Source organism: Papio anubis, chromosome 1 (assembly GCF_008728515.1).
Source record: "Papio anubis isolate 15944 chromosome 1, Panubis1.0, whole genome shotgun sequence".
Lineage (NCBI taxonomy): Eukaryota > Metazoa > Chordata > Mammalia > Primates > Cercopithecidae > Papio > Papio anubis.
The window spans coordinates 36,079,011-36,130,713 of record NC_044976.1 but is presented as its reverse complement, the minus strand read 5'-3'; the positions used below and the strand labels follow the sequence as shown (position 1 = coordinate 36,130,713).

Sequence of the window (51,703 nt, the reverse complement as noted above, 5' to 3'; positions counted from 1 at the left end):
AGACCTTTTAGCCTGCAAAGCCCAGAATATTTACTATTTAGCCCTCCTATGCAGAAAAAAGTGTGCTGACTCTGTTGTAACAGGACAACTGGCTATTCCCTGAAAATGGCCTGTTTCCCACCTGTATTCTTTGTTTCATGCTGTTCCTCTCTTGGAAAAACCTCCTGCTTTTTTCCTAAATTGTATGTATTCTTTAAGACCAGCTCAAATGCCACTTTTTTCACAAGACTTCCCTGATCCCAGGATTAAGGGTGAGCTTCCCTGTGCTCACAGTGCAATATTTGTACCTCTCCTTCACATTTACCACATTGTGTTTGTTGCTATGATTACTGGTGTAAACAATTTCTGCTTCTATGCTATAAATCTACTACCACAACCATCTGCAGCGTCCACAGAGCATAACAGCATTTTGCTCTCTAAATGTTTGTGGAGTTGAAATGAACCCCCCCACAAGCTCAAATATTGGACTGAAATCAACAAGATAAAATTTAATAGGGAGATATTTTTATTTTTTATTTTTTGAGACAGAGTTTTGTTCTTGGTGCCCAGGCTGGAGTGCAGTGGCACATCTTGGCTTATTGCAACCTCCACCTCCCGGGTTCAAGCAATTACCCTGCCTCAGTCTCCGGAGTAGCTGGGATTACAGCCATCTGCCACCACGCCCGGCTAATTTTTTGTATTTTTAATAGAGACAGGGTTTCATTGTGTTGGCCACGCTGGTCTCGAACTCCTGACCTCAGGTGATCCACCCGCCTTGGCCTCCCAAAGTGTTGGGATTACAGGCGTGAGCCACCATGTCCGGCCGGGAGATATTTTTAATAAGGCCTATAGGTAGGTCCCCATTTTCATTTTTGTAAGATCTGACAGCTGCATACATGAGAATAATCTAGAGCAGGGTTTGTCAATCCCAGTACTATTGCTATTTTGGGCCAGTTCTTTGTTGTAGGGAGCTGTCCTGTGCACTATAAAACATTTAACAATGTCTTTAACCTCTACCCACTAGATTCCAGTATCACCTCCACAGTGTGACGACACAAAATGTTTCTAGACATTGCCAAACATCTCCTGAGGGCAAAACTGCCCGCAGTTAAGAAGCACTACTCTAGAAATTTCCAACTATAAGCTAACAGTAAGATGTTGCTGATAAAATATAGACTATATAGTAATCATAGTACAGTGTCCATATTAAGAGATAAGAGCCATACTGTTTTCAATGCTAATTGACTCACACTTATGAGACGGTGCTCAACTGCAGATTTTAAAAGGACTTTGGGGCCAGGCATGGTGGCTCATGCCTGTAATCCCAGCATTTTGGGCGGCCAAGGCAGGTGGGTCTCCTGAGGTCAGGAGTTCGAGATCAGCCTGATCAACATGGAGAAACGCTGTCTCTACTAAAAATACAAAATTAGTTGGGCGTGGTAGCACATGCCTCTAATCCCAGCTACTCAGGAGGCTGAGGTAGGAGAATCGCTTGAACCTGGGAGGCAGAGGTTGCAGTGAGCCGAGATAGTACCATTGCACTCCAGCCTGGGCAACAAGAGCGAAACTCCATCTCAAAAAAAGAAAAGAAAAAAAAAAGCACTTTGGAAAACTGGAATTCATATAATCAAAGGTGACGAGGCTGATGAGAGACTGGGGAAAATGTCACAGAGGGACATTTAAGTAAATGGAGGTGGTCAGCCTATACAAGAGGAAGAAAAAACCATGATCTTCAAATAGCTGATGGACTGTCCTGTGGGAGGAAGTTTACTCAGGAAGGCAGATCTAGAACCAGTGGGAGGCACCTGCAGAAAGGAAGGTTTTGGTTCTATACAAGTAAAAGCTTTCTAACAATCAGAGCTGGCTAACAAATGTATTGGGCTGAGGTATGAAACACTGTACTCTTGTAATTCTGGATGTCTTCAAGCAGAAACAAGATTAACTGATGTCAGAGATGCCATAGGGAAATTTCTGCATAGGGTAGGCGGTGGGACAAGATGGTCTCTCTAAGGTTAGCAAAGGTAAGGTAATATGCCATCAATAAGCCATATGCAATTTCAAGACCTCAACCACAGCGAAAAAGATATTGCTAAATCATTAACCCTATTTCTGTTTAGTAACATCTTACATTTAGTCCTTGGTACTGTAACTACCAGTGACCTATTTTTTTCTAACTGACCTGTAATAGTTCCTGGATAGGCCAGGTGTGGTGGCTGATGCCTGTAATCCCAGCACTTTGGAAGGCTGAGGCGGGTGGATCACCTGAAGTCAAGAATTCGAGACCAGCCTGGTTAACATGGTGAAACCCCATTTCTACTAAAAATACAAAAAATTAGCTGGGCATCGTGGCGCCTGCCTATAATCCCAGCTACTCAGGAGGCTGAGGCAGGAGAATTGCTTGAACCCAGGAGGCAGAGGTTGCAGTGAGCCAAGATCACGCCGTTGCACTCCAGCTTAGGCAACAAGAGTAAAACTCCGTCTCAAAAAAAAAGTTCCTGGATAATGTATTTCACTACCTTTAAACCAGAACTTTTATTCTGCTAATAATAACCACCAATATAATTTGTAAAATGCTTTGCAGTTTTCAAAGCATCCTGACATGCATCACCTTACTCACATTAGCTAAACATGAAATGAAAACTTATTTTAGATAACCTGCTCTCATTTACTGCCTCTTGCCTGAATTTCTTTTTTTTTTTTTTTTTTTCCCCCGAGACTGAGTCTCTCTCTGTCATCCAGGCTGGAGTACAGTGGCGCGATCCTGGCTCACTGCAACCTCCACCTCCTGGATTCAAGTAATTCCCCTGCCTCAGCTTCCCAAATAGCTGGGATTACAGGCACCCACCACCATGTCTGGCTAATTTTTCTATTTTTAGAACAGATGGGGTTTTACCATGTTGGCCAGGGTGGTCTTGACCTCAGGTGATCCACCTGCCTCAGCCTCCCAGTGCTGGCATTACAGAAAGTGTTGGGATTACAGGCATGAGCCACTGTGCCCAGCCTGAATTTCTTTCTTTCTTTCTTTCTTTTTTTTTTTTAGATGGAGTCTCACTCTATCGCCCAGGCTGGAGTACAGTGGCATGATCTCGGCTCACTGCAACCTCTGCCTCCCGGGTCCAAGTGATTCTCCTACCTCAGCCTCCTGAGTAGCTGCAATTACAGCCATGCACCACCACGCCTGGCTAATTTTTATATTTTAGCAGAGACGGGGTTTCACCATGTTGGCCAGGCTGCTCTTGAACTCCTGACCTCAAGTGATCCACCTGCCTCAGCCTCCCAAAGTGCTGGGATTACAGGCGTGTGCCACGTGAAATAAAAGTTCATTAAACATTCACTAAGATAATAAAACATATTCCAGCAGATACTCATCTCCAAAACAAATCATTTAAACACAACCCGGAGATAAGCCAAATATAGTTATTTCTTTATCAAATAAGCCAACTCTAGTTATTTCCCTGTTAGATAAGCTAAATAGTCATTTTAGCACCAGAAACGTGGGCCTACTTAAGTAAAATTTCTGTTTTATTTATGATTTGGGGAAAGAAATTCAAGAAATTACAATTTCATATTCCCAAATTTCAACATGGCTATACAACCCAAAAGTTCCAGAAGCAATCACAACAAAACCTGAAGCATATGTGTTGCTGATAAGCAAAACTACTGTAAGTCCTAACCCCACGGACTCCTTCACTCCCCAACTAAAATTTGCACCAAGAATTTTGTAAGGACTTGCCCCAAAACCAAACTAGGCCCTCACTGACTGCTTTACTTACTTCTTTACGTTTTGTTTCCGGACATTCCGACTGCAGAGTGAGGGTTGCACCTTCGATATTTCTTGGCATGGGTGTGGAACCAGGGTTTATTGTCAAATGAATCTGATCTGGTGAGATAATGTGCTGCACATAACCCTGGGACATTGCTTCATGATCTATCAGGTGAAAGCCCTCTTCACCCCCTACTAGAAAAGGCAAGTGTTCTCCACACTGTCCGTCATCATCTTCATCCTCCAAAGTGCCAGGGTCCTGCTCAATAAGAACAGTGGTCCTATCATAAACAGTTCCAGATGAGGAAGGCACCAGTCCGTTTTTATCCACAAACCTGAGCATTTTATCATCAGGGGTCAGCTCATCTTCCTCTGCCTCAAAGTAGATGATGTTGTCGTCTGGACTGTGTTCCCCCATGGTTCAGTTGTGCTCAGCCCAATTGTGAGAAATGAAAACGTAATGACTTGTCTGCAACAGAACAAAGCCAGAGTTAAGAGTCATACCACAAGACCCACGCAGCTCCTCAGCAACCACAAGGTTCATTTTCCCTCTCATTTAAAGAGCAAGCTAAAGCAAATGAAAAACCATCCTTGGAAATAATTTTTTTTTTATTTTAACTTTAAAAACCATCAAGTCTTTTTTTTTTTTTTTTTTTTTTTTGAGACAGACTCTCGTTCTGTTGCCCAGGCTGGAGTGCAGTGGCGCCATCTCGGCTCACTGCAAGCTCTGCCTCCCGGGTTCACGCCATTCTCCTGCCTCAGCCTCCCAAGTAGCTGGGACTACAGGTGCCCGCCATTACGCCTCGCTAATTTTTTGTATTTTTAGTAGAGACGGGGTTTCACCGTGGTCTTGATCTCCTGACCTCGTGATCCGCCCACCTCGGCCTCCCAAAGTGCTGGAATTACAGGCGTGAGCCACCGCGCCCGGCCCATCAAGTCATTTTTAAAGAAAAGCAATGCTGGCCGGGCGTGGTGGCTCACGCCTGTAATCCCAGCAATTTGGGAGGCTGAGATGGGAGGATCGCTTGAGGCCAGGAGTTTGAGATCAGCCTGGTCAACATAGTGAGACCTCCATCTCTACAAGAAAGGAAAAGAAAAGAAAAGAGCTTTTCAAAAATTGAAGTAATAAGTTCATAAGACCCTCTGAATACGCCTGTCAAACAATTTGAAACTTGGTCAAAATATTTAAAGGGGACAAAAGAGCAAACAGAACAGTAGCTGCTTAAAGGCTGAGTTGCTACAAATCTTAAGAGAAACTCCACTCAAATACCCTCCAAATCAGACCACGAAGCAGTAAATGGTTTCATGTAGTTTATGGTAGAAGGAGCAAGGCTTTGGAGGCAGAGTCATCTACCTACAAATCCTGGCTTTGCCTTTTACTACATGGGTAACTTTTCTGTGCCTCATTTTTCTTATGTGCAAGGTGGGACTAGTAATTCCTGTTCTCTCAAAGTTTTTATAAGGAATAAAAGAGGCAACATATGTAAAGCACAATGTTTGGTAAATAGTAGAGGAACAAGTGTGAATTTCTTCCCTCCTACCTAGAACAGATGTTTCAACCTTCTGGGTGGAAGGGCTAATCCCCAGTCAGGCACAAACAATGAAGATCACTGTATCTATTTATGTCCAATATGGTGTTAACAAGAAGTTATGGTTGTATAGTGGGCTCTCGTCCCTGAATGGAGTCTTATTATTTTTGTTTCTACAGCCCCTAGCATAGTACACTGATACAAATGTCAGCTAAATGAATGAAAGACATGGCGACATACTCTCTCGTGAAGATATACTGTCTTGGGAAGATACATTCTCTTGAGAAAAATACCACATTTGAAGCTTTCATGTTCTGGAATAGTGATTCTTCCTTCATCTGCAAACACAGGCTCTACAAATGTGGGTCTGGCAGGCAGAACAGAAAATTTTAAAATAATCAGCACATCCCTTTTAGTTTTCAGTCTGGCTTTGCATTTTATCTTTCTCTTCTGCTCTGGGTTAGAAAGTGAGCCTTTACTTAGTGGGATGGCTAGACAGTTACCAGAAACAGGCCAAAGGATCGGATCCGGGAGGTACCGGCCCGACCCCTAGTTCTGGCTTACGCAACCCCACAGATGTACATTTCGCTGCATCTGAGAAGAGAGAAGAGAGCACCGAGGACCCCAGTGGGCTGCCCGGGCACCCTCGGCGGCAACGCGGAGACCAACTGTCCGGAACAAACAAGACCAGGAGGTTTGAAGGTAGCCAACGAGGAGTGCGAACGGAGCCCCCTTGAGAGAAGGCTGGGAAAAGGAGCCTGTCTGGGATAGCCCCCAGCACAGCGCTACACAGAAAAACCCGAAGACAAGCTGGGGGTCTCCAAGCACCGAGGAGAGGGGCAGGGTCCGGGTCTCCATGGAAACAGGAAAGGGGGGCTGGATACCCATCCCCATGGAAACGGAGAAGGGGTGGGGTCCCTATGGTGACCAGACTGAGGTCTCTATTGGGAAATGCTTCAGGAGGGAGCCTAAGTCCCGCGCCCCCCGGTAAGTCCCAAGCCCAGGCCAAGTCTAGTTTCGCCTTTTACCTCCGCGGCTCCCGGCAACGGCGGCAGCAGCAGCTTCTCCCCTCCCCAGCGGCACCATGATTGCCCCCACCTTCCCCTAACGTCACTTCCGCTTCCGCTTTCCGGAGGAAGGAGGGGACAGCGGATCCGCCCCTCCCTGGCGCCTCTGGTTGGCTCAGGTTGTCAGGGGGCTGAGCTGCAGCCTCCAATTGGCGAGCGGGAGGGGCGGGGCGGGGCACCGAGGGGAAGGCGCCCAGAAGGTGAGTTTATTCGCCTGGGGAAGCGCCCGGGGTGTCACGGGCGGCCCGCAGGGTGTCGCCCTCGCGGCACTGGAATCAAGGAGAAGGGAACGAATCCCCAAGGAAGGATCCGAAATGTCCTCAGCCAGGTTTGCGCTGCCCGCCCTCGCCCTGGCAGCCACAGCAGCAGCGGGAAGGACCACAGTTGGCAGTCGGAACCCTGGCTCCAACCCGCCAGGGGAGCCTGGACGACCGCGACGTGCCCAGGTTTCTCCCGCCGGGGCCTCGGCCTTCCCTTCAGCACCCATCAAAGTTAACACAGACGGGAGGCCCAGAAAGGAAGACAAGACCCCAAAGGCAGAACTAAGAGTATTCTGAGCCCAGCTAGAGAGGACGCCACCGCCTCTTCCCTTCTCACGCGCTTGCCTAGGACGCCCAGCTCTCTTCTCACACTCTTGCCCAGGCTGGCGGTCCCAACTTTCTTCCCCTGCAAGAGGACGCAGGTTCGGCAGGACTCATGCCCGGGCCAGTTAGCGCCACCTACCGGCCACTCCCTTCTTTAACCTTTCACATTGTTCTGCTGGCCCGTGTCTTAAACCCATTTTACAGTGCCCAGTAGTGGGCATTCGTACCCAGGAAGCGATTCTGCATGTGCCTTCGTTATGCCCCTGTCCTTTCCAAATGCCTGGAGGATCTAGCTGTTAGATCCTCCCAGCTGCCACTGCCTGTTTTAACCATAAGCTGCTTCTCTCGAATATTCAGAGTGGGACAACTCCAAAGACTAGACTAGGGGTCAAGGAGTTCAGGCCAGTGCCATAACCATTTCTTGCTGGAAATATGTGAATAGTGACCGGTACCCACCAGACTGCCAGGAATATATCTCTTTGGCCCCAAGGCTTGAGCCACAAAGTCCAGCTGCAGCGAACTGCCATCTCTTAAGAGAGAAAAACATATACAACCACCACTGTTAAAAATACATTTATCATTAAAATATATTACACACGGAGACGGGAAGCATCATATACAGTTTGGAAGACTTGCTGACCCAGAAAATCCCACTTGTTTCACTGAACACTCATTTTTTCAGTGATTTTACATTTTTAGAGACGGGGTCTCCCTCTCTCACCCAGGCTGGCGTACAGTGATGTGTTCATAGCTCACTGCAGCCTCAAACTCCTATGCTCAAGTGAGCCACCCCACGTCAGCCTCCCAAGTAACGGACCACAGGTATGCATCACCACGCCCAGCTAATTTTTTAAAAATGTTTTTGTAGAGATGGGGTCTCCCTGTGTTGCCCAGGCTGGTCCCAAACTCCTGGTCTCAAGTGATCCTCCCACCTTAGTCTCCCAAAGTGCTGAGATTACAGGCGTGAGCCACTGTGCCTGGTCATTTTAATTTTTTAAATGCCTGTATTGCCCTCAGAGGCTGAGCAACCAGCTTCAGAGTTATCGAGCCATTATCTGGGCAGGAACGAGGGTAGAGTTTGCATATGCATATACACGTCCTCAGAGCACTGAAAGCATCTGGGGTGGCTGTGGCCTGTTTCACCCAGCAGCTTCTGCCTGCATTCTTGCCATCCAACTCATTGGCCTTTCATGACTTTCCATCAAATATCTGCTCATGGGGATCTCAGCCCAGGCTATAGGGAAGGCACTGACTATGCCCTGGAGGTAGGGTGAGTGAGTACAACAAATACAGTTATTTAAAAACATTTTAGGCCAGGCGTGGTGGTTCACACCTGAAATCCCAGCACTTTGGGAGGCCTGGATCACCTGAGGCCAGGCATTCGAGACCAGCCTGGCCAACATGGTGAAACCCTATCTCTACTAAAAATACAAAGCAATTAGCCAGGCATGGTGGCAGACGCCTATAATCCCAGCTACTCGAGAGGCAGAGGTTCAGTCAACCAAGACCACGCCAATGCACTCCAGGCTGGGCAACAAAAGTGAAACTCCATCTCAAAAAAAAGATCAATCTGTGTTAAATAACTAAAGTTGAAAATTGAATGTCAGTTTTATTATGGTGGATTTTCTCCCGTGTCTTCACGACTCACAGCACTGAGTGTGCTAACCAATGGTGAGCTTAGTCAGGGTACTAGGCTCAGGAAATAGCTGCCATTCTTGCTACCAAGTGGCCTCACATAATTATCTTAAGGCATCTCTTGAGCTGAAACAGGTGGGGCTGGTAATTGGCAGCCTCAAGTAAAATAGGAGAAGGGATATAGAGGCTCAGAGTGGGTTGCAGAGGAACTGGTGAATAAATTCTTGAGCCTTTTTCTTCTCTGTCATATCAAGCTTTTGGTGACCAGCTGGGTTTCGAAGCAATAAGCTGCCAAATATGCTAGCTGCAAGAAAAAACACAGAAAAGAAATGATTCAGCAAAAGAAGGTACTAAAGACACACATCACTTAACAACAGGGATATGTTCTGAGAAATGTGTCAAGTGATTTCGTCATTGTGCAAACATCATAGAGTGTACTTAAACTTTCACAAACTTACACTTGTACTTACACAATTCTATATGGTATAGTCTATTGCTCCTAGGCTTCTGTACAGCATGTTACTATACTGAATACTACAGGCAGTTGTAACACAGTGCTAAGTATGTGTATATCCAAATATATCTAAACATAGGAAAGGCACATCAAAAATACAGTATTATGAGCCGGGCATGGTGGCTCACACCTGTCATCCTAGCACTTTGGGAAGCCAAAGCAGGCAGATCACTAGAGGCCACGAGTTCAAGACCAAGCTAGGCCAACATGATGAAACCTCATCTCTACTAAAAATACAAAAATTAGCCTGTCCTGCCAGTGGGCTTTCCAAGGGGAATGGTGCTGTGTCAGAGGTGGCTGAGGCTGGGAGGTTGTAGGGGAGATGGCCCTGCTTGGTGTCCTGCCTCTCTGGTTCCCGCCTCCTCCCCCCACCACCCCCTGTCCCCAGTGGGGGCTCGTCCCCAGGCTGAGACAAGGTTCCATGAGCGTAGTAGGGATGGCTGAGGTGTGGGCATTGGAGGGTGTGGCCCTGTGGCCCCTGTCCGAGGGGTGGCTGTGAGGGCCGGGGTGGCCATCTGGCTCCCAGCCCTCTCCCATCCCGCAGCGGGGAGGGTGGGCACGTTGGGCTGGTCACTGCCCTTAAAAAAAAAAAAAAAAGGGCCGGGGGCGGAGGCTCAGCCCTCTAATCCCAGCACTTTGGGAGGCCGAGGCAGGCGGAATCATGAGGTCAAGAGATTGAGACCATCCTGGCCAACATGGTGAAACCCTGTCTCTACTAAAAATACAAAAATTAGCTGGGTGTGGTGGTGCACGCCTGTAGTCCCAGCTACTTGTAAGGCTGAGGCAGGAGAATTGCTTGAACCCAGGAGGTGGAGGTTGCAGTGAGCTGAGATCACGCCACTGCGCTCCAGCCTGGCGACAGAGCGAGACTCCGTCTCTAAAAAAATTAATTAATTAATTAAATTTAATTAAAAAGCTAGGCATAGTGGCAAGTGCCTATAATCCCAGCTACTCAGGAGGCCAAGGCAGAAGAATCACTTGAACCCAGGAGGTGGAGGTTGCAGTGAGCTGAGATCACACCACTATACTCCAGCCTGGCTGACAGAGTGAGACTTTCTTAAGCACACACACACACACGCATACACAAACACACAAAACCACAGTATTATAATCTTATTGGCCCTCCATCGTATATGTGGTCCTTTGTTGACCAAGATGATATATGGTACATGACTATATTTTTTTTGGGGGGCGGGGGGATGGAGTCTCACTCTGTCACCCAGGCTGGAGTGCAGTGGCATCTCGGGTCACTGCAGCCTCCGCCTCCCGGTTTCAAGCAATTCTCCCAACTCAGCCTCCCGTTTAGCTGGGATTACAGGCATGCGCCACCACGCCCAGCTAATTTTTGTATTTTTAGTACAGGTGGGGTTTCACCATGTTGGCCAGGCTGGTCTCAAACTCCTGACCTCAGGTGATCCGCCCACCTCAGCCTCACAAAGTGCTCGGATTACAGGTGTGAGCCACCGCACCCAGCCCATGACTATACTTATTCTTGTGTTGTTAGGAGTAGGGAGGAGTGTCCAAATGCAAAACTTTCTGCTTTAAAAAATCTTTGCCCAGAGCTTGCCATTTTAGTTCTACTGCAAGGGACCTGGGATCCTCCTCAACCTCATTTCTCATTACGAGTCTCTCAGTTTGCAGAAATGCTTTCCATAGACATTTGGCTGCTTACCTAGAATATTCTCATCCAAATGATTTTTTGCTGAATTTTTCAGCAGTTCTTGTAAAAACGCCATCAAGTAGTGGAAGACATTTTTGTAGAATGTGGGGAGAGTAGAAATGACCTGAAAGAGAAAGAACTGGCATTTGTCTTTTGTTCACTGAATTATTTGTCAAGTGGCTACTATAGTCCAAGAACTGTGTAAACGATCCAAGTGCACGAGAAAGACTGTGCACAGAAAACTGGTTGCTTACTACTTGGCATAAGTACCAAAAGAGAGGTAGGGGTCAAATGCAACATGAATTTAGAAGTCAAACTTTTAACTACATGTTCCTATAAGACTGAAGGAAATAAGACATTTTAGTTGGGTCTTGAATATAAGACAAAATTGGACTTACAGAGATAAGAACTGGGGTTATTTAGAGCAAAGAAAGTATAAAAAAGGGCAGGAGAAGGGAAATAGTGAGATAAGTAGAGAGAACACTTTATGAGAAGTCAATTTTGGCAGGAGCATAACTAGAAGGGTTGATCAGGCCCTGATCAATGAGTACTCCAGCTATCTGCATATCAGAATCAGTTTGGAAGCTTGAACAAAATAGATTCCAAAAGTGATTATGGGCCGGGCTCAGTGGCTCATGCCTATAGGCTGGGCTCAGTGGCTCATGCCTATAATCCCAGCACTTTGGGAGGCCGAAGCAGGTGGATCACCTGAGGTCAGGAGTTCGAGACCAGCCCGGCCAACATGGTGAAACCCCATCTCTACTAAAAATACAAAAATTAGCCAGGCGTGGTGGTGCACGCCTGTAATCCCAGCTACTCAGGAGGCTGGGGCAGAAGAATCACTTGAACCTGGGAGGCAGACGTTACAGTGAGCCGAGATCGTGCAATTCATTCCAGCCTAGGTAATACAGCAAGACTCCATCTCAAAAAAAAAAAAAAAAAAAGTGATTGTGATTCAGTGGATTTGGGGTATGGCTTTAGAATCTCTATTATTGGCAAGTTTTCTAGATTATTCTGCCAAGGCCTGTTGTATGTGTGAACCACCAAGCTAGATCATAGAAAGTCTTCGATATTTAAGATCAGTAATTGGCAATAGAGAGCCAAGTATGGTTTTTGACCAACAGTCACATGACAATAGCTTTAGAATACACAATCTGATGGCAGTGTGCAAAACAAATCAACAGGAGACCGTGAATGCAGGGCACTGAGCCAAGCTAGGTACAATGAGAATGGAAGAGAGAGGACGGGGGATAGAGTAACGAGACTGGGCACGCGGGAGGCAAGGAGAGGGTGGAGTCAGAAATGACTCAGGTTTTGAGGTTGACTCACTGGAATTAAGGTTGATGCCATTAAAAGAAACAAAGACATAAGAGAAAGAACAGGTTGGAGAAGGAAAGATAAGGTGTTCAGTTTCTGAGATGCTACACTTGAGGAACTGTGTCCACTCTGTTCCCTCAGCCCCACGGGGTCTGGGGCTAACCACATGCTGCTCAGTGCTTCCTCTCACCTGTTTGCTTGCTGTGTAGTTGCCAGAACACTCCAAGCAGTTATGGTAGGCGCTGTAACAGATGACAGGCTCTGGAAGGCTCTCCAGGAAAAGCAGCAGGGCTTCGGCTACAGAATGATTGCTGGCAGCTTTTGGCCCGTTGTTAAGGAACCGATGCTGCTGCTGCCCATGGTTAGGAAAAGGCCCAGGAGCAAGCACGTGCCAGAAGTGCTGACTGCCCTGTCAGGCTCTCTGCTCAGGGCTAGGATGCCAGCCTAACTTCTCGAAGGGGCCACATTGTTTGTCAGGTGAGCCAGGCCCTCCTGAGTTCCTGCTCTATTGGTTGCTTAAAGTTGTAAATTCTTAGCCTGGGCTACATGGTGAAACCCTGCCTCTATAAAAAGTTCAAAAATTAGCCAGGTGTGGTAGTATGTACCTGTGGTCCAAGCTACTCGGGAGGCTGAGGTGAGAGGATTGCTTGAGTCCAGGAGGTAAAGGCTGCAGTGATCCGAGATCACACTACTGCACTCCAGCCTGGGTGATAGAGATGGACCCTATCTCAAAAAAATAAAATGAAATAAAATTGTAAAGCCTTCTCTATGCAAACTTTAAATAAAACATGGTAGCTGAGGATACAATATCAGATTTTGAGCCATAAAATACTTTCCTTTTTCTCACCTGTCTCACTCACAGTCTCTCTCTCTCTCACTCATATTCTCTCTCTCTGTCTCTCTCACACACGCACAGTTGAATGTCTGAAGGATACAGAGGTTATCAATCATTCCAGTATCCAAGCAGTCCCTGACGTGTTCAAATTCTGACCTCAGGCCTGGTTGCTGAAACAGATCTTCCTGCAAAAGGGAACACAGTAACAAAACAATTATTTTCTCAGAAAATCATGAATGATTTCCTGACCTGGCAATATCACTAGCAGAATGCAAAAAGGAGCAGTGTGGTGAGGCCTCTGAATCACCCTGACAGATGATCTGATTTAGGCTGATGTGGCTAATTCATCTTGCAGGACTTCCCAGGCAAGTTTCTACAATAGGTCTTCAGGCATCTACTATAAAACTATGGGTAGGGCACACAACACACAAGAAGATCCAACATTGGAGAAAACATAAAGGCAGCTATGTTTCCTGCAGTAGTATAGAGGGATTACCCAGGGGGAAAAAAATGAAGAAAATATACAGTGCATAAGAGCATAAGAGAACACTAACAAGGCACCTCAATGCTTTGGGCAAATAAGATTATGGCAGCGGTCAGGCGTGTTGGCTCACGCCTGTAATCCCAGCACTTCGGGAGGCAGAGGCGGGCGGATCACGGGATTGAGACCATCCTGGCCAACATGGTGAAAGCCTGTCTCTAAAAAAATACAAAAATTAGCTGGGCTTGGTGGTACATGCCTGTAATCCCAGCTACTCGAGAAGCTGAGGCAGGAGAATTGCTACAACCCGGGAGGTGGAGGTTGCAGTGAGCCGAGATGGTGAACTGCACCCCAGCTTGGTGACAGAGCGAGACTCCATCTCAATAAAAACAGATTATGGCAACAAAGCTATTTCCATTAGTCTCAGGATACTTTATGTTCATTTGTTTTATAAAATGACTTAATACCATGTAACTGTATTAATAATAATATTATATGTATTGCTCAAAAGTTTCATTTGAAAGGAGGGCTACAGAGAAAGTAGAATAGTACAGCACTGAAGAATATGACTTCTCTAGCCAGATTCACTGTATTCAAATTCTACCTCTGCCTATTTATCAGCTTGGGGACGTTAACCAAGTTATTCACCTTTCCAGGCATCTGTTTCCTCATCTGAGAACTACTGTGAAAACTAGAGGCAATGCTGTAAAAAACAGTTAGAATAGTGATTGGTACACTGCAACTCTCAATAAATGTGAGGAGGAAAAAAGTGAAAATGGAATATCATAAGAATGCATATTTAAAAAAAAAAAAGATGTTGCTCTGAAGTGGTCAAGTGGGCTTGTAGTTGGTATAGGTCTCCCTGAAACCTACATAAACAGGTCAGTGACACTAACTGATCTGATTAGTGAAGCCTGCCCTAGTCACTCTAGAAATCAGGCCTCCAAATTTGTGGCCCAGGGGTTGCATCTGCTCCCCTGCCTCTGCTTGGTTTATCAACAAGTTGGCCCCACCCATTCCCAGAAGCTGGTGAGAGTTCCTGAAGGAGAGCGATGACATCCTGAGAGGCCTCCAGGCAGCTTTCCGGCTGGAGGACCCCAGAGGCCATGGGAAGGAACATGCTGCGCTGTGCCGGGATGGCCTTCCTATGCAACGCTGCTTCCCTTGGGGGTAATCAGGTACTGCATGTAATAGCAGGGCCTCTGGCAGGGCCTGGTAGCTCACACCTGTCATCCCAGCACTTTGGGAGGCTGAGGCGGGCAGATCACCTGAGGTCAGGAGTTGCAAGACCAGCCTGGCCAACATGGTGAAACTCCATCTCTACAAAAATACAAAAATTAGCCAGGCATGATGGCAGGTGCCTGTAATCCTAGCTACTTGGGAGACTGAGGCAGGAGAATCACTTGAATCTGGGAGGCGGAGGTTGCAGTGAACCGAGATTGCACCATTGCACTCCAGCCTGGGCAATAGAGTAAGACTCTGTCTCAAAAAAAAAAAAAAAAAAAAAATAGCAGGGTCTCCCAGGAGTGTGAAACATGGCATACTATCTATCCTTCCTCCCCTCCCTGGGTGAAGAACAGTTCTCCACAGGTTCCTTATGCAAAAAGTTCTTGGGGCTGATGGTCCTTCTCAAGGCAACCTGGCCTCAATCAGGTCTGAATGCTTAAACACAACCTACCTGCTGGACAGCATTTCGGTACAGGTAATCAACCATCATCCAGAGCTCTTTGGGGATTTCCATGGGGCTCTCCAACTGGCTGCCATCATCTCCTGTCTGTATTGGCATCAGAGTCTGGAAAACAATCAAGATCATGACAGAACTTCTGCCAGGCTGGCTCCAGGAAAATGCATGGCATGGGAACGGCAAACCCACGGAAAAAGGAAAACATTTCACTGCCCCTAACCACACATTCCACAGACAGAAATGAAATCAGGTGGTATGATCAAGGAACAAAAGGTAATTTTTGAGGATCAGGAGAGGGTTATGACAAGCAGTTTCAATGAATCAGGTGAAATATGCACCATCTTTTTAGGAAAAAAATCATTCCTATAGCATTTCACTATAGAACCAGAGAGAAGATGTGGTCTGGTGAGGAAACAGCGCAGACTTGGAAGTCCAAAAATCTGAGTTCAAGGCCCGGGACCACTGTTTTTATTTTTATTTTTTATTTTTATTTTTTTGAGATGGAGTCTCACTCTGTCGCCCAGGCTAGAGTGCAATGGCACGATCTCGGCTCACTGCAATCTCCACCTCCCAGGTTCAAGCAATTCTCCTGTCTCAGCCTCCCTAGTAGCTGGGATTACAGGTATGTGCCATCACGCCTTGGCTAATTTTTTGTTATTTTAGTAGAGACGGGGTTTCACCATGTTGCTCAGGCTGGTCTCGAACTCCTGAGCTCAAGCAATCCACCTGCCTCAGCCTCCCAAAGTGTTAGGATTACAGGCGTGAGCCACCACGCCCAGTCTGATTTTTTTTTAATTGATTTTTTTTTTTTTAATTTTGAGATGGGGTCTTGCTATGTTGCCCAGGCTGGTCTTGAACACCTGGACTCAAGTGATCTACCCATCTCAGCCTCCCAAAGTGCTGAGATTACAGGCGTGAGCCACCGTACCCAGCCTCCAGGTCCACTGTTTTTATTTATTTATTTATTTATTTATTTATTTCAGACAGAGTCTTGCTCTGTCACCCAGGCTCAGTGCAGTAGTGCGATCTTGGCTCGCTGCAACCTCCGCCTCCCGAGTTCAAGCGATTCTCCTGCCTCAGCCTCCCAAGCAGCTGGGAATACAGGCACCCGCCACCACGCCCAGCTAATTTTTTTTATTTTTAGTAGAGATGGGGTTTCACCATCTTGGCCAGGCTGGTCTCGAATTCCTGACCTCGTGATCCACCTGCCTCGGCCTCCCAAAGTTCTGGGATTACAGGCGTGAGCCACTGTGCCCAGCCTCCAGGTCCACTGTTAACTCACCATATGACCTGTGACAAATCACTCTCCTTGATTGGGCCCGTTTTCATCTACATGATGAAGAAGAGGGAATTCAAGACTCCCTAAATTTAAAAATGCATTGGAAAAACAGCATACATATTACCATAGATATGCTCCAAATTAGTTCCCTTGTATTAGAATTGTCTCCATAGGAACCTTTTAGATCGCAGCAAATTTAGTTTAGGATGATAACCTACCAATGATGATTTAAAAGAAACAAAAGAATGATATCATTGACAATGGAACTTTCATTATTTTGGAGTTCATGGCTGAGTTTGTCTTCTTTTTTTTTCAGAGATAGGGTCTTGCGCTATCGCTCAGGTACTGCAGTCTTGAACTCCCAGTCTCCCTCCCACCTCGGCTTTCCAAGTAGCTAGGACTACAAGTGCACACCCCCGTACCCAGCTCATTTCTTAATTGTTTTGTAGAGATGGAGTCTCATTATGTTGCACAGGCTGGTCTCAAAGTCCTGGCCTAAAACATTTCTCCTGCCTTGGCCTTCCAAAGTGCTAGGATTACAGTTCTGAGTCACTATGTCCAACCCATGGCTGAGTTTCTCTAATGTGCTGCTACAGACTGAATGTGTATGTCCCTCTCAAATACATACGTTGAAACCTAATCCCTCGGGTGATGGCACTAGGAGGTAGGGCCTTTGGGAGATGGATAGAGCATAAGGGCTCTGCCCTGATGAATGGGATTAGTGCCCCTAAACAATACACCTCAGAGACCTCCCTCACCTCTTCTGCCATGTAAGAACACAGTGCGAAGATGGCCCTCTATGAACCAGGAGGTAGGCCCTCACCAGACACCAAATCTGGCAGTGCCTTGATCTTGGACTTCCCAGTCTCCAGAACTGTGAGAAATAAATTTCTGTTTTTGATAAACCACCCAGTCTATGGTATACTGTTATAGCAGCCCAAACAAAGACACGTACTATAAGTGAAATACTGAAAAACATGGCCGCAGCATTTTGCAGCTTTTCTTTCCTATCAAGAAGTGGAGTTAGGAAGGGCATGGTGGCTTATGCCTGTAATCCCAACACTTGGAGAGGCCGAGGTAGGTGGATCAGCTGAGGTCAGGAGTTCGAGAACAGCCTGGCCAACATGGCGAAACCTCGTCTCTACTAAAAATATAAAAAAATTAGCTGGGCATGGTGGTGCACACTTGTAGTCCCAGGTACTGGGAGGCTGAGGCACGAGAATCGCTTGCAACCCAGGTGGCAGAGGTTGCACTAAGCAACCTTCCAGCTACTGGGGAGGCTGAGGCATGAGAATCACTGCAACGTGGGCGGCAGAGGTTGCAGTGAGCCGAGATCGCTCCACTGCACTCCAGCCTGGGTGACAGAGTAAGACTCTGTCTCAGAAAAAAAATAAAAATAAAAATAAAAATAAGGGCCGGGCACAGTGGCTCACGCCTGTAATCCCAACACTTTGGGAAGCCAGGGCGGGTGGATAATCTGAGGTCAGGAGTTTGAGACCAGCCTGGCCAACATGGTGAAACCCCGTCACTACAGAAAATACAAAAATTAGCCGGGTATGGTGGCGGGTACCTGTAATCCCAGCTACTTGGGAGGCTGAGGCAGGAGAATCGTTTGAACCCGGGAGGCAGAGGTTGCAGTAAGCCACGATCATGCCACTGCACTCCAGCCTGGGTGACAAAGTGAGACTCCAACTCACAAAACAAAACAAGCCAGGCGTGGTGGCTCACACCTGCAATCCCAACACTTTGGAAAGCTGAGGAGGGCAGATCACTTGAGATCAGGAGTTCAAGACCAGCCTGGCCAACATGGTGAAACTCCGTCTTTATTAAAAATACAAAAATTGGCTGGGTGCAGTGGCTCACACCTGTAATCCTAGCACTTTGGGAGGCTGAGGCGGGCGGATCACCTGAGGTCAGGAGTTCAAGACCAGCCTGGCCAACATGGTGAAATCCCGTCTCTACTAAAATACAAAAATTAGCTGGGCATGATGGTGGGTGCCTGTAATCTCAACTACTCGGGAGGCTGAGATGGGAGAATTGATTGAACCCGGGAGACGGTGGTTGCAGTGAGCCAAGACGTGCCACTGCATTCCAACCTGGACAACAGAGAGAGACTCCATCTCAAAAAAAAAAAAAAGAAAGAAAAAAAAAGTCAGGCGCGGCGGCTCATGCCTGTAATCCCAGCACTTTGGGAGGCTGAGGCAGGTGGATCATCACCTGAGGTCGGGAGTTCAAGATCAGTGTGACCAACATGGAGAAACCTCATCTCTACTAAAAACACAAAAAAAATTAGCCAGGCATGGTGGGACATGCCTGTAGTCCCAGCTACTCCGGAGGCTGAGGCAGGAGAATCACTTGAACCCGGGAGGCAGAGGTTATGATGAGCCAAGATCACGTCAGTGCACTCCAGCCTGGGCAACAAGAGTGAAACTCCATCTCAAAAAAAAAAGTGGAGTCTTTCTCCACTCGTAGAATCTCTAGTCTGGCTTCACAACTTGCTCTACCAATAAAACATGGCAGAAGTGGCCTTGTATGCATTTTGGAGCCTATGCTACAAAAGGCCTTACAGTTCTTCTCTCATGTTCTTGCTACTGCCTACAGAAGCCTGAGCTAGCCTTCTGAATGATAAGCCCATGTGGTGAGTGAAACTCAGAGAAAAGCTAACACCAAGACATGTGAGAGAGGCCATCTGGAGCCCTCCGGCCATCACAGCTGCCATCTGATTATAACCACACAAATGGGGCTAGGTGAGACCAGCAGAAGACCCATATTGGAAACCCACAGAATCATGAGAAGCAATAACTCGGTGTTAAAAACTACTAAAATTTCAGGATGGTTTGTAGCACAGCAATATACAGCTGATACACTAAGCAAGCTCTAGGAGGCTGAAGAATGTCTAAGTCCCTAGGAAGGTAGGCATAGGAATATCTTGTTTGACTGGCTTGGCTGCTACAAAGTTCTAGATGTTTCTTTGTGGCATATTACTCACCAGCTCACTAATAGTTTCAAGTGGTAGGTCCAAGATTGGCTCTCTCATGTAACACAGTGTATGAATGGGAGACCCGAAACAGCTGGGCAGGTAATTCCCAGACACAGATAAAAAGTAATCCTTTCCCCTGTCCAAGTGCAAAACCAGAATGTCCTCAATTTTGTCTTCACCCGAGTTGAGCTTTGTAGCTGTCGTCTTATTTACGAAGAGCTCCAGTTCAATCTCAATGTCAGAATCTGCAGAGAAATTTTAAAAATAATGTTGGCTGAGGGGAGGCCAAGAGGAAAGGGCAAAGAAAATAGGAGGGAAGCGGGTAAGCCATAAAGAGTTAGGAAAAGGAAAGAAAAGGTATCAGCCAACCAACAAGCATCTAAATGTGCTTAGCATGCAGGAGACATAAGAACAAAGAGTTTATAGTCCAACTGGGAATACGAAAACAACAAACAAAAACATTTGAATAGACAAATGCTATAAAATTTAAGTACTAAGGAGCATAGCTTAAGCTAGAAATACTAACAGAATAAGAAGACATGGATCAAAGAGCCTTCCCTGAGCCAGGTAAGATGAAGATGCCTGATTCAGTAGAAGTGTAATGCAATTATCAGCCTATGAATTGTCCACAAAACACCCTTCATTGTTCCATCACATAGTACCATGCAGAGTGCGAAGGAGAAGTCAGGAAAAATGTGGATGGTACATTCCAGAGCCAGATATAATTTCTGGATCAACTTCCCCATTATCAAGAGCAGATAATTGGGAGTTGATTATAGCAAGATAGCAAAATGGTTCCTTTAACAGCAGCACCTAATTTACAGCAATCTTATGTTTTCTCTTTCTGTGAAATTATGGAACATATAAATGACTGGAATGCTTTTGAAACTGAACTCATGCTCCCCACTATTTTCTATTTTATTTATGAATGGGTTCATCTATAGGGCTTTTTAAAAAGCCTCAAGCAGAGAATAAAACACTCAAGCAAAAAGCTCATTTTAGGAAAATGAGCATATATAGAGTAAGGCATTCCCCAAACCAGATACCAGGAAGCTAGGAACAGAGGGCTTACCAGGCAGGAGGAAGCCTCTGCTGGGGTTGGCATTCAGCCACTGCTTACAGTAAGACTCTTCATCAGGCTTGTTGATGAATTCAAAATGACAGGGTACTTGTCCATTATGAATTGTAAAGGATTCTACTTTCAATTGCATGTACTTCACATTCTGAAAACAGAACTGGGAAGAAGCCCGAGGTCAGTAAAAACGAGTGCCCTTTCCTCGGCAACCTGCCCAGCCACCCCAACTGGGCAATCCTTACCATGGAAAGAAAATGAAGGACCATCTCTTTTAAATGTTTCTGCTTTAAGTATTTACCTGGGAGGCCACAGTTCCCACTAAAGACTAGTTATCTGTGTTTAACCCAAAATCCAAAAATTCCATTTGTTTTTGTATGTCTATTTCCTGAAGAAAGTCAAAGTTTATATCTTCTATACGCAAAAACCATTTACAAAATACCCTTCACAAATTCCACTTCTACACATGAAGATCAAGCCCATCCTTCCAAGTAGCTGGACAACTAGGGCATTAAAAATGCCATCTGCGGCTGCCACAGTGGCTCAGGCCCATAATCCCAGCACTTTGGGAGGCCAAGATGGGCAGATCACTTGAGCTCAGGAGTTCAAGACCAGCCTGGCCAACATGGTAAAACCCCATCTCTACTAAAAATGCAAAAATTAGCTAGGCATGGTGGCACAGCCTGTAATCTCAGCTACTGGGAGGCGGAGGCAGGAGAATTGCTTGAACCTAGGAGGTGGAGGTTGCAGTGAGCCGAGATCATGCCATTCCACTCCAGCCTGGGTGACAGAGTGAGACTCTGCTTAAAACAAACCAAACAAAAAAACGCCTTCACCTTAAACCCCGGTTTAACTCTGTAGAATGTCAAGTTTAATTGATCATCCATGTGGCTCTTCCACAAAAAACCTCCAGACCTTATTCAACTTCCTATATTACCTATTCCTTTTCTATACTGTCTTCCCTCCCATCAACTCATGGGTATCCAAACTCAATTTAATCTCAAAGCAAAGCATCAGTAAGAAGAAAACTCCACTGCAAGAATACACAATAGTTATTCTAAAACCAAAACACATTTTGAACCGTATTGTGGTTTAGAAGAGCAGGACATGATGACCTAAGCCAACAACCTCTCTCTTCTCAGCTAACACCATCAGCCTCACTTTATCTAGAAGCAGTCTATGAAAAGACCACAGTCCAAGAGTGCTATAGGTGCCTCCTAGAACTCTGAGCTCCAACAGATGAGGAGATTTAAGCTCTAGGAATAGAAGAGCCCAACACTTTTTTTTTTTTTTTTTTTTGAGATGGAGTCTCACTCTGTTGCCCAGGCTGGAGTGCAGTGGCACAATCTCGGCTCACTGCAAGCTCCACCTCCCGGGTTCATGTCATTCTCCTGCCTCAGCCTCCCGAGTAGTTGGGATTACAGGCACCCGCCACCACGCCTGGCTAATTTTTGGTATTTTTTAGCAGAGACGGGGTTTCACCATGTTAGCCAAGATGGTCTCGATCTCCTGACCTCGTGATCTGCCCACTTCGGCCTCCCAAAGTGATGGGATTACAGGAGTGAGCCACCACACCCGGCCAGAGCCCAGTGCTAATATTCTTAACATGTCCTTCCTACCTCTCGCTTGGACAGGGACACAGAAGGAATGTTGGCATTTTCCATCTTATCCAGGGAGCGAACAATTTCCTCCAGAGTCTTCCGGTAAAGCTCGTCATTTACGACCCTCACCTGAAAGGGAAACATCAGAGACTGAGTACCTTGGCTTCTGCCCATTTCCTCTTTCTCAGTATAGAGGGCATTCACAGCACTGGGAAATAGCAGTTGATAGCAACACAGAAAACAAAGGCTGTAGATTTAATTAATTAATGAACTCCATTAACAATTGACTTAGAAGGATCTACCAGAGGTAAAGCTTGTGGTACAGGCATCTGCTTCCTGATTACCAGAAAAAAGACTTGGAAGTGAAAGCATGGTTAGCAGTTAGTTCTGCCAGGTCTTAGGCCCAGGGCAGAAAAATGTTTGCCCAGTACCTAGCCCTCTTTTGCTTGCTGCCACCAACAGGCCAGCAGTGAGAACCTTTTCTAGGGCTTTGATTTAAAGCAGTGTTTCTTAAGCTTTGTTTGTTTGTTTGTTTTTGCAACAAGGTCTTGCTGTCACCCAAGCTGGAATGCAGTAGAGTGATCTTGGCTCACTGCAACCTCCGCCTTCTGGGTTCAAGTGATCCTCCTACCTCAGCCCCCCAAGTAGCTGGGACCACAGACACAAGCCATCATGCTCAGCTAATTTTTTCATTTTTTGTAGAGATGAGGGGTTTTGCCATGTTGCCCAGGCTGGTCTTAAACTCCTGAGCTCAAGCAATCCACCCACTTCAACCTCCCAAAGTGCTGCTATTACAGGTGTGAGTCATTGTAATGATAATAAAGTATCACTGTAAATAGATAATAAATAAATGAGAAGGCCGGTGTGGTGGCTCATGCCTGTAATCCCAGCACTTGGGGGGCCAAGGCAGAAGGATCACCTGAGCCCATGAGTCACTTGAGACCAGTCTGGGCAAGATAGCAAGATGCTGTCTCTTAAAAAAAAAAAAAAGGCCCAGCGCAGTGGCTCAGGCCTGTAATCCCAGCACTTTGGGAGGCCGAAGTGGGCAGATCATGAAGTCAGGAGACAGAGACCATCCTGGCTAACAAGGTGAAACCCCATCTCTACCAAAAATACAAAAACTTAGCCGGGCATGGTGGCAGGCTCCTGTAGTCCCAGCTACTCGGGAGGCTGAGGCAAGAGAATGGCGTGAACCTGGGAGGCGGAGCTTGCAGTGAGCTGAGATGGTGCCACTGCACTCCAGCCTGGGCAACAGAGCGAGACTCTGTCTCAAAAAAAAAAAAAAAAAAATTAGCCAGGTAAGGTGACACACACATACAGGCATGCCTGTAATCCTACCTACTCAGGAGGCTGATGTATGTGGGAGGATTGCTTAAGCCCAGCAGATCGAGGCCGCAGTTCGCTGTGACTGTGCCACTGCATCACTGCACTCCAGCCTGGGTGACAGAACAAGACAGTGTCTTTAAAAAAAAAAAAAAAGACCGGGCGCAGTGGCTCACACCTGTAATCCCAGCACTTTGGGAGGCTGAGGTGGGTGGATCACGAGGTCAGGAGATAGAGATCATCCTGGCTAAGACGGTGAAACCCCATATCTACTAAAAATACAAAAAATTAGCTGGGCGTGGTGGCAGGCGCCTGTAGTCCCAGCTACTCGGGAGGCTGAGGCAGGAGAATGGCGTGAACCTGGAAGGCAGAGCTTGCAGTGAGCCAAGATCGCGCCACTGCACTCCAGCCTGGGCGACAGAGCAAGACTCCATCTCGAAAACAAAAAACAAACGGGCCGGGCGTGGTGGCTCATGCCTATAATCACAGCACTTTGGGAGGCCGAGTCAGGTGGATCACGAGGTCAGGAAATCGAATACCATCTCTACTAAAAATACAAAAAAATAGCCAGACGTGGTGCAATGTGCCTGTAATCCCAGCTACTTGGGAGGCTGGGGCAAGAGAATCACTTGAACCTGGGAGGAGGAGATTGCAGTGAGCCAAAATCGCGCCACTGCACTCCAGCCTGGGCGATAGAGCAAGACTCCATCTCAAAAAAAATAAAAAATAAAAAAATAAAAAGGAAAGGAAGAAAAAGATGTCGACCTCATAGGTAATCAGGGAAATGTAATCTAACATAATAAAATATCTGCTTATTGGGTTGGCAAAAATTTTGAAGACTGATAAAACCCAATATTGGCAAGGGTATGGGAAAATAAACTCATACATGGTTGGCAGAAGTATAAAGTGGTAAAACTGTTGTGAGGATAATTTAGCAAGATCTAATAAATTTAAAATACATTTTTTATCTAAACCGCTAATTTCATCTCTAATAATTTCATTCTATAGAAATACACTGATATACAAAGACACATGTGAAGGGTGGTCACAACAGCACTGTGTATAATAGCAAAATTTGGAAATAACTTTATGACCATCAATACATACATTATGGCTCATCCATACTATGGAATACTTTGAAACCTTAAAAATAATGAGAAGGACGCTCTACCTTCACTGTCATGGAAAGATCTCCTAAGACATATTCAGTTGGGGGAAAAAAGATGTCCTCAGAGCAAAATGTATAATATGATCTCTTTTACAAAAAAGGAAAAATATCCTCAATGTTGTATACAGAATACTGACACACCCATTTATAAACATGTAGAGAAAGGTCTGCAAAAAGACAGTTCAAAAATGCAAAAGGGAACTTCCATGTATGAGCAAAACTACAGAGGCATACTAAAACAAACTTGGTTAAGTTGTTAATAACTGTTTTAAATTGCCCTAAAAAGGGCTTCCTCCCATTCAAAAGGAGAGGAAGAAACCAGAAAGACAAGAAATGGTCTTAGTTGTGAAAGCCAATTCCCTCCAGAACGATTACAACAGATACCAGCTGCCACCTACCCCGATGTTAAACACTGAGCTGACAGGCTTGTGGTCACTGGTCTTCAGGGCCATGTGGCTCTGGTAACTCAGCTGAGTGATGTTCTTCCCTTTCCAGAGGATCCGGTCACACCAGGCGGGAGCACGGCACTTCTCACTGAAATGCAAAGTCCACACTGGAAGTACTCACAGAAACAGCAGTGCCCGCTGCCTGGCAAGTGCCCTGGCTTAGGTGGGGAGTGATGAATCAGGGCCTTCATGACCACATGGCTAAGTCATCTGAGGCAGCAAGAGCAATTCAGGCCCACCAAGGGATAACATGTATCCTATGAGTATCATCCAAAATAACTATGAAAGCTCAAAGCCAAAACAGAGTTCAGACTGATTCTCTGATCTTTATCCTCCTATGAGAATCAGGAGGGAATAAAAAAACCAATCTGACAGTAAGCACTCTACTGTCTTTTTTTTTTATTTATTTATTTTTAATTTTTCTTTTATAGAGATGGAGTCTTGCTCTGTCGCCCAGGCTGGAGTGCAGTGGCACGTCCTCGGCTCACTGCAACCTCTGCCTCCCAGGTTCAAGCAATTCTCCTACCTCAGCCTCCCAAGTAGCTGGGACTTCAGGTGTCCTCCGCCACGACTGGCTAATTTTTTTGTATTTTAGTAGAGGTGGGGTTTCGCCATGTTGCCCAGGCTGGTCTCGAACTCCTGAGCTCAGGCAATCTGCCTACCTCGGGCTCCCAAAGTGCTGGGATTACAGGCGTGAGCCACCGCACCCAGCCTATGGTCTTTAAAAGATCCTGGTTAAGGCCAGACGCAGTGGCTCACGCCTGTAATCCCAGCACGTTGGGAGGCCAAGGCAGGGGGATCACGAGGTCAGGAGGTCATGAGGTCAAGAGATTGAGACCATCCTGGCCAACATGGTGAAACCCTGTCTCTACTAAAAATACAAAAATTAGCTGGGTGTGGTGGTGTGTGCCTGTAGTCCCAGCTACTCGGGAGGCTAAGGCAGGAGAATCGCTTGAACCCAGGAGGCGGAGGTTGCAGTGAGCCGAGATTGTGCCACTGCACTCCAGCCTGGAGACAGAGCAAGACTCCGTCTCAAAAAAAAAAAAGATGCTTTTTAAACTAGTTAAGAGAACAGGCTCGAATTCCCACTGCCTGGGTTCAAATCCTACTTGTACCCCTTGTCTGCTTGGGGGCCTCTTTAATTTTTCTATGCTTCAGTTTCCAATCTCATAAAATGAGGTTAATAAATCATACCTACTTCAACAGGTTCTTGAGGATTAAATGAGAAAATAAGTACATCAAATAGTACATGGCACATGGTAAGCACTAATAAAAAATATTAACTGCTGACTTTGGGAGGCTTGAGGTCAGGAGTTCAAGACCAGCTTGGCCAACATGGCGAAACCCCGTCTCTACAAAAATACAAAAATTAGCCGGGCCTGGTGGCACATGCCTGTAATCCCAGCTACTTGGGAGGATGAGGCAGGAGAATCGCTTGAACTCGGGAGGCAGGGGTTGCAGTGGGCCAAGATCCAGCCATTGTACCCTAGCCTGGGTGACAGAGGAGACTCCATCTCAAAACAAACAAACAAAAACATTAACTACTGTGTAATGTCCAAGTACCAGCTAAGTTAGTTGGAGTCATCTCATCCTAGGCATAGCTGAAAAGTAAATCAGTATTAAAAATTATTATGAAACAAAAGGCTAAGGCAGTCACAAAGTTAATACATGGGAAAGGCGGCTGCTTCATGAGCAGATACTGAGAGAAAATCTTTGACCAGAGTACAAAACATGGGGAAAAAGTCACAGGAAGCGTTTATTCTTCCTTAGGTCCAAAAGGGCAAGTGCTTCCCAGAATTTCTGGGTTTCCGTTTGCTCAACCCTTTGAAGCAACCTCTGACCTACCTGGTATCCCAGTCGTCAGAGCCCGTATCATACTTGTAAGTAGGCTGGAATGTGAGCTCACCCTCTGTGAAGCCTTCAAAGACAGTCTTTGCGGCCACTTGAATTTTCAGCTATACACAAGGATGGGAGAAAAAACAAATCTCAGAATAAAAAGGTCAAACTCTGAATTAGTGGAGAAAAGGAAATCAATCGGGAATTCAAACTCTAACCCAAGGGAAAAAGCACCAAAAGAAAGTTATTCTGTAAGATTTTTTTTTTTTTTTTTTTTGAGACGGAGTCTTGCTCTGTCGCCCAGGCTGGAGTGCAGTGGCCGGATCTCGGCTCATTGCAAACTCCACCTCCTGGGTTCACACCATTCTCCTGCCTCAGCCTCTTGAGTAGCTGGGACTACAGGCACCCGCCACCACGCCCGGCTAGTTTTTTTTTTTTTGTATTTTTTAGTACAGATGAGGTTTCACCATGTTAGCCAAGATGGTCTTGATCTCCTGACCTCGTGATCTGCCCGTCTCAGCCTCCCAAAGTGCTGGGATTACAGGCGTGAGCCACCGCGCCCGGCCTTCTATAAGATCTTAAGTTAGCTAACTCCTAGGAAGTGAACAAGCTGAACACTCCTTTGCCTGTATATGGTTTTTATTTTTTATTTTTTAAGTTTTTAATGTTTTTTATTTTTATTTATTTATTTTTTTATTTTGAGACAGAGTCTCGCTCTGTGACCTAGGCTGGAGTACAATGGCGCGATCTCAGCTCACCGCAACCTCCGCCTCCCAGGTTAAAGTGATTCTCCTGCCTCAGGCTCCTGAGTAGCTGGGATTACAGGCATACGCCATCATGCCCAGCTAACTTTTGTATTTTTAGTAGAGACAGGGTTTCACCATGTTGGCCAGACTGGTCTCGAACTCCTGACATGATCCGCCCACCTCGGCCTCCCAAAGTGCTGGGATTACAGGCATGAGCCACTGTGCCCGGTCTAATCTTTTTTATTTTGTAGAGTCTCACCCTGTCACCCAGGTTGGAGTGCCATGGTGTGACCATAGCTCACTACAGCCTCCATCTCCTGAGTTCAGGCAATCCTCCTGCCTTAGCCTCCCAAGTAGCTGGGACTGCAGCTGTGCACCACCACACAGCTATATTTAAAAATTTTTTAGAGACAGGGTCTCACTATGTTGCCTAGCCTGGTCTCAAACTCTTGGCCTCAAGTGATCCTCCTACCATGGCCTCCCAAAGTATTGGAATTGCACGTGCAAGCCATTGTGTCTGGCTAAGGCTCTTTCATAAGAGCATAGCTACACCCAAAGGGCCTGAGTATCATCTTACTGAGATATCTTTAAGATGATTAGGTACCACTTAACAAACTAATAGTTTTTCTCTTCCAGGTATCAAACACTTCATCTGAATAGCACAGTTGCTGCAAATATACACAAAGATAGAACCGCATTGTCAAATTAGTTATGTGAACTGGGGGAAGCTCTGTGCCTTGGTTTCTCCATTTGTAAATTTTGGATTTATAATAGAATCTACCTCATAGGGTCTTTAGAAAGATTCACTGTCAACTTAAACAGTGCCTGACACATTAGGAAAACAGCTAGCATCCTTCCTATTAATTTTAGGAGTGCCTTCCAGATCACACTCTCAGCAAGATCAAAACCACAGGTGCTCTTCCCTCTTCCCTGGAGCACCACACTTGGCACTGCATGGACTGGTGAAGAACTGTCAGCTCTACCATTGCACACAATCAGCTATTTAGTAGATACTACTTGCCAAATTCCTGAAAAAAACTATTTAAAAAGCAACAGAAAATAGTAAAAATGTAGGTATAAATGTAAACTGATGCTTACGTATAGACCTTAAAACCATGTAGTAGGCAGATAACACACAAAATGGGTACTATTACTTCAGGAAAGACCAGAAAAGAAGGCAAGTAGAGATAGGTATCAAACTACAAGGGAAATTAGAATGCCTCACACCAGAACACAGAGGAGATAAACAGACAAAGACATAACTAAGTTGAGATTCTTTTTCTTTAATTAATCTGCACTGGGGAAAGTAAGATAATAGAGGCCAGGCACGGTGGCTCACGCCTGTAATCCCAGCACTTTGGGAGGCCGAGGTGGGTGGATCATGAGGTCAGGAGTTCGAGACCAGCCTGGCCAGCATGGTGAAACCCCGTCTGTACTAAAAATATAAAAAGTTAGCCAGGCATACTGGCACGCGCCTATAGTCCCAACTACTTGGGAGGCTGAGGCAGGAGAATTCCTTGAACCCAACAGGCAGAGGTTGCAACAAGCTGAGGTCACGACACTGCACTACAGCCTGGGTGCCAGAGCGAGACTCTGTCTCAAAAAAAAAAAAAAAAAAAAAAAAGATAATAGAAAGATTTAGATTAATGACAATACCAAGGTTACTAAAAGGGAGGATACAGAACAACAACAACAAAAAAGGACTTTAACATTCTGAACAACATGACCACCTGAACAGGTCTGAAATCTACTGAGAGAAGTAGCCAGGAAAAAGTCACAGAGAAAGAGATTCTCTTGTACTGTGAAACAGCGAGTGCTCTGAGAAGGAAATGCTACGTCAAGCAATGATGGAGAACAGCAGGTTACAGAACTGATTCCTATAGGAAGTGAGGAAAGCCATTTAGGAAGAGCTGTCACACACTGGAGAAGTCTGGTGAGGAGAAGCACAGAGGAGAAGGAGGCTCATTCTAAAAACAATTATTACATCATCTTAAATATACCAAGTCCTTTCTTTACAGAAGCTTGGTACTCTTTTAGCCCTAACTTCAGACCTCTTGAATAAATGAATGAGAAGATGAGACACAGAACACGCTCTTGCTCCCAAAGGAGACAAGGTGCTTCAGGAGAGAGCCAATGGGAGACAATTATGGAAGAGGGAAATGCAGATGAAATGAAGAAATGACTGGACAACATCAGGAACTCAGGGAAACCTCCCAAGCCAAAGAAGAAGAGGCTGGGAGTCTGGAAGCCAGGCTTTTCTATGCCCTCACAGTAGAGGACAGCCGCTGGAAGGGGGCACAGGTGGCCATCTGTACCTGATCATATGCATACAGGGTTTGAAAGTCCTTCTCTTCGATGAGCTTTTTCACTTTTTCCACATCCAGCTCTTCTATCCTGTAGTTGAGGTCCCCCAGCCACAAGATCACACTGTGAGGACAGAGCACAAAGGTAACAGGGTTTAGGAGGAACTTTAACCTGACCTACCCAGGGTGCTTCTGACAGAAGGCCCCTGAGGCTCAGCCTCTTGGGAGGTGGGTGGGAAAATGGCTCAACTGTTTGGGAAATTTTTTTCTCTTGCCATCCCATTTAATATTATAATGTGATGCTTGCTCAATTATCTTGGTCCAAGTTCATTTTAAACAGCCTTGTGTTCTCCTTAATTATTTTATTCTTGTAGGTTGGAAACACAGTCTAATAAGATCTAAAAGATAGTAATTTACCCCATTCCTGGGAAGAGGACAAAAACATCAAGAATTGAGAGTCATGCCAATCACCCAGAGACCCCAACTCAGATGATGCCACGATGCCACCTCTGCCTCTGTGTATACTGCAGTCCACAAAACACACTCTCAGCCTTTGTTTCTAGAGCAGAGTTCCTCTGAAACAAAGTTCAAACTTTATAGTGGAGCCTGGATTTAACCACCGGTATATCATCGGTTGGCTCCTTCCGCACTGCTGAGTGGAGTGTAGAAGGTGTTTTATTCCTCCTGCTACTTTGAGAAAAAGCTAACTGAAGCCTCTCTGATGATACTGTACATCTCATTAAGTCTAATACTGCTGTATCTGAAGCCAACAACCACGTCATTAGAGAATATGCACAGCAGTACACGCACACCAAAATTAATGCATCCACAAACTAAAAGCAGACAAACTGACACATAAGCTGTGACCTCACAAACTAGGATGCTGCAGGTTCACCAGAATGGAAGAGCTCGGCTGCAAGACACTTCCTGCTAGGCTCCCTGGAGAAGAAAAACCATCCTGTCAGCTTCCAGAACACCAAAAAGCTCCAGACAGTTCCACCTCAGCAGGCAGGACAAGAGGCGTAACTCTGTTTGCTCCTTGGCAGATATCATGGCCCCGGTGGCTTCTTCCTCTTCATAAAAGAAGTAGCAAAGCTTCGACTGTTATCGTAAAGTCTAAAATTCTAAGTCTTTGACTTTAGACAAATAGGAAGTTTTAGAGATAAATGAGATAAAGTAAACAGAAGAAACAAAAATTAGCACAAGATGCTCTCAGCAGCTGCAACTATAGCTTTGTAAAGTTGGATTAAGAGGAAAAAAAGACCAAGTGGAGGCAAACAAATGTAGTCCAACTCTCAATTATACATGCTCTGGAAAGAACAGATATATAAAATCCTAAAACATACTTCTAAAAACTGGGTTTGAGATGCTCATTCTTTGGTTGTTTTCTTCATAATGTTGGATGTAGGCAGACCCAAATTAAAACAAATCTTAAAAAAAAAAGAAAAGAAAAAAAAAAAGAAATCTTAACCAGAACTCAGACGACAATATAGCTGTCAACTGCTGTTTTGTCATATTCCCTGCTCAAAATAAACTTTTCCCTCTCCTTTCCTTTCTTTTTTCTTTTTTCCTCTCCTTGTCTTTCCCCTTCCCTTCCCTTTCTCTTATCTTCCTGCCTCAGCTTCTTGAGTAGCTGGGATTACAGGCATGCAGCATCACACCCAGCTAATTTTTTAATTTTTTTCAGAGACAGGTTCTTACTATGTTGCCCAGGCTAGTCTTCAACCCCTGGACTCAAGTGATCCCCCCACCTCAGACACCTAAAATGCTGGGATAACAGGCATGAACTACTACACCCAGCCTCACTTTCTTCTTATTTCTGGCTGCTATATACTATAGCAGCCAGGGACTCTCACACATGTTGATAAAATTAAATACTGAAAAAATAAATGGCTGGGCGTGGTGGCTCATGCCTGTAATCCCAGCACTTTGGGAGGCCGAGGTGGGCAGATCACGAGGTCAGGAGTTCAAGATCAGCCTGGCCAACATGGTGAAACCCCACTCTCTACTCAAAATACAAAAATTAGCTGGGCGTGGTGGCACGTACCTGTAGTCTCAGCTACTCAGGAGGTTGAGGCAGGAGAATTGCTTGAACTGGGAGGTGGGGATTGCAATGAGGCAAAGATCGCGCCACTGCACTCCAGCCTGGGAGACAGAGCGAGACTCCATCTCAAAAACAAATATATAAATAAATAAACCTTATACTTTCCCAAGAACACATGATACTTGAGAAATACTGTAGAGTGTGCTTGCTTCGGCAGCACATATACTAAAATTGAAATGATACAGAGAAGATTAGCATAGTCCCTGAGCAAGGATGACATGCAAATAAAAATTTAAAAATAAAATAAGAAGGCCGGGCACAGTGGCTCACGCCTGTAATCCCAGCACTGTGGGAGGCCAAGGTGGGCAGATCATGAGGTCAGGAGATCGAGACCATCCTGGCTAACACAGTGAAACCCCGACTCTACTAAAAATACAAAAAATTGGCCGGGTGCGGTGGCTCAAGCCTGTAATCCCAGCACTTTGGGAGGCCGAGACGGGTGGATCACGAGGTCAGGAGATTAAGACCATCCTGGCTAACCCGGTGAAACCCCGTCTCTACTAAAAAATACAAAAAACTAGCCAGGCATGGTGGCGGGCGCCTGTAGTCCCAGCTACTCGGGAAGCTGAGGCAGGAGAATGGCGTAAACCCGGGAGGCGAAGCTTGCAGTGAGCTGAGATCCGACCACTGCACTCCAGCCTGGGCGACAGAGCAAGACTCCATCTCAAAAAAAAAACAAAAAACAAAAAATTAGCAGGCGCCTGTAGTCCCAGCTACTGGGGAGGCTGAGGCAGGAGAATAGCGTGAACTCAGGAGGCGGAGCTTGCAGTGTGCCGAGATCGCACCACTGCACTCCAGCACTCCAGCCTGGGCAACAGAGCGAGACTCCATCTCAAAAAAAAAAAAAAAAAAAAGGTAAGAAAAGAGAAAGACTCCAGAGATCTGCCAGATGGCAAGTTAGGAAACTAAATGTTTTCAAGAGATATAATCCATGTGTAACCAAGAGGTGGCAGCTACCACCATTGCGTCAATAGGAAACCACCACCAGGCATCTCCCCATGAAAAGACAGAGCCCACAACTCTATGTACTCATGGTGAACCACACAGGGTGGAAGCTCAGACTCACTCATGCTTGCTGATGGTGAGAGGGGGACGGCTTGGGTCAAGCTGACAAAACTGCATTCGAGAACAAATGTCCTTATAGTCCTGGTTCCTCCTCTCATACTCTTCAATGTGGGCTGCCAAGTGAGAATTCACAACGCAGATGCTGGTGTTGTGGAACTGGAACCTGATCGCCACACCTCCCTTGTTGCCCTGTGGAAAGGATCCCCAAAGAAATCCAATTCAAACTTAATTGTGTCAGTCATTTAAACCTACAGACTTTCTGGTTGGGCGCAGTGGCTCATGCCTGCAATCCCAGCACTTTGGGAGACTGAGGCGGGTGGATCATGAGGTCAGGAGTTCAAGACCAGCCTGGCCAAGATGGTAAAACCCCATCTCTACTAAAAATACAAAAATTAGCCTGGTGTGGTGACAGGCGCCTGTCATCCCAGCTACTCGGGAGGCTGAGGCAGAGAACTGGTTGAACCTGGGAGGCAGAGGTTGCAGTGAGCTGAGATGGCACCACTGCACTCCAGCCTGGGTAACAGAGTGAAACTCTATCACAAAAACAAACAAACAAACAAAACCCTACAGACTTTCAAAATGTTTTATCTTAATCTCTATAATAATCCTGTGGGATTACCTATATTGTACAGATTAAAAAAAAAAAAAGAAGGCAGAATGACTAGCCAGTCAGCGGCAAAGCTGAATCCACAACCCAGCTCTCTCGATCTCCTGGCCTCACTTGATCCACCCACCTTGGCCTCCCAAAGTGCTGGTATTACAGGTGTAAGCCACCGCGCCTGGCCCCAAAATCTAGCTCCCTTAATCCAGTATTCTTTTCACTAAATCACAGGCAAACCATAGGTGCCCTTTGCCACACAAAGCTAAGTTCTCACAGAAGAACCTAAAAACAGAACTTTAATGGCCTCAATAAGAAAAGGAAATTGCAAACCTACTATCAGCATTCTTTGTTCTTCTGAATGACCCAGCATAGTTTCTGCAAGATACTTCATGGGTGAAATGGGAGGATCAACTGGAGGCTCTAGTGTTGGTGAATATGAGGACAGGCGCAGGCAGTCCACTAAAATACAGTTTCTAAATAGTTTGCTCGACTGAACCCTGCTTGAGGGTATGATTCATCTTGGAATATTGGCACCTTCCAACTGGGACACGTGTAGTGACTGTGTCATCAGAAGTGGTCAATACCTCAGGCGCTAAGGCCCTCAATGTGCCAAACATACCAACCAAGGACTCACCATCCTCCCCATGATTCCTGTCCCCACAGTCTCAGCTTCCACTTCTGAGACATAAGCTGCATGCTCCTGTTTGACATATAACAGCAGCATAATCCCAACCAATCGGATAAGCTTCACCTGGAAAAGAGAGACATGGCATTAAATAGAAACTGCAAACAGGAATAAATACCCCAAAGGAAACATGGTCTGGAAGCTGGCTGAGGGTATTAATGTGCCTCCTTCTCCACACTAGAACACAGGTAATCATCTGTTCAACTCACCAAGCACGCTATGTGCTAACCTACGAGTGCCAAGACCCTGCATCTTTCCCACCCAGAGGCACCCCTTCTGGAAGATCTGGAAATGAAAATTGTGGGATAATTAAGACTGGCTTAAGATAAAGGTCATGGAAAAGGTGAAAAATGATCTTGGGATTTCCATGCATAGCCACATAAAATTAAGAAGTCCCTGACTCCTCTTTTACCTTTGCATATTTGGCATCTGGATGAAGACCCTCTGACACAGCTTTGAACCACTCTTCCTCCTTTGGGGTATCGTGAAAGAAAAAAGCTTCCTTACTCAGATCGAGCTCCTGGAACCTATTTTGAGAAGCAACCAGTTAGATAGTAAAGAAAACTAATGTGCAAATGACACATTCTCAGATTGGTTGAGGTGCATAAGCCGTAGCTTTCTAGCTAAACTTCAGGACCCTCAGGAGGAAAAAATAAACAAACACTTAGAGCCAAGGAACTAAATGCCAAGGAACTTTCCAGGTGCTTTTGCAAACAAAAACCTATTTCTTTTTCATGACCAGCTTATGAAGTAGTTCGAAGTGTCCCTATTTTACCTGTAACCCCTAGTTCACACAAGCACCAAGTGGCAAACTGGAATTCAAACTTTGGTCTATATAAATTACGAATTCTAGTTCTTTTCAATATACCATACAAGCTCTGCTGCCCCTTCCCACCAGTAATGCCCAGTATAGTGATGAGAAGATAAAAAAAAATAAAAAATAAATAAAAAAATAAAAAAGACTAACTGATGGGACTTTCTTCAGCTAACCTTCCTTCTCTGGCAAAAGATAGTTTTGCTTTGTAACCAAAAATGTATTGAATGTCCAAGCAATAAAGTTCAGTTCAGGATGCACTGAGTTCAGGATGCAATTCAGGATTTTAACAGAAGATTACATTAAAAATTAAATATTAGCATTCAAATGCCAAGCACTCCACTTTAAGAGTGGCGGACGCTTGCTTGCCATGAGGAAGAACATCAAACAGGGAAGCAGCTGTTATCAGGCACCTGTTCGTTTTTCAAATCCTTCACCTGCTGTGAAGACCCATCCTTCAACCACAGCTCTGTGTGCTTGAAGATGGAGAGGACTAGAAGAGGAGCACTCACCCTACGCAATAGACATCTGGGGCCTGGACACCATCGCTCAGCCAGGGCCGGAGGCATTCTTTGGGGGACTGCCCATTTACATTGTATGTTCCCACAAAAAACCTGTCACCAAAGAGAAATAATTAGTGACTCCGAATCACTATGGAGATAACAGGAGAAAGCATTTCATGCTGATTTATGCTGGTTTCAGTCTCTGCGGACTGGCATTTTAAGACAAAAGAAATATCATTTCTAACCTAGACCAGGACTGCAGCACCAAGGGGTGACTTGTGGTCTGTCATGGTATCTGTTGCATTTGTGATAACAACTTCAAACAGTACAGGCCTACTCTGAACCTTCCTACTTCCTTTAAACAGCCATTACCCAGCCATTATCTGCCTAATTATTTGCCTTGTATATACTACTGAAATGAAAAAATGAAAAGTGCTTTGGTAATTACTTTTGGCAAGAAAGCAACTCCAGTATTCAAAAAACTACTTCACCATAATTGACAGTTTATATCCCTAGAAACAATGTTATTTTATCTTATAGTCCCAATGCAATCATTTTGAAAGATCTAGCAGAATCTCACAACCTTTATTCATTTAGCTTTTAGTAATCTTGCCTAAAAAGATTACCAAACACCAGCTAACTTCATTTTACTAATTTCATTTTAAATGACTTTCTTCAAAGGCCCAGAATAACCAAGGGAGTATAAAACCTTGGAGGGATACATATGAATCAGGAGGCCAGGTGTGGTGGCTCACACTTATAATCTCAACATTTTGGGAGGCCAAGGCGGGAGGATCACCCGAGCCCAGGAGCTTGAGACCCGTGCAGGCAACATAGTGAGACCCTGTCTCTACAAAAATTAAAAAATTAGCTAGGCGTGGTGGTGCACATGTGTATTACCAGCTACTCCAGCAGCTGAGGTGGAAGGGTTACTTGGGCCCGGGAGGCTGAGGCTGCAGTGGGCTGCAGTGAGCTGTGATGGCACCACTGCATTCCAGCCTGGGCAACTAGGTGAGACCTTGTCTCAAAAAGATAAAACATAAAAAACAAATAAATAAAAGAATTAGGATGGTGCTCCTTCTTCTGTACCCATTTGCATTTGTCTCTGCAAATATTTCTGTAACTATCTGCAAGTCGTGTCACTCCCACTATACCACACCTACCACAGTGCCCACCTAGAAAGGGCACAGAATAAATGCCTGTTAATGAAGAGTGAATGGAATCACTCATTTCAAAAATGAGGGGAGAGATTCTATAGAAGAGTATGCCTCCAAATCCAGGTATAGGGGGAAGTGACCAAATTCCAGAAAGTCAAATGATCATTCTGCTCTGAAAACATCCTAGAACCCAGTTAGCTTACCTGAAGTTCTGGATATAGGTGTAATCCTCTTCTTTTTGTACTAGATGTGATTTCACAATTGTATCTCGCAGTCCAAACTTCTGCATGGATAAAATATGAGCCTTGTCTGCCACCGTGATAGTGGAGGAGCGAACCATGCCAGTAATTTCGGACTTGGATTTATTCTGTCTGGAAAAACAAAATTTTTTTTCATATGTAGATGAGTCCCTATTGCAAAATGAATGAATACAAAGCTAAAAGTTCCCATATACAAGCATCTAAGTCACAGAAGACTAAAGGAAGCCAAAGTAAAATTTATTTACTAAAACAACACTATTTCTTTGTGGAATTAAGTAAATTTATATTTTGTTGATTGTATAATATATTGGTCTGGAGAATTTCCTGATAATAGAGTCACAGAATCTCAGACCAGAGGGGCATCTTAAAGATAATCTAATTCCCTCAGTTCTAAATGAGAAAAATGAAGCCCAGTGTCATTAATGCCTCACCCACATGAATGGTGGCAGAGTATGGGATTCGAACACGTAATTGACAGGTCGGGTGTGGTGACTCATGCCTGTAATCCCAGCACTTTGGGAGGCCAAGGCAGGTAGATCACTTGAAGCCAGGAGTTCGAGACCAGCCTGGCCAACATGGCAAAATCCCATTGCTACCAAAAATACATGCCTAGGCTGAGACACAGAACTGCTTGAACCTAGGAGGCAGAGGCTCTAGTGACTGGGTGACAAAGTGAGACTCTGTCTCAAAAAAAAGAAAGAAAAAAACTATAAAACCCTCTAGATCCTTTGACTTGATCATTCTATTCTGTACATCTATTCCACAGAAATAATCCAAAATAAAAAGAAAGGCAATGAAAATGTATATTTTATTACTATTTGTGTTGTACTGTATTTATAGTTGTAACTAAAATACTGACACAAGTGTTTTATCTTGACCAGACAGATTCCGGATATGTTCAGTAGGGGGCACTGGAGTACAGACTTCAGATATTTATATAATAACACACCTTGGGGGCAAGTAGGGAAAGAGTAAATAAAACAGGAAAAAAGTCACTTCAGACTCAGGAAACACCTAAAAGAATGAAAGAGTGAAATCAAACGTTTCTAATCTACATTTTCAAAGAAGCGCTAGACTGCCAGTTTCAAATTCCAGATTGGCCACTTGCTAATTCTGGGACCTTGGATGAGTTATGTAACTTCTCATCACCTGAGTTTCCTTAATTGTAAAACAGAAAAAAGTACTTACCTCTTAGGCTAAAATAAGATAGTCCAAATAAGAGCAGGGTGCCTGGCAGTAAGTGCAAATAAACGTCAGGTTTTTTTTGTTTGTTTGTTTGTTTGTTTTTTGAGACAGAGTCTCGCTCTGTCGCCCAGGCTGGAGTGCAGTGGCCGGATCTCAGCTCACTGCAGGCTCCGCCTCCCGGATTCACGCCATTCTCCTGCCTCAGCCACCCGAGTAGCTGGGACCACAGGCACCCGTCACCTTGCCCGGCTAGTTTTTTGTATTTTTTAGTAGAGACGGGGTTTCACCATGTTAGCCAGGATGGTCTTGATCTCCTGACCTCGTGATCCGCGCATCTTGGCCTCCCAAAGTGCTGGGATTACAGGCTTGAGCCACCGCGCCCGGCCAAATGTCAGGTATTATTAAGAACATTTCCAGCCAGGCATGATGGCTCACGCCTGTAATCCCAGCACTTTGGGAGGCCAAGACAAGAGGATCAGATGAGGCCACGAGTTTGAGACCAGCCTGACCAACATGGAGAAACCCCATCTCTAATAAAAATACAAAATTAGCCGGGCTTGGTGGCAGATGCCTGTAATTCCAGCTACTCAAGAAGGCTGAGGCAGGAGAATCACTTGAACCCAGGAGGTGGAGGTTGCAGTGAGCCGAGATCACGCCACTGAACTGCAGCCTGGGCAACAAGAGTGAATCTCTCTCAAAAACAAACAAACAAACAAACAAACAAAAACATTTCCTAGGCCAGCTACCCTGGGACAAGTTACATTATGTCCAAAATGGTCTCAGTACTATGAGGAGAACCTCAGTCCTACAAGGGACAAATGAAGGGAGAGTTGCATTACCTTGGTTGCAAGCTTTCTGGTTTATCTTGACCCCTGGAGCTTTGGTCCACAGGCAGTCCCTTCCCATTTGGCCTCAAACCATCAAAGTTAGAACCACCTAAAGGGAAGGGGAAGAAATTAAAATATACATACATAGGCTGGACACTGTGGCTCATGCCTGAAATCCCAGCACTTTAGGAGACCAAGGCAGGTGGATCACCTGAGGTAAGGAGTTCGAGACCAGCCTGACCAACATGGAGAAACCCCATCTCTACTAAAAATACAAAATTAGCCAGGCATGGTGGTGCATGCCTGTAATCCCAGCTACTCAGGAGGCTGAGGCAGGAGAATTGCTTGAATTCGGGAGGTGGAGGTTTCAGTGAGCCAAGATGGCACCACTGCACTCCAGCCTGGGCAACAAGAGCGAAACTCCATCTCAAATAAATAAACAAATCATACATATGCTTTAATATACAGAAAACAGCTTCAGAAATTGTAGTCTAGGAATTATTGGTAGTCCAGATATTGCTTGAAAAGGCCTATGCTGATGTCTGGGTGAAGTCCCACAGACCATACATAGAAGAAAAAAGTATCTCATTCAGGTGTCTCTACTGCTGAAAACGTAACTATTCCAGCTAGTCTAACTCCCTTTTCTTGGATACAGGGTACATTAAGGAAAGCATAAAACTACGAAATTGGCCGGGCGCGGTGGCTCAAGCCTGTAATCCCAGCACTTTGGGAGGCCGAGACGGGCGGATCACGAGGTCAGGAGATCGAGACCATCCTGGCGAACACGGTGAAACCCCGTCTCTATTAAAAAATACAAAAAAACTAGCGGGGCGAGGTGGCGGGCGCCTGTAGTCCCAGCTACTCGGGAGGCTGAGGCGGGAGAATGGCGTAAACCCGGGAGGCGGAGCTTGCAGTGAGCTGAGATCCGGCCACTGCACTCCAGCCTGGGTGACAGAGCCAGACTCCATCTCAAAAAAAAAAAAAAAAAAAACCTACGAAATCTGAAAACCTACCTAAGTTTTATCACCTGCTTTACTATTTATTACCTCCTGACTTTGGAAAAGCCATCTAACCTCTCTCAATCTCAGTAATTTGACCTGTCCTGCCTTCTTCACAGGTTTACTGTAGGGTCAACTGAGTTGACATATGAGTAGGGACTTTAAAAGCTATACAACATATTATAAAACATAACATAGTGACTTCCACTCCAAAGAGGAGAAAGGCAAGGGTTAGAGATTAAAACTGGAAATAGTCTAAGAGCTCTAGAAAATGAGAAGCGCTTGTCATTGTTGACAAATTGCCGCGAAAACCAGAGCCCAAGGGCCCAATCCAGAAATATTCTGGGAAAGTCATTAAACCAAGATAAACCTGGAAAGGAAAATTAATCTGCCAATAGCTTCTCTGCTCTTTAAAAGCCAGATCTCTTGTCAACAGGGAACAACATGAAGAGGTCACAGAGATGTGATTTTAAAATCCATGTTACGGGAAGGAGCTCTGGAGGAATGAAACACCACTGAAGAATTTTGCTCTGCGAACTATTACTAAAATGGATTTCTCAACCATGCATTCACATGAACCAGAAAAAACAAACTTTTGAAAAAAGAAAGCATAATCATTTGAACATGAAAATAATTACACTTCAATGCCTCCAATCAATCACCAAATGCTATAGACTGAATATTTATACCCCTGCCTAAAGTCATGTTGAAATCCTAACTCCCGGCCGGGCGCGGTGGCTCAAGCCTGTAATCCCAGCACTTTGGGAGGCCGAGATGGGCGGATCACGAGGTCAGGAGATCGAGACCATCCTGGCTAACACAGTGAAACCCCGTCTCTACTAAAAAATATAAAAAACTAGCCGGGCGAGGTGGGGGGCACCTGTAGTCCCAGCTACTCAGGAGGCTGAGGCAGGAGAATGGCGTGAACCCGGGAGGTGGAGCTTGCGTGAGCTGAAATCCAGCCACTGCACTCCAGCCTGGGCGACAGATCGAGACTCCAAAAAAAAAAGAAATCCTAACTCCCAAGATAACGTACTAGGAGGTAGGACCTTTAGGAGGTGTGAGGTGTTTAGGTCACAAGGGTGGAGCCCTCATGATTGGGATTAGTGCCCTTATAAGGGTTCAGAAGATCAGAGTTCCCCTTTTGCTATGTGAGAACGCAGTGAAAAGACAGCTGCCAATAAGCCAGAAAGCAGGCCCTCACCAGACATTGAATCTGCCAGCACCTTGATCTTCAACTTCTCAGCCTCCAAAACTGTGAAAAATAAATCTCTGATCTCTGCTTTTGTTTTGTGGGGTTTTTTCTGTATTTTTTTTTTATTATTTCTTTTTCTTTTTCTTTTTTTTCTTTTTGAGACAGGGTCTCCACGCTAGAGTACAGCAGCCTGATCATGGTCCGCTATAGCCTCCACCTCCAGGGCTCATGCGATCCTCCCACCTCAGCCTCTCTGTTATCTGGGTTTAACAGGCACACACCACCATGCCCAGCTAACTTTTTGTATTTTTTTTGTAGTGATGGAGTTTTGCCATGTTTCCCAGGCTGGTCTCGAACTCTTGGGCTCAAATGATCCTCCCGCCTCAGCCTCTCAAAGTGCTGGGATTACAGGTGCGAGCCACCACACCCAGCCAAATCTGTTGTTTAGAAACCACTCAGTCTATGGTATTTTGTTATAACAGCCTATAGACTAAGGTTAAACTAAGACAGCAAAGCCTTTCAATTGTGCTTCTTAAATGCCTCTCAAACCAATATATTCCTATCCCCAGGGTCACTGTGCTAGTCTAGGTTACCAGCATCTCCCCTGAATGACTATAAAAGCCTCAACTAGTTTCTCTGCCTCTTTTCTCACCCCACCCTCTCCAACCCAATCTCTACACTGTTGCCAGAGGATTTTTTTTAAAAAGTAAATCGGATCACATCACTTTAAATCTTTTTTTTTTTTTTTTTTTTTTTTTGAGACGGAGTCTCGCTCTGTCGCCCAGGCTGGAGTGCAGTGGCCGGATCTCAGCTCACTGCAAGCTCCGCCTCCCGGGTTCACGCCATTCTCCGGCCTCAGCCTCCCGAGTAGCTGGGACTACAGGCGCCCGCCACCTCGCCCGGCTAGTTTTTTGTATTTCTTAATAGAGACGGGGTTTCACCGTGTTAGCCAGGATGGTCTCGATCTCCTGACCTCGTGATCCGCCCGTCTCGGCCTCCCAAAGTGCTGGGATTACAGGCTTGAGCCACCGCGCCCGGCCCACTTTAAATCTTTTAAAAGCTTCATACTGGATAAACCCAAATCCCTACATACAATTGCCAAGGCTCTTCCCAGTTTGGATCCTACCCACTTGTCTAGCTCCAATACTCACCACAGTCCTTCAGCCCCTACCTCCTTTATGCCATGTCGTAAGCATATTAAGGTTACTGCAGCTATACAAAGATCCCATCAGAAATCAACTTCCCTCTTCTTCACTCTGCTTTATAAGGCTAACACCTACCCATCCTATCCTGGGCCAGGGATCAGCAAACTTTTTCTGTAAAGGGCCACAGAGTAAATATCCTAGGCTTTGCAGGTCATACAGTCTCTTGCAACTGTTCAACTCTGCTGCTATAGTGCAAAAGCAGCTGTGAGTGTGGCTGCATTCTAATGAAATGTTATTTATAGATGCTGAAATTCAAATATCATACAATTTTCACATATCACAAAGCATTATTCTCTTGAATCTTTTCAAATATTTAAAAATGCAAAAAAATCATTCTTAGCTCATGAGCTAAAAGCAGATGGCAGGCTGGATTTGGCCTGTAGGCTGCACTTCACCAACTCCTGCTATAGGCCATATCTTAGAGGTCATTTCCTCCAAGAAGACTTCTCTAACCTCTCCTAGGCTGGTCAGATGCCCTGACATTGGTATTTCCATAGCTCCCTGTACTCCCCATCAGTCTTGATAGTTGTGTATTGTAGGTGTTTTTTCTTCCCAGTTAGACTGTAAGCTTACTGAGGACTAGACTTTGTCTGATTTATGCATCACTGTAGCCCCATCATTCAGCATACTGGCAACCCAGCACATTATAGGCAGTGCAGTCACACAATTCAATATTAAATGCGCAATGAACCTGAATTCCGATGTGTGAATATGTTTTTTTGTTTGTTTGTTTTTTGAGACAGGGTCTCACTCTGTTGCCCAGGCTGGAGTGCAGTGGCGCAAGCTTGGCTCACTGCAACCTCTGCCTCCCAGGTTCAAGCTATTCTCTTGCCTCAGCCTCCCAAGCAGCTGGGATTACAAACGCGCAGCACCACACTCAGGTAGTTTTTGTATTTTTGGTAGAGATGGGTTTCGCCATGTTGGCCAGGCTGGTCTCAAACTCCTGACCTCAGGAGATCCACCCACCTCGGTCTCCCAGTGCTGGGATTACGGGCGTGAGCCACTATACCCGGCCCTTTTGTGCCTTATATATTTAAATACATAACATCCAAGTTCAAGTCTGTAGCATTCTTTTGGAATGTTTGAGGTAATCTTCCCACGGTCTTCAAAATAAAACAAAAATAAGAAAGGAGAACTAGAATGGGTTATGTCTAGAGTTCTACTACCCCATAGTTACTTAATAATTATTTCTGGAAATGAAATCACCAGCTGGATTCTACTTCTCTTTCTTTACTCTCACTGAGCTTAGAGAGCTGAGCTTAGAGAGTTAACTAACTCAAATGTTAGTAATGGTGTACTGGGACATCTGTTAGAATGACTGAAATTTTAAAAAAAGAAAACCAGCCGGGCACAGTGGCTCACACCTGTAATCCCAGCACTTTGGGAGGCCGAGGCGGGCAGATCACGAGGTCAGGAGATCGAGACCATCCTGGGTAACAATGGTGAAACCCCGTCTCTACTAAAAACACACACAAAAATTAGCCGGGCATGGTGGCAGACGCCTGTAGTCCCAGTTACTCAGGAGGCTGAGGCAGGAGAATGGTGTGAACCCAGGAGGCGGAGCTTGCAGTGAGCCGAGATTGCGCCACTGCACTCCAGCCTGGGCGACAGGGCGAAACTCTGTCTCAAAAAAGAAAAGAAAAAAAAAAAGAAAGAAAGAAAACCAGCTGACAATTCCAACTGCTGACAAGGATGCAAAGGAGCAGTGACTCTCATCCATTGATAGTAGGCATGGAAAATCATAGAGCCACTTTGGAAGACAGTTTGGCAGTTTCTTAAAAAGTTAAACAGTCTTACCATATGATCTACCCATCACACTCCTAGGTATTTACTGATATGAAAACATGCTGGACACTATGACTTGTGCCTATAGTCCCAGATATTTGGGAGGCTAAGGCAGGAGGACTGCTTGAGCCCAGGAGTTTGAGACCAGCTTGGACAATAGAGACCCCCATCTCTTAAAAAATAATAAAATAAAATAAAATAAAATTTAAATTTAAATTAAATTAAAAGTCGTGGCACATGCCCATAGTCCTAGCTACCCGGGAGGCTGGGGAGGGATGATTACTTGAGCCCAGGAGTTCAAGGCTGCAGTGAGGTGTGATCTTGTCACTGCACTCCAGCCTGGGTGACAGAGGGAGACCCCACCTCTAAAAAAACATGGCAAGAAAAATAATTTTTGTACACATAAAAACCTGCACAGAAATATTTATAGCAGCATTATTTATAATCACCAAAAACTGGAAGCAACCAATATGTATTTAAATAGGTTAATAAACTGTGATACATCCATATAATAAAATATTCAGCAATTTAAAAAATTAGTTATCCAGCCATGAAAATATGTGAATGAATCTTAAGTACATATTGCTGAGTGAAGGAAGTCCATCTGAAAAGGCTATATATTATGATTCCAATTACACAACATTCTGGATAAAACTATAGAGATGGTAAACAGATCAATGGTTGCCAGGTGTTTTAGGGGTGAGAGTGGGGTCAAATAAATGAAGAACAGTGGACTTTTTAGGACAGCAAAATTGTACTCAAAGAAACTGTAATGGTGGATACATGGTACTATCTATGGGTTTCAAAACCCACAAATTTTTATAGCACAAAGGGTGAACCTTAATGTATGCAAAATTTAAAAAAATAATTTAGGATATCAGGAAGTTCTGGAGTAAAATGCAGAAAATGACAAAAGTGTCTAACCTATATCACCAACGTATGAAACCACCTCATTGAAGGGAGTAGAGGAAAAAGTGTTTACCTAAGTAACTTTGGAAATGAGTGGAATCTATAAGAATAAAGGCACCAGGAGCGGTGGCTCACATCTGTAATCCCAACACTTTGGGAGGCGGAGGCAGGCGGATCACCTAAGGTCAGGAGGTCCAGACCAGCCTGATCAACACGGAGAAACCCCATCTCTACTAAAAATACAAAATTAGCTGGGTGTGGTGGTGCATGCCTGTAATCCCAGCTACTTGGGAGGCTGAGGCAAGAGAATCGCTTGAACCCGGGAGGCTGAGGTTGCAGTAAGCCGAGATCGCGCCACCGCACTCCAGCCTGGGCAACAGAGCGAGACTCCGTCTCAAACAAAAAAAACAAAAAAGGGACCTTTTGCCTGCTAGCTGTGCCTGCTTATTAGGCCATGGAAACTGCATTCTTTACTGGCAAATGAAAAGTCTTACAACTACTGGATCTTTTTCTGTGTATTTATATGTGTTGTGCATGTAATGTTTACATATGAAAGAGTTTTAACTAATTGGTTTAAGATAATAAGTGCTTAGCCTGGGCGCAGTGGCTCATGCCTGAAGTTCCAGGACTTTGGGAGGCCGAGACAGGCAGATCACTTGAGGTGAAGAGTTTGTGACCAGCTTGGCCAACATGGTGAAACCCTGTCTCTACTAAAAATACAAAAATTAGCTGGGCATGGTGGTGCACGTCTGTAATCCCAGCTACTTGGGAGGCCAAGACAAGAGAATTGCTTGAACCCAGAAGGCAGAGGTTGTAGTGAGCCGAGACCGTGCCACTGCACTCCAGCCTGGACGACAGAGCAAAATTCTGTCTCAAATAATGATAATAATAATAAGAGCTTAAATAAGGCCAGGCACAGTGGCTCACACCTGTAATCCCAGCACTTTGGGAGGTCGAGGCAGGTGGATCACCTGAGGTCAGGAGTTCGAGACCAGGCTGGGCAACCTGGTGAAATTCTGTCTCTACTAAAAATACAAAAAAACATTAGCTGGCATGGTAGTGCATGCCTGTAATTCCAGCTACTTGGGAGGCTGAAGCAGGAGAATTGCTTGAACCCAGGAGGCGGAGGCTGCAGTGAGCCAAGATCACCGCATTATACTCAACAGAGCGAGATTCTGTCCAGGAAAAAAAAAGTGCTTAAATAAAGTATTTTTTGTCAGAAAAGTAAACAGTATAATGCCTTTTGGTTCCATGACTTAAGTAATCTTTGGGAAATAAAAACAGTTTTATATGCAAGGTGTGTAAAGAAAGTGAAATGTGTTTTTCATAAAAGATTATAAGAAGTCGGTCAGGCATGGTGGCTCACACCTGTAATACCAGAACTTTGGGAGGCCGAGGAGGATGGATCACGAGGTCAGGAGTTTGAGACCAGCCTAGCCAACATGGTCAAACCCTGTCGCTACTAAAATACAAAAAATTAGTCAGGTGTGGTGGTGCGCACCTGTAGTCCCATCTACTCAGGAGGCTGAGGCAGGGGAATCACTTGAACCCAGGAAGTGAAGATTGCAGTGAGCCGAGATCACTCCACTGAGCTACAGCCTGGTAACAGAGCAAGACTCCGTATCAAAAAAAAACTTCTTTTATTTATATATATATATATATATATATAAATAAAAGAAGTCATGGGAATGTGGATTTGTTTTTTCACCTAAAGAGTTGAAAGATTAAGTTAAATAGAATAAAGCTGAAAGTTTAAGTGTTTGTGAAAAATTAATCTTGTAAACCAAATTCTGTGTGTGAACATACTGGCTAAAGTTAAGAGGGTATTATTCAGTTTTTCTCTAAATTAAACATTAGAATAAAAGTACAGCCGGGCGCGGTGGCTCACGCTTGTAATCCCAGCACTTTGGGAGGCCGAGACGGGTGGATCACGAAGTCAGGAGATCGAGACCATCCTGGCGAACACAGTGAAACCCCGTCTCTACTAAAACTACAAAAAACTAGCCGGGCGAGGTGGCGGGCGCCTGTAGTCCCAGCTACTCGGGAGGCTGAGGCAGGAGAATGGCATAAACCCGGGAGGCGGAGCTTGCAGTGAGCTGAGATCTGGCCACTGCACTCCAGCCTGGGCGACAGAGCGAGACTCTGTCTCAAAAAAAAAAAAAAAAAACAATAAAAGTACAGTAAGTTTTTCATAGAGCACTAATCCGCTCTTTAACAAAAAAAATTGTAAAGGGTGAGCCAATCATGTTGACTCATGCCTGTAATCCCAGCACTTTGGGAGGCTGAGGCGAGTGGATCACCTGAGGTTGGGAGTTCAAGACCAGCCTGACGAACAAGGAGAAACCCCATCTCTACCAAAAATATAAAATTAGCCAGGCATGGTGGCTCATGCCTGTAATCCCAGCTACTCAGGAGGTTGCGGCAGGAGAATAGCTTTAACCCAGGAGGCGGAGGTTGCAGTGAGCCAAGATCACGTCATTGCACTCCAGCCTGGAAACAAGAGCAAAACTCTGTCTCACAAAAAAAAAAAAAAAAAAAAGAAAGAAAATTGTAAAGGGTTATAAAAGGTTAATGAAAATCTTACCTTATGGTCAGGCATTACAGTTGGAGAGATTTGTCTATAAGGTTTCATTAAGAATTGGGTTTGACATTAATAGTATAGTAATGCAAAGTGAAATTTGGCTTATTTGGTATATAAATCATAAAGGATTATCAAATATGAAATAGTGTTTGGCTTTCTTTGGGCTGTATTTGTATAAATATGTTATTGAGGCCAGGGGCGGTAGCTCAAGCCTGTAATTCCAGCACTTTGGGAGGCCGAGGCAGGAGGATCACCTGAAGTTAGGAGTTCAAGACCAGCCTGGCCAACATGGTGAAACCCCATCTCTACTAAAAATACAAAAATTAGCTGGGCATGGTAGTGCACACCTGTAGTCCCAGCTATTTGGGAGGCTGAGGCAGAAGAATAGCTTGAACCCAGGAGCCAGAGGTTGCAGCGAGCCGAGATCATCATGCCACTGCACTCCAGTCTGGGCGACAAAGCAAGATTCTGTCTCAACAATAAATAAATAAATAAATAAATAAATAAATAAATAAATAAATAAAAATATGTTATTGGTATATGTTCCAAAATTATGGAAAACTCTCATAATTCTCTCATGACTTAGTGTATGTTCCTAATAATTACAATTATTATGTAAAATTGTTATATGCCACTGCAGTAACCAAATTTCTTTGTCAATCGTATTTTTGACTGTGGCTGCCTTAAAACATTTTGTCATCCACACACAATTGTTGTCTTGTTTTAATCCTGTTTCAAAGGTGGTTTCAGTCAGCTATAGGACTTTGAGAAGTGCTCTTGAATGCAGGTTTCTAATAACTTTGGAGACTGTGACATTAGAATTGAGGAAAAACTTTCAGGACTCATGTAAAGCTGAAATGTTCTTGAATATCAATCAGAACAGAAGTTAACTGCATGGACTGAACTAATAGAAGACTAAAGTAATCTTTTTGACTTTGCTTAAAATGTTGCTGATCCCTTGTTTTGTTTTTCAGAGTCAAGAAAACTTTTGAGCTAGTTACAGCTTTTAAAAATTGAGTAAAGTATACTACTGTGAACAAAATTTAGACCATATTTGTTTCACTCTACCTGATTTCTCCAGAATTTAGAAACTATTTGTGAGTATTCCCAACTTACAGCAATATAGTTATTTGCATAAGTGCAATAAGAATCTGTTTCTTTTTGCAATAGGACACAACTGGAGAAACTGGTTATTTTACCAAGGCTTTGATTGGAATGGTATGTTTTCCTTTAAGGAATCAAATTTGACTTTCAGAGCCAATAAAAGCCCCTTGAGAAAACTGGCCTCATACCTTGGCTACAGACCCTGTACAGGGTTCCTAACCTGTGGTAATTAAAGAATGTCACTTTCTGACAGGCCAAGGAGCCCCAAGTTATCTTGGAACCTCAAGAGGAGAGAAATTTACCCAATTTACAGGTATTTCGGGGTACAAACCCATGGCTGGGCTCAGCTTTAAAAAAGTATTATCTAAGATTTCTCAAGAAGCAGACTTCCATCAAAGCCAGTTTTAAAAGCCTATGTAAAAAATATTTATTCTTGCTGCACTTTATACAAATAATCAGTCTAAGAATAATAAAGCAAATCGGTCTTACCATGATTTGTCTTTAGTAAAAATGAAAGACTGGCAAGAGGAAAAAAATATATATGTTTCAATGGTTAGACTGGGCGTGGTGGCTCACACCTGGAATCTCAGCACTTTGGGAGGCTGAGGCGGGTGGATCACTTGAGGTCAGCAGTTCGAGACCAGCCTGACCAACATGGTGAAACCTCATCTCTACAAAAAAAAAAAAAAACAAAAATTAGCTGGGCGTGGTGGCATGTGCCTATAATCCCAGATACTCGGGAGGTTGAGACAGGAGAATCGCCTGAACCTGGGAGGTGGAGGTTGTAATAAGCCGAGATCGTACCACTGCCCTTCAGCCTGAGCAACAGAGTAAGACTCTGTCTCCAAACAAACAAACAAACAAACAAAAACATGGTTGTTAGGTTGTAGTCTCATCAGTTGTGTTTAAGTTTTTTTCCTGCAATTTAAATTGACCCTACTTATTCCTATTAACCAACTAGTGATCTCTGGCTGCAGCTCAGAAGAAACAAGAGAGATAGGTAATACAAAAATCTGGATCAACGTTCTAATTCTGGGCATATATTGGAATCAGCTAGCAATCCCATATCAGCTTGGTTCCAACAGTTGTCCAGTTCATGAAAAGCCTTCTAATTTAGTTTACTTGGAATAATTTCACTTATTTTGCTTTACTGTTGTGGAATACATTGCTGTTGTACTCTGTGTAGAAACGCATGATAAGCTTACTGAATGTTTTCTTAAACTGAACACTTATTCATCTTCCAGATACTACCTTTTGTTGGAACTCAAGAGACATGAATGGCCTTACCATACTGCTGCTTTCTAACTGAGCTCCTTTCTACCCTGAATACAAGGGGCCCTCATAGTTAGGCAGGAATATCATCACCCTATTCAGCATGAAGAAGTTACAGAAGATGGATTTTCATCCCTCTGCAACCCTTACGGTTAAGGGTTCTTTTATAAAAGGGAGGGAGAAATATCAGAGGCGTTTGAACCACAGTAACTCCATCTTGAATAGGGGCTAGGTAAAATAAGGCTAAGACCTGCTGGGCTGCATTCCCAGACAGTTAGGCATTCTAAGTCACAGGATGAGATATGAGGGTCAGCACAAGGCACAGGTCATAAAGACCTTGCTGATAAAACAGCCTGCAGTAAAGAAACCTGCTAAAACCCACCAAACCAAGATGGCCATGAGAGTGACCTAGGTCGTCCTCATTGCTACACTCCCTCCAGTGCCTTGACAGTTTACAAATGCCATGGCAATGTCAGGAAGTTACCCTATATGGTCTAAAAAGGGGAGGCATGAATAATCTGTCAGGCCTCTGAGCCCAAGTTAAGCCATTATATCCCCCTGTGACCTGCACATATACATCCAGATGGCCTGAAGCAACTGAAGATCCACAAAAGAACTGAAAATAGCCTGAACTGATGACATTCCACCATTGTGATTTGTTCCTGCGCCACCCTAACTGATAGGATATATTCTCCCCTGCCCTTAAGAAGGTACTTTGTAATATTCTCCCCCGCCCTTCAGAATGTACTTTGTACGCCTATCCCAAATGTATAAGAACTAATGATAATCCCACCACCCTTTGCTGACTACTTTCTCAGACTCAGCCTGCCTGCACCCAGGTGAAATAAACAGCCTCTATGCTCACACAAAGCCTGTTGGTGGTCTCTTCTTATGGACGCATGTGATATTTGGTGCCGACACCCAGGACAGGAGGACTCCTTCAGGAGACCAGGCCCTCACTCCATGTCCTCGCCCTCACTCCATGACCTCAGGTCCTCAGACCAACCAGCCCAAGGAACATCTCACCAATTTCAAATCGGGTAAGCAGTTTTTTTTTGTTTTTTTGTTTTTTTTTTTTTTGAGACGGAGTTTCGCTCTGTCGCCCAGGCTGGAGTGCAGTGGCCGGATCTCAGCTCACTGCAAGCTCCGCCTCCCGGGTTTACGCCATTCTCCTGCCTCAGCCTCCCGAGTAGCTGGGACTACAGGCGCTCACCACCTCGCCCGGCTAGTTTTTTGTACTTTTTAGTAGAGACGGGGTTTCACCGTTGGCAAGGCTGGTCTCGAACTCCTGACCTCAGGTGATCTGTCTGCCTAGGTCTCCTAAAGTGCTGGAATTACAGGCACCAGCCACCCCACCCAGCTGAGTTGATGTTCTTATATTCCTAGTTTGTTGAATGCTTTTATCATGAATACTTTAAATGCATTATTTTCTTAAATTATATAGAAAATGAAGTGTGAAATTGCAAACCAAAGTTACAGTAATACTAGCTTTTGAACTAATAATATTTTTTTCAAAAAAAAATATATATATATATGTATTTTTTTTTTTTTTGAGACGGAGTCTCGCTCTGTCACCCAGGCTGGAGTGCAGTGGCCGGATCTCTGCTCACTGCAAGCTCCGCCTCCCGGGTTTACGCCATTCTCCTGCCTC

The 51,703-nt window shown here is 44.9% G+C and overlaps 1 protein-coding gene, 1 long non-coding RNA gene and 1 other non-coding gene across 5 annotated transcripts; 1 reads left to right on the top strand and 2 right to left on the bottom strand.

Annotated features, from left to right (window-relative positions):
• Nucleotides 1-3,483: 3,483 nt before the first annotated feature.
• Nucleotides 3,484-6,292, bottom strand: LOC116275280. The gene is made up of 2 exons (XR_004184278.1): nucleotides 5,512-6,292; nucleotides 3,484-4,211 (listed from the first exon to the last, which is right to left on the bottom strand). It is a non-coding gene; the product is annotated as an uncharacterized LOC116275280 (long non-coding RNA).
• Nucleotides 6,293-7,479: 1,187 nt separating this feature from the next.
• Nucleotides 7,480-39,150, bottom strand: INPP5B (inositol polyphosphate-5-phosphatase B). 3 transcript variants are annotated; one of them, XM_031667090.1, is made up of 17 exons: nucleotides 39,016-39,148; nucleotides 36,935-37,102; nucleotides 35,584-35,685; nucleotides 34,670-34,784; nucleotides 34,207-34,323; nucleotides 32,973-33,160; nucleotides 29,815-29,926; nucleotides 26,763-26,872; nucleotides 24,870-25,005; nucleotides 21,999-22,109; nucleotides 20,380-20,542; nucleotides 19,317-19,552; nucleotides 15,043-15,156; nucleotides 12,984-13,068; nucleotides 12,239-12,366; nucleotides 10,744-10,855; nucleotides 7,480-8,861 (listed from the first exon to the last, which is right to left on the bottom strand). In XM_031667090.1, the coding sequence occupies exons 2-17, from the start codon at nucleotides 37,069-37,071 to the stop codon at nucleotides 8,746-8,748; spliced, it is 2,082 nt and encodes a 693-aa protein (XP_031522950.1). In that variant the 5' UTR covers nucleotides 37,072-37,102; nucleotides 39,016-39,148; the 3' UTR covers nucleotides 7,480-8,745. The 3 variants fall into 3 exon arrangements, with proteins under 3 accessions (XP_031522950.1, XP_031522953.1, XP_031522952.1); XM_031667092.1 differs by lacking the exons at nucleotides 7,480-8,861; nucleotides 10,744-10,855 and having other exon boundaries at nucleotides 12,366-12,400; nucleotides 39,016-39,150; XM_031667093.1 differs by lacking the exons at nucleotides 34,207-34,323; nucleotides 34,670-34,784; nucleotides 35,584-35,685; nucleotides 36,935-37,102; nucleotides 39,016-39,148 and adding an exon at nucleotides 33,907-34,199.
• On the top strand, nucleotides 32,048-32,151 carry LOC116271980. Its single transcript, XR_004180711.1, has one exon. It is a non-coding gene; the product is annotated as a U6 spliceosomal RNA (small nuclear RNA).
• Nucleotides 39,151-51,703: the final 12,553 nt, after the last annotated feature.

Excerpts from the sequence above, each read along its gene's own strand:
- INPP5B (XM_031667090.1), bottom strand. The coding sequence starts at position 37,071 with ATGGTTCGCTCCTCCACTATCACGGTGGCAGACAAGGCTCATATTTTA. Across the intron at positions 25,006-26,762 it reads TCTGACGACTGGGATACCAG|TGAGAAGTGCCGTGCTCCCG; the intron begins GTAGGTCAGAGG and ends TTTGCATTTCAG. Across the intron at positions 8,862-10,743 it reads TTTGGATGAGAATATTCTAG|CTAGCATATTTGGCAGCTTA; the intron begins GTAAGCAGCCAA and ends TTTTTCTTGCAG.